Source organism: Zalophus californianus, chromosome X (assembly GCF_009762305.2).
Source record: "Zalophus californianus isolate mZalCal1 chromosome X, mZalCal1.pri.v2, whole genome shotgun sequence".
In the NCBI taxonomy this organism is placed as follows: domain Eukaryota; kingdom Metazoa; phylum Chordata; class Mammalia; order Carnivora; family Otariidae; genus Zalophus; species Zalophus californianus.
In genome coordinates, this window is record NC_045612.1 from 97,108,317 (window position 1) to 97,180,405 (window position 72,089).

Here is a 72,089-nt window from a genome sequence, read left to right on the forward strand (position 1 = left end):
AAGATTTTATTTATTTATTTGACAGAGAGAGACACAGCGAGAGAGGGAACACAAGCAGGGAGAGTGAGAGAGGGAGAAGCAGGCTTCCCGCGGAGCAGGGAGCCCGATGCGGGGCTCGATCCCAGGACCCTGGGATCATGACTGGAGCCGAAGGCAGATGCTTAACAACTGAGCCACCCAGGCGCCCCAAGTTTAACCATTTTAGATACCCTATACAAGTAAAATAATGCAGTAGATGTCCTCCTATGCCTGGCTTATTTTACATAGCATAATGTCCTCAAGGTTTATCCCTGCTGTCCAATATTGCTGGATTTCCTACTTCTTAAGGCTGAATAGTATTCTATGGTAGGTATGTAACACATTTCTAAAAATATATTCATCTGTAGATGGACATTTATGTTTTTTTACATCTTCATTACTGTGAATAGTTCTGTAAAGAACATAAAAATGCTAATATCTCCTCCAGTTCCTGATTTCAATTCTTTTGAATAAATACACAGAATTTGGATTGCTATATCATATGGTAGTTCTATTTTGAATGTTTTGAGGAACCTCCATATTATTTTCCATAGAAGCTGTACCACTTTCCATTCCCACCAAGTATATAAGGGTTGCAATTTATCCACGTCCTTGTCAACATTGTAGTCTTTTAAAAAAATTTTAATTATCACTGATGATTAGTGACATTGAGCATTTTTTCATACTATTGGCTATTTGTATATATTAATTGGGGAAATGTCTATTCAAATCTTCCCATTTTAATTAAATCTTCCAATTTATTTCCCATCTTGAATTGTAGGAGTTCCATACATATTTAGGAATAATTACTTAACTGATATATGGTTTGCAAATGTTTTCTCCCATTCTGCAGATTACCTGTTCATTCTGTTGATTGTTTCTTTTGTTGTATGGGGTTTTCAGTTTGATATAGTCCCACTTGTCTATCTTTGCTTTTATTGCTTATGCTTTTGTTGTTACATCCATGAATTTGAGGCTGAATTTGTTGCCAAGAGCAATGCCATAAAGCTTTTCCCCTATCTTTTCTTTTAGTTTTACAGTTTTGGAAATAGACAACCTGAACAGATCTATAACTGGTGGGAAGGTTGAAACAGTAATCAAAAATCTCTAAAGAAAGAAAAGCCCAGGGCTGGAGGGCTTTGCTGATAAATTCAACCACACATACAAAGAAGATATAACACCAATTCTTATCAATTGCTTACAATGAATTGCAGATGATAGAATATGTCTAAACTCATTTTATGAAGCTAGCATCACCCTGATAAATCCAGAAAAAGATGCCAGAACAAAGAAAAACTGGAGACTAATATCCTTGATGTATATGGATGTAAAAATCATGAACAAAATCTAGCAAACTGAATTTAATAGCATATTAAAAGGATCATACACCCTGAACAAGTGGGATTTTTTTCCTGGAATACAAGGATGGTTCCACATATGAAAAACATTTAAAGAGGTGATTAAGTTAAAATGAGGATGTTAGAGTGGGTCTAATCTAATGTTACTGGTTTTCTTAGAAGAAGAGGAAATTTGGATACATATAGACATCAGGGATAGGCATGCATAGAGGAAACACCATGTGAAGACATGGCAAGAAGGTAGTCATCTGCAATCCAAGGAGTGAAGCCTCAAAAGAAACCAACCCTGCCAACACCTTGATCTTGTACTTCTAGGCTCCACAACTGAGAGAAAATAAATTTCTATTGTTTAAGCCATCCAGCTTACAGTGTTTTGTTATGGCAGTCCTTACAAACAAATACACTTCCAGTTTTGCTTGTCCACAACATCTATTTAACCTCTTCATGATTATGCAAAACATCTGAAGCTATTCTGTATAGAAAAAATGAAGGAACTGGGGCCATCTCCTACTGTTTCATAGTGCTGCCAGCAATGATTTAGGCTTAGCAATCAGTTTGAAACCAAAGATATTGCATTTAATAATCAAATTGCTTTTCTAAGGTGTGTGTATGAGGAGAAAGGTGAGAGATGTAGATTAAGGCTGTCCATTCATTGTTGCAAACTGCAACGAATCAGGAACATCAAACACAGAAAGCCAATAGCCATGAGACATACCTGAGAGGGGTCAAGTGTTAATTCTGTCAAAAGTGGGCAGAAGCTGTAACATATGTCCTCTCTCAACTTGCAGCTTTCAGCAGGAATCACAAGTTAGGAATGCAATAGTCTCTGCAGAAATACAGAGCTGGTCAGCATCTCGATTTCATGGTCCAATCAGAGAACAAGCCCTTTCCCATAAGCATGTATATGTGAACCAGAGAACGCAGCAGCATCCATAATGTTTTTATAGCTTAGGGCCTCACTGATGAGTATTCCAAATCTGCAACAAAGACCCAGAATCTGATTTTGGTTCACTGAGTAAAGCAACTTTGCAGATTTTCGTTCCACACAGCTAGTGCTGAGGCTTAAATAGCCCATGGTAGACAGTATCAGCTTTTAGTCAGGTCCAGGCAATCAGGATCTATGAATTCAGTATTCTTAAAAAAGCTTAGATGTTGCAGGGCCAGACCGTCAGCTTTGTTCCAAATCCAGGTGACAATCAAGGCTTGCCTAAGCCCTGTCAGTCTTGGAGTTGAACTTGACCCACTACAAAATATACAGGCTGGAAAATCATCAGCTTCTAAGGGTCAGACATCTGATTTCGTAAGAGCTCACTAACAAGTAAAACTGCATTCTAAAAGTCCAAAAATGTATCTCCATTTGGAGATTGCTTCTCTTTCATGTTGTCTCTCTTTTTCCAGAGACCCCAATAGGCAAAACTCATAATAATTTATTGTTTTCAATCTTCAAAGGACTCAAATTCCAATCAGCCCACCAGTGGCTAAAAGTAAGAATGTTGTGTTTGACTAACCCATTTTTTTAAGCTTTCCCTGAGTAGGATGATTGCTGCAGCATTTATATAGTTACAAGCATACAGTGATGCAATAGCCATGAACACATTTTTAAAAACTGTTTCTTTTTCTCATTGCAAATTCACTCAACCTCCTAACAAGAAATTCAGATTTACAGGTTTAACATTGCAGATCCCTGAGATACAGACTAGAATGTGGTGTGGGGAAGAGTAGCAGTTAGCTGCTGTTTTGGTAGCAGCTAACCCAAAGAAATGGCTAGAGTGTTCCTCTCTCTCCTTTTTTCCTCAAAGTTTATCTAAAGCTTTGCTCCAGTCCTGGGAACTGAATTTAACCATTTTTCTCCCACTTGGAGGAAAGAAAAATACAGGCTTTTAACATTTTTGGCTGGCCCAAGCTTACCTTTGGAAATGAGGGGGTGCTTTTTCCTGCAGTCTGGAGCAAGTACAAAAACCAAAGGCTTTTTACACATTTTTTTCAGTTACCCTTCATGGCCAAATTAGTAAGAGGACCCAGCAGGTCAACTCTCCTGGTGTTGGATCTATCACAACAGAGAATAGCTCAACTGCTATTTTCATACTAGGGATGACTCCATAGCCACCCAGGCACCAAAGGGTTGTCATCTCCCACTCCTTCATTCTTCCATTTCCCAAACCACGCTTTTGCTGTATTTCAGTGAGTCAGGGTCGTTAGAGGATATCTTACTGCTGCCACCACTATGGTGGGGGTCTCCGGGATCACTGCCAGGTTTGATGATTCACAAGGAGGACTCACGGGACACCATAAATAGTCAAACTTAAGGCTTTAACTTATTGTAAGGAAAAGCTACAATGAAAAATAAGCAAGGGGAAGACACATGGCACAAAGCCAGGAGGAAACCAGGTGGAAGTTTACAAAAGTCCTCTTCCAATGGATTCACAGAGATCACATTTAATTCCTCCAGCAACAAGGTGAGACAACAGATGTGAAATGCTGTCTACCAGAAAAGCTCTTTAGACACTCAGTGCTCAAAGTTTGTATTGGGATCTGGACATGTAGGCACCCTCTGCTTAGCAAATACCTAGATTCCATACAAACAGAAAGATCACATGTGTGAAACAATATTGTTTTCATACTTTTGGCACAACGAGGCATTTTTATCAGTTAAGGAAAGGTGGGAACACTCCCAAAACTGAAGTTCCCAGACACTAGTCAAGGTCTAACATTGCAAGGAGGTCTGATATAACTCATTTATGCACAGTAGGGATAACTTACTCAAACAGGGCACTTAACCTCTACCCACTAGTAGAATAAGCCCGATACAATAACATCTGTATTTAAAGTACATAAGCAGCAACTAACAGGCTTTTTGTAGGTTAACAGACAATAGTTTCAACTCACATAATAAAAATCATACTTCCAACCATGTCAAAAGACTTGAAGTAGCCAAAACGTCATATTAGGAATTTATTTTTCAATAACATTAGAGAGGAATTACATTTTTAATTTTTAAAAATCTTTATTGAAATATAATTCAAAAAGCATAAAGTCTGCCCATTTAAAGTAAAAAATTCAATGGTTTTTAGTATACTCACAGAATTATGAAACCGTCACCAAAATCCAATTTTAGACCATTTTCATCACCTCAAAAAGCAACCCATTAGTAGCTGTTCCCCATTCTCCCTAGTCCCCAGCACTAGGCAACCCCTAATCTATACTCTGTCTCTATAGATTTGCCTATTTTGGAAATTTCATACAAATGTGGTTTCTTCAGGCTGGCTTCTTTCAGTTTTGCTTAATTTTCAAAGTTCATCCATGTTTCAGTATATAGCAGTACTTCATTCCTTTTTATTGCCAAGTTTTCTATTACATGGATAAATCATATTTTGTTCATGTATTCATCAGTTGATGGCATTAGGTTTCTTTCAAATTTTTTATTATTATTGATGCTGCTATAAACATTTATGTAATTTTCATGTGGAAGTATGCTTTTATTTCTCTTAGGTAGATATCTAGAAGTGGAATTGCTGGGTAATATGTTAACAATATGTTTAGCATTTTGAGAAATTGCCAAAATGTTTTCCAAAGTGGCTATATTATTTTGTATTCTCACCAGCAATGTACAAGTGTTTCAATTATTCCATGTTTTTACTCACACTTTTTCTTTTCTTTTTTTTATTATAGTCATCTAGTGTATGTAAAGGTGTATCTCATTATAGCTTTGATTTTAAATTCCCTTGTGACTAATGATGCTGAGCATCTTTTTATGTAGTTACTGGCCATTTGTAGATCTTCTTTGTTGAATTTCATTTGCCTATTCAAATCCTTTGTCCATTTTAAAATGGAGTAATTTATCTTTTCATTATTGAGTTGTAAAAAGTTATTTTTTAATATATTTTGGATATAAGTCCTTATCAGATGCATTTTTTTAAAGATTTTATTTATTTATTTGACAGAGAGAGATAGCGAGAGCCGGAACACAAGCCGGGGGAGTGGGAGAGGGAGAAGGAGGCCTCCTGCTGAGCAGGGAGCCTGATGCGGGGCTCGATCCCGAGACCCTGGGATCATGACCTGAGCCGAAGGCAGACGCTTAATGACTGAGCCACCCAAGTGCCCCTCAGATACATGTTTTGTGATATTTTCTACCATTGTGTAGATTATCTTTGACTTTCTTAATGGTATTGTTTATAGCACAAAAGTTTCTAGTTTTGATGAATTTATATTGCTTTGTTGCTTGTGCTTTTGCTATCATATCTAAGAAGTCATTTCTTAACCCAAGGTTATGATGATTTACTCCTATGTTTTCTTCTAAGAGTTTAATAGTTTTAGTTCTTATATTTTGGTTTATGATCCCCTTTGAGTTAATTTTGTGTGAAGTGTGAGGTATGGATCCAACTTCATTCATTCATAGGTGGATATCCAGTACTCTTAGCAATATTTTTTGAAAAGACTCTTCTTCCCCAATCAAATTGTTGGTACTGTTGCTTAAAATCGATTCCAGGGCCGCCTGGGTGGCTCCGTCGTTAAGCATCTGCCTTCGGTTCAGGTCATGATCCCAGGGTCCTGGGATCAAGTCCCACATCGGGTTCCACACTCGGTGGGAAGCCTGCTTCTCCCTCTCCCACTCTCCCTGCTTGTGTTCCTGCTCTTGCTATCTCTCTCTCTGTCAAATAAATAAAATCTTAAAAAAAAATCAATTGACCATAAAAGTAAGGTTTATTTCTGGACTCTCAATACTATTAATTTGATCTAGATGAGTATCTTTAGGCCAGCACCACACTGTCTTGATTACTGAAGCTTTTTACTAAGTACTGAAATTTCAAGATTGTTTTGTGCATTCTGAGTTCCTTGCATTTCTATATGAGTTTTAGAATTAGGATACATCTTGATTCCTACAAAAAGGCAGCTGAGATATTGACAGGGATTGCATTGAATCTGTAGATTAATTTGGGGAGGACTGCAACTTAATATTAAGTCTTTAAAGATTTTATTTATTTATTTGTCAGAGAGAGAGAGAGACAGAAAGAGCACAAGCAGGGGGAGTGGCAGGCAGAGGGAGAAGCAGGCTCCCCGCTGAGCAGGGAGCCCGATGTGGGACTCGATCCCAGGACCCTGGGGTCATGACCTGAGCCGAAGGCAGACGCTTAACCGACTGAGCCACCCAGGTGTCCCAATATTAAGTCTTTATATCCATGAACATGTGACATCTCTACATTTACTTAGGTATTCTTTAATGACTTTTGACAATGTTTTATAGTTTTTAGTGTATAATTTTACACTTCTTTTGTTAAATTTATTTCTAGGTATTATTTTTGATGCTACTGTAATTGAAATTTTAACATTCCTTTTTCAGATTGCTTATTACTAGAGTATGGAAATACAATTGATTTTGGTAGATTAATCTTGAATACTGCAGCCTTGCTGAAATCACTTATTATTTTTAATAGGTTTTAGTAGATTCCTTGGGAATGTCTATGTACATGATTATGTCATTCACAGAGATAGGTTTATTTCTTCCTTTCCAAATGGGATGTCTTTTTTTTTTTCTTTCTTGCCTAATTACTTTGTCGAGACCCTCTTGTAAAATGCTGAATGGAAGGGGTGAGAGGAGAGATCCTTCTCTTGTTTCTGATCTTAAGGGAGAAGCATCCAGTCTTCCTCCATGAAGCATGATGTCATCTGTGGGTTTTTCTTAGATGCACCCTTTACCAGGTTAAAGAAGTTCCTTTGTATGCTTAGTTTGTTGAGTGTTTGTTTTGCTTTTGTTTTTGTTTTATAATGAAAGATTGTTGCATTTTGCCCCTCCCATATAGTGAGAAAATCACAAATATTTTGTCCTTTATTCAACAAATATGGTGTATTACACTGGTTGATTTTCTGATGTCAATCCAACTTTGCATTCCTGGGATTAATCCCAAATGATCATGAAGTATAATTCTTTTTCTATGTTGCTGGATTCAGTTTGCTGGGATTTTGTTGAAGATTTTTTTCATCTATATTCATAAACAATAATGATTTGTAGTTTCCCTTTCTTGTGATGTCTTTTTCTAATTCTGGCACTGTAGCATTTAAAATTTTCCCGCTTTATGTAGGTCACTCTATTAATTTCCATCTTCTTCAATATCACTCCATTTCTTGTATCTCTAGGTACAGAAACTTGAGAGAGAGAGAGAAGGAGGGAGGGAGAAACTGATAGTGAAGGAAAGAGAATGAAAATCAAGGAAAGAAAGGTAATATATACTCCCAGATATGCCAGGCATATTCCTATATATCTCTAAGTAATTTTTACTAGTTAAATTCAATTTTGTGTCCTTATCAACAGTTCTTTTACCAGTGACTTAAGCTCTCCAGAACTCTCTGAATTCCATTTCTTCAAAAGAGAAAAGGTTGACCATAGCCTATTCTCTCTCTTTTACACAGCTCTATCTCTAGCCCATGTGTGCATGCTCCCAAAACAACACAATGACCACCACTATCACCACCACTCCTCCCTCAAACCTCAAATTCATACTGTGCAGAATTTTGCCTGAGGCGAAACTTGAGCACCTCTGGAGAGCAACAGGACATGTCTATCTTTTTCCAATTTGTAGTATAAACATATAAACCCTCCCTAGTGAAGGGGCAAGTGCAGGGCCTGGTAAAATCACTCTGAGGATTTTGACACAGATCCAATCAAATTAAAAGAAACATTAAGGCAAGTTAGAAAGGAAAAATTATGTTACTCAAGGACAATCTTAGCCTGAAGGATGAATTTCTATATCTTCCCTAGGCCAAGTGGTTGGGAAGGTAATCGGCAAGAACATTTGATTTTTATTTGGCTGTATTGTATAACCACCTGGTCCTAGCCATGCAGAAACAGACCTCTCAAAGGCCCAAAACTTGGGTAGTTGGTTCAATACATTCTGGTCCAGAGCCTACCAGGAAAACTTGTTCTAAACCATGTTTTTGATGTGCTTTGGCAAAATAGAGTGGAAACAGAATTCCACATAAACCTCTATTTCAAATGACTGGCCCAGCCATGGTTCTTAAGCTGACCCACTGGCCTTTCTCTGGGATCAATCCTCAATAGGAGTAGATTTCCTTCACTATGCTTTAGAGTCCTCAACTTCTTAGCTTTGTCATAAAGTAAATCATAAAACACATCCTGACTTTCTACAGAACCCAGCAGCTTCTGATATTTTTCATTTCTCTGTTTGTAGTACCTTGCAGTTGATATAAGTTTCTTCTTTGCCAGTGCTCACTTTTTAGCTTGTCTCCTCTAACCCAATTCCAAGGTACTGCCTGGGCCATGTTTGCCTCTGTAATTGCTCTGTCCAATACCATAGGCACTAGCCACATGTGTCAAGTGAGTCCTTGAAAAGTGACTAGTCCAAACTACAACACACTGCAATGTAAAGTATAGATTAGATTTCAAAGACTTAGTTTAAAAAGGAACATGCAAGGTATTTCATTAATTTTTAAATTAATTACATCTTGAAATTTTAATGTTTTAGATTTAGGTTACATAAAATATATTATTAAAATTAATTATACCAATTTCTCTTTACCTTTTGTAATATGGCTACTAGAAAATCAAAAATTAAGTAAATGGCTTGCATTTGTGGCTATTATATTTCTAGTGGACAGTGCTGTTCTAGACTCTTTTAGTTCTAATAACTAGACACTCCCTTCAGAAATTGTATCTTTCAGTGACAAAGTAATTTTGCATTAGATAGACTTGGATTTACTTCCTAGTTCTGCCATTAGCTATATAACTTTAGGCAATTTAGTTATCTTGGGTCTTGGTCTCTTTACTTGTAAAATGGAACTATTAATACTTACCAATTTTACCTGTATATATGGTTCCATTAATAGATTTGCTGTTTTAAAGTTCAAAAGATAAGTCTGTGTACAGCTCAGTGCTTGTCAAGTGGTAGGTAGGCAGGTTCTCAACATCTCTTCCCATCCTAAGTCTATATAGTTAACAAATGGAATTTTCAAATCTTAAGTCTCCTTACTGCTTGATTTGTCCATAAATCTTGTGCAGTTCCTAGTCTCTGATCTGGTCTTTTTGCACAAGGCTGTTCTCTAAAATGCTCTACAGGTTCTCCATAAAACAACTTCCTATAAAGAGTACTATATATTTAGGAGACTCATGCAAATGAAAGTAATTTGCATGATAGACAATTTCCTTTAGGTTAATTTCTGTTTAGCCCATATGCCACTCCAGAATTTCACAAAATGCTGCAGGTACTAGTGATTTAATTATCTTCGGGTTTTAGCTTTGCACAGTGGCAGTATCGTAGCCAATGAGGTTTATCCGAGGCACGTTTATTGCTAATAGAAAACTTTTCCTAATTATCTTCGGGTTTTATTTTATGCTACAGATTTTTTTCCCGACCCAGAAAAAATATTAACTCATTTTTTCTACACAGGCAGGGTGAAACATAAATACATAAATATTATAATCTCTTTTCCAAAAGGGAAAAACAATCGTCAAATTCCCCTATCATTCCCTACCGACAGTGAGGATAAGGCCAAAAGATTACACAAAAGTGATCAAAATAGAAAATATGCATTAATCACTGTTTCTTTTTTGCTAGAAGTTAATACTTTAATATAAGTCACCAAATTTCAAAAGGTCAACATGTATTACTTTTAAAAAGTACAAGTATATTCTGAAAGTATTTTTTATCCACATTTTGATGTGGAATATGTTAGGCTTTTCAGTCTGTATCACATAACACTTTTATCCAGAAACTAGGGAAAAATTAAACCATCTACCAAGAGTTTTCAACAGAGTTAAGATTTTTGTTACAAGAAGTACTTATCATTGGTTTAGTATCTTTCAAGGGCATCTGTAGATGCCATTCATATTACCACACATGAATGTGTACTTATTTGAATATTTCTTTGTAAATGTTTTTAGGTTATATATGTGACTGTGTGTATGTGTGTATGTACCCGTATACACGTGTTGCCGTTTCCCTGGCTAAAATCCTAGTTTCTTCTCTTCCGTACCTATGACTTAGTTGATTTTTTAAATTAAGGTATAATTTACACACAATGAAATCTACATTTTTTTATGTATAGTTCTGAGAGTTTTGACAAAAGCATACAATTGTGTAACTACCATCCATCACTCCCACAAATCTCCCATCTTGTGTTCCCTTGTAGTAAACCTCTCCTCCTATCTAGAGAAAACTCATCTGTTTCCTGGGCCTATAGTTTGCCTTTTCCAGAATGTCATATAAATGAAACCGTATAGTATATAGCCTTTTGAGTCTTTCTTCTTTCACTTAGCATAATGCAGTAGAGATTCATCCACAGTGTTGCCTGGGTTAGTAATTCATTCCTTTTTATTGTTGACTAGAATTCCACTACATGGAAACAACACAGTTTGTTTATCCATCTGTCAGTTGAAGGATATTTGCTTTTTATAGGTTTTGGCAATTACAAAAAAGCAGATCTAAACAGCCACAAAGAGGTTTTAGTGTAAAGATATATTTCCATTTCAGGTGAATAAATACTTAGGACTAGGATTGCTGAGTCAGATGGTAAGTGTATGCGGAACTTTATAAGAAACTGCCAAACCATATTCCAATATGGCTGTCCCATTTTTCACTCCCATCAGCTATATATGAAAGTTCGAGGTGGTCTACATCCTTATTGATGGTGTTTCAATTTTAGACATCCTAATAATGGTGCAGTGATATCTCACCGTGGTTTTAATTTGAAATTCTCTACTGTCTGATAATGTCTATCTTTTCATATGCTTATTTGTCATCCATATCTTTTTTTTTTTTTTGTAAAATGTATGTTCAAATCTCTCACCTACTTCACCCACCCCTTTTTGTCTTATCATTGAGTTCTATATATGCTCTGGATACAAAGTTCTTTATCAGATATGTGATTTGTAAATATTTTCTCCCAATCTGTGCACTGCCCTTCATTCTCTTAAAGAGAACCTTTAACATAAGTTCTTAATTTTAATGAAGTCCAATTTATCATTTTCTTCTTTTATGGACCATGCTTTGGTTCTGCATCTAAGAAATTTTTGTCTCACCCAAGATCTCAAAGATTGCCTCCTATGCTTGCTCAAGAAATTTTATAGTTTCATGTTGTGCATTTAGGTGTATGATCCACACTGAGTTTATTTTTATATGCTGAAAGAAATGAATTAAGTTTCTTTAATTTTTATTTTTTGCATATAGATGTTCACTTGTTATGGTACCACTTGCTGAAAAGACTGTCTTTCTTTATTGAATGGCCTTTTCATTTCTGTCAAAAATTAAATGGCCATATAGATATGAGTCTGTTTCTATTCTATTCATCTATACTTCTGTTCCATTCATCTCTGTATACTTTTGTCAGTATCACACTGTTTTGATTATGGTAGTTTTATAGTATGGCTTGAAATCAGACAGTGTGTCTTCACACTTTGTTCTTTTAAAAAATTGTTTCAAGGGGCACCTGGGTGGCTTACTTGGTTAAGCCACCAACTCTTTATCTCAGCTCAGGTCTTGATCTCAGGGTCATGAGTTCAAGCCCCACGTTGGGCTCCACAGAGCTTACTTAAAAAAAATTCTTTCAGTTATTCTAGTTTCATTGCCAATCCACAGTAATTTAATACTTTGTCTATTTCTACAAAAAGTCCTGCTTACGTTTTTTTGGAATTATGTTGAATACACAGATCAGTTTTTGGGGAAACTGACAACAATATTAAGTATTCTAATTTGTAAATACAGTGTATCTCTCCTCTTGTTTAGGTAGTATTTGATTTTCTTCATCAGTGTTTTGTTGTTTTCAATGTATAAATACTAATACATTTTCTACGATTTATAACTAAGCATTTCATGTGGGCCTTCTGGGTGCAATTTAAACAGAACTTTAATTTTTTTTCCTCTTTAATTGTTTATCGCTAGTATACAAAAATAAGATGGATTTTTGTATATTGGCCTTATATCCTGAGATCGTATTAAACTCATTTATTAGTCTCAGTAGCTTCTTTGTACACACTTCAAGATTTTCTATGTAGACAGTTAAGTTATCTGCAAGTAGAGCCAGTTTTATTTCTTCATTTCCAATTTGTGTGCCTTTTATTTCCTTTTCTGGCCTTATTTCACAAGCTAGGACCTCCAGCTCAATGTTAATTAGGAGTGATGAGAATGGACATCCTTGTTTTGCTGCTGACCTTAGGGTGGAAGTCATTCAATCTTCCACCACTAAATATGATGTTAGGTGTAGGTTTTTCAAAGAAGCCCTATATCAGGTTGAGAAAGTTTCTCCTATTCCTAGTATGCTAAGATTTTTTTTTAAAGATTTTATTTATTTATTTGAGAGAGAGAGAATGAGAGATAGAGAGCACGAGAGGGAAGAGGGTCAGAGGGAGAAGCAGACTCCCTGCTGAGCAGGGAGCCCGATGTGGGACTTGATCCCAGGACTCCAGGATCATGACCTGAGCTGAAGGCAGTCGCTTAACCAACTGAGCCACCCAGGCACCCTAAGATTTTTTTTTTAAAGCAGAAATGGATATTTGAATTTGTCAAATGCTTTTTATGAATCTATTGAGATGCTTATATGACATTTCTTCTTTAGTCCATTAATATGATAAATTACATTGATTGTTTTTTTAAAGTTGACCTAGCCCTGCATTCCTGAGATAAAACTCACTTGGTCATATTATGCCATTATTTTGTAATTATTGGATTCAATTTTCTAACACATTAAGAATATTTGTGACTATATATATATTTTTAAAGACTTTATTTATTTGTCAGAGAGAGAGAGAGAGAGAGAGAGAGAGCATGTACAAGCAGGGGAAGTGGCAGGCAGAGAGAGAGGGAGAAGCAGGCTCCCCACTGAGCAGAGAACTCAAGGTGGGACTCCATCCCAGGACCCTGGGATCATGACCTGACCCGAAGGCAGATGCTTAACTGACTGAGCCACCCAGGTGCCCTATTTGTGCCTATATTTATGAAGGAAACTGGTCTGTACCATTCTTGTAATTTTTTTTTGTCTGGTTATCATATCAGGGTAGTGCTGGCCTTAGAAGATATACTAGGAAGTATTCCTTCCTCTTTAATTTTCTAGAAGAGCTTGTATGATTTACCTGCTTCTTATTTAAATATTTAGCAGAATTCATCAGTAAAGCCAGTGGGTCTGAAGTCTTCTCTGTGGGAATATTTTAACTAAAAATTCAATTTAATTAAAGATAGAGGGCTATTTAGGGTATATATTTCCTGTTGAATGAACATTAGTACCTATATGTATACAACATGGTCACTGTGGATTTGTTTTGGTAACTTTTGTATATAAGATTTTTGTATCTCTGTTCATACATAGATTAGCATGTAGCTTAGTTTCGTCTATGTTGTTAAATTTATTGGTATAAAGTTGTTCATTATTAAAGAGAATACTTCTGACAACAAATATGTGGAGGTTTTCCCCATACCAACCAATTCTCCAACTTTTCCAAAAACCAATTAGCTGTCCTAAAATTCAATTAGGACACTAACTACCTGGAATCGGCACAGATCCCACAGGTTAAGGACTCAATCCCACAAGACTGCCCCCCAATCAACCACTTCAGGCACTAATTGCAAATCTAAGCTGGAGGTTCCCATGATTTCCTCTTCAGCTTCGATAATTTTCTACAATGTTTCAAAGAATTCAGGAAAGCAGTTTACTTACTAGATTACCATTTATTATAAAAAGATACAACTCAGAATCAGCCAGATGGAAGAGATGCATAGGGCAAGGAATAAGGGGAAGGGGCATGGAAACTCTAGGTTTTTTACCTTCCCAGGACCTCCATGTGTTCACCAACTTGGAAGCTTTCTGAATCTCTTCAGTTAGGGTTTTTATGGGGGCCTTATTACCTAGGCATATTAAATAAATCAGTTGATTAACCTCTAGTCCTTCTCCCCTCGAGTCAGGAGGAAGGGCTGAAATAACACGGTTAGTTCCTCTGCCAAACAGTCCTCCATCCCTAGGGGCTTTCCAAAAGTCACATCATTATAATAAATTCAGGTGTGGTTGAAAGGAGTTTGTTATGAATAACAAAAGATGCTCCTTTCATCTTTATCACTCCAGAGTTGTTTCAGGAGCTAGGGAAAAAAAACAATTATTATAACAAAGATGATTCTACTGCTCTTATCGCTTAGAAAAGTACAAAGGTTTTAGAACCTCTGGTGAGGAACTGGGGATGAAAAATCAAAATATATATCTATATAGCAATTATATTCCCTCATCATCCTTTGAATGAGTATATGATCTGTAGTAATAGCTCCTCTCTCTTTCCTGAAACTGGTAATTTGTGTCTTCGCTCTCTCTTTTTTTCCTGATTAGTCTGTCTAGAGGTTTATTTTTTTGTTTGTTTAATTTTCTCAAAGAACCTGCTTTGATTTCATTGATATGACCTATTGTTTTTATTTTTGTTCTGTTTTCTATTTCACTATTTTCTTCTCATATCTTTTTGTTGTTGTTCAGACAGCTTTATTAATATGACAAAAATCACATTTCTACAACATGAAAGAGCTAAAATTTAAAATCATTTCTACCTGTCTCTGAATCTGAAATGATTAAATATCTTCATCTTGAGGAGTTTTCCCTAGACCCAGATTCCTGTTTTACCTGCTACCTCTGGTCAGTGACCAGTGATTTCTCCCTCTTTTCACAACCTTATTCTTTCAACCTCTTTATAAAATTACTCCTTATGCTCAGGTCCTCTTACTTTGGGGAATCTCCAGTACACTGAGCAACCTTCCTAAACATTAGGACCCAATTTTCCTCAATTTACTGAACCAGTTTTACTCATAACTTACTCATTTTAACATATGTATAAAAACAAACTCTGCTCATATCTTTATAATTTCCTTCCTTCCACTTGACTTGGGTTTATTTTGGTCTTCTTTTTCTCCTTTTTAAGGTAGAAGGTTAAATAATGGATTTGAGACCTTTCTTTTTTTTCTAATATAAGAATTTTTTAAAGCTTTCAAAAGTTAGCATGCAAACACTGCTTTAGCTACATGTCACAAATGTTGATATGTTGTGTTTTCTTTTTACTCAAGTCCAAATAATTTCTAATTTCCCTTTGACCTCTTCTTTGACCTTTAGGTTGTTCGGAAATGTATTATCAACTTTTGAATATTTAAATGTTTTTCAGATATCTTTATGTTAATAAGTTCTAATCCAGTTTTGTTGTGATCAGAGAACATACTGTTCATGATATGAGTAATTTTATATTTATTGAGATCTGTGTTGTGGACTAGAACATGGTCTGTCTTAGTAAATGGTCTATGTACACTTAAAAAATGTGCTATGGAATATGTTTCTAAAGTTTCTTAACTCTGACTCTATGATTTTTCTTACGATAAGTATGATTTCTTCTTTTTCATTCTTTTTCTCCTACTGATTATCACAAATAGTACCAATGGTTGCCTGCAGAGGAAACTCTGTGGTTTTTGAACTGTGTAGAAACACCACTTATTCAGAAAGTAGAGTTTCATTTTTAAATGGCTTTTGAAGAATATAATTGAATCATGGTGGTGAACTAAACACAAAAATTATCTACACACAGACACACTAGAAAGGGTGCCATTAGGAGACCAAAAATTGTGAGGAATTCCGGAAAAACAGGAGAAGAGGCTATTAGATTGGCTAATTCAGAGAAGTTGCAACACCTGCAGTAGAAAACCTGGTCATATTCAGAGAAACTCTAATGCCAGAGTAAATGAAATTGCAGCAGCGCAGAGGCTCCAGGGTCAGCTGTGAGATGAAAGAGCTATTCTATGAAGAGCAGACCTATTTTTCCTGTCCTGCTCTGACCCTCCCCCACTCTTACTTACAATGAGAAGTAAGCACCTGTCTCATCTGACACCTTTAATCTCCCAAAACTACACTCCCAAGACAGCGAATGAGCTTAAGACAACTACAGATCTTCACAGGAGAGAAACAACAGGGCATATCTACCCCAGAAGGAAAAAACATTACTCTTCCAATGGCAAAAATATATTTTGGTAACAGGGAGAGTCCCTATCCAAGCTCCATGCTTTATACCCACGAAGGAGAAAACCATTGAGTAACTGACACACCCTGCCCTTTCATTCTGAAGAGAAGCATATTGGTGAAATAAACATCACAACTACAGATCAGATCTTTGCTAATTACCGAGGCTGATTAAACAAGCCATTTATTCCTAAATATAAGTAAACAAAGGTCTGGCAGATATTTGACAAAATTAAAAGTGAAAATCATCATGAGCAAATGAAATATTTGTAGGGGGAAAACAGAGATAATACAGGAAACATAAGAGAACTTTACCAAAAAATTTAAATTCATATTCTCAAAAAAAATTTTTTTAAGATTTTTTATTTATTTGACAGAGAGAGAGAGAGAGACAGCTAGAGAGGGAACACAAGCAGGGGGAGTGGGAGAGGGAGAAGCAGCCTCCCGGCTGAGCAAGGAGCCCAACACTGGGCTCGATCCCAGGACCCTGGGATCATGACCTGAGCCAAAGGCAGATGCCTAACGACTGAGCCACCCAGGTGCTCCCATAGTCTCAAAATTTTAAGGGAAGAAAATTAGTTTATAAAATAAGAAAATGTTGCTATAGAACAATTAAGAATAAGATAAACTTCTTGCAAACTAGAAAACTTAATGCAAAATTAAAAACGCATAAGAAGCCAGGCACTCAGCACAGTTTCCCTCTCTTACGCAGGCTCTGACGTAACCTGAACTCAGTGCTTGTGGCCCACCCCCTTCTTTCATCCTTCACTTCCTTCTCCCCCTCCCCCACATAACAGATCCTCCCTCCCCCTCCCCCTCCCCCACCACTTCCAGGTAACGGTTTCCAACTACTGGCCCCATCTCAGAGCTGTTGCCACCAGGCACCGAGCCTGTCTGCCTCCGGCCTCTCTCTTCATTCACACTGGGAAACCTCCGAGGCCGCCACCGCCTTCGGCCCCGCCGCTGCCCGCTGCGCAGCCCTCGCTCCCGCGGCACCTTCACCTTCCCCTTCCCCTTGGTGCCCGGACCACCAGCCATGGCCACCGCACCGCTCTCACAAGTGCGCCAGAACTACCACCCCGACTGCGAGGCCGCCATCAACAGCCAGATCAACCTGGAGCTCTACGCCTCCTACGTGTACCTGTCCATGGCCTTCTACTTCGACCGCGACGACGTGGCCTTGAAGAACTTCGCCCAGTTCTTCCTGCGCCAGTCCCGCGAGGAGACCGAGCATGCCGAGAAGCTGATGCAGCTGCAGAACCAGCGCGGGGGCCGCATCCGCCTCCGTGACATCAAGAAGCCGGACCGCGACGACTGGGAGAGCGGCCTGAACGCCATGGAGTGCGCCCTGCACCTGGAGAAGAGCGTGAACCAGAGCCTGCTCGACCTGCACCAGCTGGCCACCGACAAGAGCGACGCCCACCTGTGCGACTTCCTCGAGAGCCACTACCTGCACGAGCAAGTCAAGTCCATCAAAGAGCTGGGGGCCTATGTCACCAACCTGAGCAAGATGGGGGCCCCGGAAGCCGGCATGGCAGAGTACCTCTTTGACAAGCTCACCCTGGGCGACAGCGACAAAAAGAACTGAGTTGGGACTGTTTCCCCTCTAGCCACAGGGTGCATGGTGACTTTCCCTGATCACCATGCCGAGCCTGCATATTGCAGTATTGCCTTTGCAAAACGTTCCAGTTTTTCTTTTCTTCTTCCAGTTTTGCCATAAATAAATAAAGTTATTTGGTTTCAATAAAGTTATTTGGTTCTTAAATTAAAAAAAGGTGTCTGGTTGATTCGTGTGCCAATCTTTCGCCTTTTAGGTTTTAAAACAGGTATCCAGGAGTCTCTATCCACCCAACCCCATCCACATGCAGCTCAGGATCTCGGGAGATGGAGGGAGAAGGTATTCCATGGGACCCTGGAAAACACAAATCAATCTTCCCTTTATAAACGATGTGGGGGCAGGGGGGTGGTGGGGTGAGGTGAGGTGGGTGGTCTGGGGCCCTGGGTGTCAGTGAGTGTATATGTATGGTAAAAGTATAAAAGAACATGGTCTAGAATTCACAACAGTGGTTGTCCCTATGGAAAAAGTGAAGAATGGGATTAGGCTGGTATTAAAGGGAGTCTTCAACTTCACTTGAAAACTTTTAGTTTACTAAAATATGCAAATGTTAACAATTGTTGCTTCTGGGTAGCAACATAGAGGTCTTAGAAGCAGGAATGGCAGAGTATTTCTTTGACAAGCTTGCCCTGGGCAACAGTAACAGTGTAACTGAGCCTTAGGCTGGCTTCCCATAGACAGGGTAGTGACTTCCTGGTCACCATGCTCGACATGCATATTGCCCTTACAAAATATCCAAATACTGAGCCTGGGTGGCTCAGTCGTTAAGCGGCTGCCTTTGGCTCAGGTCATGATCCCAGGGTCCTGTGATCATTGGGCTCCCTGCTCCGCGGGAAGCCTGCTTCTCCCTCTCCCACTCCCCCTGCTTGTGTTCCCTCTCTCGCTGTGTCTCTGTCAAATAAATAAATAAAATTAAAAAAAATATATCCAAATACAAGTTTCTCCCTCAATTGTACCCTTTCTTCCATTAACGTAGCAGGAGTATCCAAAACCCCAAACTACATTATTAGAACGGCTGAAAAATACAAGGTCAAGGTTGAAGCTCAAATTTGTGATACTGAATATGAAGTAGAATAAATCCCCCTGAATGTTAAGCCACTGAGTCTGACTGCTTTGTCAAATGTAGCCGGTGGGCAAGAGTTGAAGCTGGGAGGCCAATCAGGAGATACTGTAGCAGATCCAATGAGAGACTTTGGTGGCTGAACTGGAGTGAAAGCTAAAGAAAAGGTGACAACAAAATTCTAGCTGGATTTGGATGAATCAACAAGATTTGCTCATGCACCACAGGTGAAGAATGAGAAATGAGGAAAATAATTTAGGTGTTTGTACTTGAATACCTGAGTTGATGGCAATGCTTAGTTATTAATTTGAGGATGTTTGCAGGGGGATAGGAGGGGTGGGGAAGGCATGTCATGTAAAATCTGAGATGCCTATTAGATATGCAAGTGGAACTGTCATGCAGGCAGTCAGAAAAATGAATCTGGAGCTCAGGTGGGATGTCAGGTTTGGAAATAAACATATGAGAGACATCAGTCACAGATGGTGTTGAGGTCATGGGACCGGATAAGCTCACCAGAGAGTTTAGAGTGTGGCACAGTCAGCCCCATGCCCAGGCAGCTACTATCAGAGGATGGGTTGAGGTGTTAAAACACCCAGAGGGCTACTGGCCCCACCTTGACCATCACCTCATTCCAGACTGTGACCATGTATACCCATACCCAGTGTCCCCAAATCAGCCTGTTCCTGATATAAGTGTGGTTTCAGGTTGCTCCTTCAAGATGCAGAGAGGAGTTAGCCTATCACCTTGTCTTCATGGCTATGGGTAGAAAGAAATTATTTCTTAGTAAAAAGATTTCCCAAGGAAATGATAGATGCTTCTCTATGTTTTTTTTTTTTTTCTGCTTCCCTTTAAAAACTCGTCCCCTCTCTCAGTCCACTCTCTGACCAGATGAAATCTGTACCCATGTAAGTCTTTAAAGCTGTTCATGTCTGGGAAAAATTACTCAAAACATTTTGTTCCTTCTGCACCATGTGTAGTTTACAAAGATCAAAATTTAAAATTTATGGATTTTGTATCTTATATTCAAAGACACATGGGTAGCTTGATCTCTTTAAAGCTAACAGATTGCTTTGAAGTATTTAGTAAAATATGAACTTTAGCTAAGCAGTAATCTGCTTTTACATTTTCCCATGACTGTGCTTTAATACTTTTTAAAAATGAGGATTATGGCCCTTTAAGTTTAGTTTCCAGAAAATGTTATTACCCTTTATTCTTCCTAGTCAAACTTGGTCTTTTCACTATTTCTTTCTCTGCCTACTTTGAGGACTTCTCCTCTCTCCGGGTTTGTCTCAGATTTTACATATTTATTTATATATTTTAATATGTACCCCTCCCATAGATATGAGGAAGCACAGGGCAAGCATCTATTTGTGTGTTTAAAACTATCAGTTCACTGAGGAACTTTTTTACTTTCCTGTTTTGGAGAGGTATTTTGCTGTAATGGTTTCTTAACCTCAGATTGCCTGGGTTCACATCCCAGTTTAGCCACTCATCTTGGGTGAATCTGGATACATTATTTAATTTAGCTAACTATGTCACCTTGCATACTGAGAAGGGAAGAAAACAATCTTCTGTGGCTTCTTTGGTCTTCGGGCATGACCAGCTCAGGGCCAGAAGTGAGTTTTACTGTGGACAACTTTCTGTGGTAATCCTCCTATTTTGTCTAAACCAGCTTTCCTTTTAAATGGCCTCCTAGAACATGTTTTGCTTATTCTTCCCAAATCCAGTTTACCTGATACTTCTCTTTCCATCTTGAACTACTTTTTACTCCTCAGAGATGGATAAGAGCAAAAGGATAAAGACCTCACTCTGATTCTCACCATACATATGGATGTTTTGACATGAAGAGGTGTAGAATGGGGTGAGAAATAGAAAAAAGACTCATATTAGAGCTACTGATAATATAAAAATTAAAATTTATAAAAACACCATGAACTTTAGCAGAGGTTCTTAAGCTTTTCTGCCATTAGAGTCACCTATGGAGCTTTTAAAAATCTTGAGGCACAGGCCACATCTCAGAACATGTATACTAGAATCTCTTGGGGCAGGATCTAGACATCCCAGGCTTGGAAACCAGTGTGAGTGCCTTGCTACTCAAAATGTGGTCTATGAACCAGAAGTGTCAGCCTCATCTGAGCATGTGATACAAATGCAAAATTTGAAACCCCATTCTACAACTACTGAATCAGAATCCACATTTTTAACAAGGTCCTAGGTGATAAATATGCACACTGAAGTTTGAAAAGCACTGGTTTAATTAACATCCTGGTACTCAAACATAGCTGTCCTGTGGAATCACCTGGGGAGCTGGAAAATAATAATGCCTCAATCTACACAAATCACTAAGTCATATAATCATGCAAGTACTGGAAAAATGACACAAAAAATTTACTCTAACTTCAATAAGAGTTATTGAATCAAGAATTACTGATCATGGGGTGCCTGGGTGGCTCAGTCATTAAGCGTCTGCCTTCGGCTCAGGTCATGATCCCAGGGTCCTGGGATCGAGCTCTGCGTCGTGCTCCCTGCTTGGTGGGGAGTCTGCTTCTCCCTCTCCCACTCCCCCTGCTTGTGTTCCCTCTCTCTCTCTCTCTCTCTGTCAAATAGATAAATAAAATCTTTAAAGAAAAAAAAGAATTACTGATCCCACACCTATACATACACACTTTTACCCATTTTGCTGTTTTATCACAAACTGGTTTGTTTTATAGCATGGATTGTCGAACTATGGCCCACAAGCCAAATCCAGATTTTTGCATAAAGGATATTCGTCTGTAGTTTTCTTGTGATACCTCTGTGTGCTTCTGCTCTCATGATAACATTGGCCTCAATGAATGTGGAGATATTCCCTCTTATATTTTTCAGAAGAGTTTGTGAAGAATAGGTATTAATTCTTTAAATATCTGATGGAGTTCACCAGTGAAATCAAAAGCCTGGGCTTTTGACTGTAAAACGTTTTTAAATTACTAATTTAATCACTTTGTTCCTTATATAGGTCTAGTCACATCTTCTAGTTCTTCTTGAGTCTTTTTGAGTCAGTTTCTGAAGTTTGTATCTTCCTAGGAAGTTGTACGTTTCATCTAGGTGGCATATCTAGTTCTGGTTCACAGTATTCCCTTTTTGCTTCGATAAATGACTCAGTCATGTCCTTCTTACATTCCTGATTTTAATAATCTGTCTTTTCCTTTTTTTCTTGGTCAGTCTAGCTACACATTGTCAATTTCGTTGATTTTTATTTTTATTATTTTTTTTAAAAGACTTCATTTATTTATTTGAGAGAGAGAGAGAGAGAGAGAATGAGCAGGGGGAGGGGCAGAAGCAGGCTCCATGCTGAGCAGGACCCTGGGATCATGACCTGAGCCAAAAGCAGCCCCTTAACTGACTGAGAAACCCAGGTGCCTCCAATTTTGTTGATTTTTAAAAGAACCCCACTTTTTTTTTTCTCTATTGTTTTTCTGTCCTACATTGCTTTTACTTCTGCTCTAATCTTTAACATCCCCTTACTTCTGCCTGCTATGGGCTTATTTGGCTCTGAATTTTCTCTTTTTTAAATTTAGAATGTTAAGTTATATGAGATTTTTTTTAATGTATACCATTTGCAGCTACACATTTTTCTCTCATCATTGCATTTGGTGCATCCCATAATTCTTGGTATGCTGTGTTTCTTTCTCATTCATCTCAAAGTATTTTCTAATTTCCCAGGTGATCTCTTCTTTGATCCACTGGCTATTTAGAAGTATGTTGTTTAATTTCTACATATTTGTGAATTTCCCAAGTTGTCTTCTGTTACAGATTTCTAATTTTGTTGCATTTTAGTCAAAAAACATTCTTTGTATGACTTCAGTCCTTTTAAATTTATTGAGGCTCATCTTAGAGTATACTGTATCCTGAAGAATATGTCATGAGTGCTTGGGAAGAACTATACAGCTGTTGTTGGGTGGAATGTTCTATAGATTTTTGCTAGGCCCACACGGTTGATAGTTTTAGTCAAGTCTTTTACTTCTTTGTTGCTTTGCTATCCATTATCAAGAGTGGGAATTGTCATCTCCAACTATTATTCTGACTTACTATTTCATCCTTTAATTCTGTCGGTTTTGTTTCATGTATTTGAGGCTTTCTGGTTTATATACATGTACATTTATAATGTTATCTCTTCCTGATGATTTGAACTTTTTATCACTACAAAATGTCCCTCTTTGGGGCACCTGGGTGGCTCGGTCAGTTAAGCATCTGCCTTTGGCTCAGGTCATGATCTCGGGGGCCTGGGATCGAGCCGGGCATGGGGCTCCCTGCCTGGTGGGGAGCCTGCGTCTCCCTTTCCTTCTGCCATTCCCCCCAGCTTGTGCTCTCTGGCTCTATCTCTCTGTCAAATAAATAAATAAAATCTTTAAAAAAATAAAAATAAAATGTCCCTCTTTGCCTCCAGTAAGAGTTTTTGTCTTCGTGTACATTTTTTTCTGAAATTAGTATAGCCACTCCCACTCTCCTTTGGTCACTGTTTGCATAATGTAACTTCTCTCTTTTTACTTTTAAACTATTCATGTCTTTTAATATAATGTGTATCTCTTGTAGACAGTATATAGTTGGATTTTTTTTTTAAAGATTTTATTTATTTATTTGAGAGAAAGAATGAGAGAGAGAGAGAGCACATGAGAGGGGAGAGGGTCAGAGGGCGAAGCAGACTCCCTGCCGAGCAGGGAGCCCGATGCGGGACTCGATCCCGGGACTCCAGGATCATGACCTGAGCCGAAGGCAGTGGCTTAACCAACTGAGCCACCCAGGCACCCTGGATATTTTTTTTTTTATTTATTGTGACAGTATCTTTTTTTTTAACATTTTATTTATTTATTTGATAGAGAGAGACACAGTGAGAGAGGGAACACAAGCAGGGGGAGTGGGAGAGGGAGAAGCAGGCTTCCCACCGAGCAGGGAGCCCAATGCAGGGCTCAATCCCAGGACCCTGGGATCATAACTTGAGCTGAAGGCAGACACCCAATGACTGAGCCACCCAGGCACCCCAATATCTGTCTTTTGGTAGTTTAATCTATTTATTTTAATGTTATTATTGATATGGTTGATTTATATCTGCCATATTACTATATGTTTCCTATATATCTCCTGTCTTTTGTGTTTCCCTCTTCTTCCTCTACTCCCTTCATTTGTATGAAATAGATATTCTCCATGATACCATTTTAATTCATCTGTTGGTTTTCTTTCTTAAGTTTTTAAGTTAGTTTTTAGTGATTTCTCTAGGAATCACAATATGTATTTTATCACAATCTACTTCACCTTAATACTAATACATTCCAGGAGCACCTGGCTGGCTCAGTGGGTAGAGCATGTGACTCTTAATCTTAGGGTCATGAGTTCAAGCCCCATATTGGGCCTAGAGACTACTTAAGGAAATAAAAAAATAAAGAAAATACGAATACATTCCAGTAAAACATAGAAACTGTTCCAATATAGCTCCATTCTTTGTATCCTCCATTGTGCTATTATTGCAATATACATCTGTATGTTATAAATCCAACAATACAATGGTTTATTTTAATTATTGCTTTAGGCAATTCTCTTTAAAAAACAATTGCTTTGTGTGTATTCTAGTAACTGCCTGGTGTTATTTCCTTTCAGATATAAGAACTGTTTTAGATTTTTTTATAAGGCAAGGCTGTTAGCAATGATTTTTATCGGTCTTCATTTATTTAGGAACATCTTTATTTTGCCTTCATTTTTATATGATAATTTTGCTTAATATATTAGTGTTCTTGGTTGACTTTTTTTCTGGCAGCAATTTGAATATCCCACTGCCTTCTGGCCTCCATTATTTATTTATTTTTAAAGATTTCCTATTTATTTGAGAGAGAGAGAGCACAAGAGACAGAGCATGAGTGGGGGAGAGGCGAAGGGAGAGGGAGAAGTAAACTCCCTGCTGAGCAGAGAGCCTGACTTGAGGCTCCATACCAGGACCCCAGGATCATGACCTGAGCAGAAGGCAGGCAACCAACTGAACCACCCAGGTGCCACTGGCTTCCATTATTTTTGATGAGGAGTCAGCTTAAGTTCTTACTGTGGTTCCTTTCTATGTGTTGAATATTTTCTTGCTGTTTTCAAGATTTTCTCATTGTCTCTGTCTTCCAGAAATTTAACAATGATATATCTAGGGGTAGATTTCTATGTTTTTCCTAATTGGATTTGGCTGATCAGTTTGAATTATAGGTATTTATCCTGAAATTTGGGAAATTTATGGGGTGCCTAGGTGGTTCAGTCAGTTAAGCATCTGCCTTCTGCTAAGGTCATGATCCCGGGGTCTTGGGATGGAGCCCTGCATCAGGCTCCCTGCTCAGTGGGGAGTCTGCTTCTCCCTCTCCCTCTGTCTCTGAGCCCCACTCGTGCTCTCTCTCTCTCTGTCTCAAACAAATAAATAAATAAAATCCTTTAAAAAATTGGGAAATTTATATACATTATTTCTTCAAATACTTTTTCTGCCCCTTTATTCTTTTTCCTCTCATTTTGGGACTCCAATTATGCATATGTTGGTGAGCTTGGTGGTGTTCTACTGGTCTTTGAGTCTTGGTTCATTTTTCATTCTATTTTTCTTCTATGATTAAGATTATATAATCTCTAATGATTTACTTTCAATTTCATGGATTCTTTCTTTGCCAGCTTGCCTCTGCTGTAAAGACTTGCTGGGGAATCTTTTCATTTCAATTATTGTACTTTAGTAGTTTAAAACTTCAAATTTATTCTTTTTTATATTTTCTATATTTTCCTTCTTTGACAAATCATTGTATTCAAACTTTCCTTTTAATCTTTGAATACTATTTCCTTTATTTCTGAATATATTTATAAGAGCTCCTTTCACATCTGTGCCATCTGAGTCTACTATTTAAGCTCCTTCAAAAAGTTTCTACTTATTGCTTGTGTATTAGTCAAAATTTCTTATCTCTTTGCACATCTTACAATTGTTTTTGAAAAGTGGACATTTTAGATACTATACTACAGCATCTTCAGATTCTGTCTGGATTTCTTCTGTAGAATCTCCCTTGAAGTGTGTGGCTGTTGATGTCTCTGCTCATTTTTTTTATTCTTATTTTTATTTTTAAACCTGGCTACCTACAGGTCATCTGTGTGTCACCACAGCTTAGTGCTCAGCATTTGAATGGTCAGATTTTGTGCTTAAACACCCTGTCTTAGTTAGGTTGGACTGTGATAACAAAATACCATCAACTGATGGCTTAAACAAAGCCACCATTCTGGAGCAGTCACAGTTCTGAGGACTGGGAAGTCCAAGATCAAGGTATTGGCAAGGTAAGTTTCATTGAGGTCTCTTCTCTTGGCTTATAGATGACAGACTTTTTCCTGTGTCCTCATGTGGTAGAGAGGTGTCTCTTCTAGTAAGAGCACTAATCCTATATAATTGGGCTTCACACTTATGATTTCATTTAACCTTAATTACCTCCATAAAGGTCTTATCTCCAAATACAGTCACATTGGGGATTGGGGCCTTAACATATGAATTTTGGGGGGAACACATTCAGTCCATAACATAACCTGAGCCAGTAAGACTTTCAGCCTTTGCTGATGGATCTGCATACATAAAATGGGGCATGCACTCAAAGTTCAGGAAATTTACAAGTCTGCCATGTCTTTTACTTCCTTGGTATGCAAGGCCTCACATTCAGCCATAGACAACTGGGGCCTTCTCTTGTCTTTCTGGAGAATGTACACACCCTTGCAGCCTTGCAGATGCACATAGCCTTCCAAAATAGCTGGGCTATGTGGTAGCTTATTAAAGTCTATGATGGCTGCCTTGTTGCCAGACCTCTCTGTTAAATTTTTGGCTGATTTTCCTATCTGTAATTCACACCAATCCATACTGCAGCCCTAGGTTAGCTGTGATACTTTTCTTCCTCAACTGTTTGCCATGGAGTTAGCTCTTGTTTTTAATATTACCACTGAGCATAGATTTTTCCATGCTGTATGTCAAATCAACCCTCTCCATCATCCAGACCATTGGTCCTCATGGCCTGCTGTTTTCTAGAAGAACTACTATACCACAGCACAGGGGACAGGGAGGCAGAATAAGAGCAGTTCAGGCTACAAATGCCACAAATTCCCAGGTTTTTTTTTGAATACACATTCTCAATTTGTTTGCTTTTTGTCAATTTCCATAGTACTAAAATAGTTATTTTTGACAATTTTGTCCAGTTTAGCATTGCTTTTTGGGAAGAGAATTTGTTAGATCCCTTGCTCAGCCATTCTCAAAGTCTGTTTTCTAGATGGATGGAAACAGTCACTGTGGGCCTACGATTGGTTACCATGTTCGAGTGCCATCTAGTTGATTCTAATTTGGATACTTAAAAAATACTAGGTGAGAGGCGCCTGGGTGGCTCAGACGGTTAAGCATCTGACTCTTGATTTTGGCTCAGGTCATGATCTCAGGGTCATGAGACTGAGCCCTACATTAGGCTCTGCCCTGGGCATGGAACCCGCTTAAGATTCTCTCTCCTGGGACGCCTGGGTGGCTCAGTTGTTAAGCGTCTGCCTTTGGCTCAGGTCATGGTCCCAGGGTCCTGGGATCGAGCCCCACGTTGGGCTCCCTGCCAGGCGGGAAGCCTCCTTCTCCCTCTCCCACTCCCCGTGCTTGTGCTCCATCTCTCACTGTGTCTCTGTCAAATAAATAAAATCTTAAAAAAAAAAAAAGATTCTCTCTCCTCTTCTCCCTCTGCCCCTCCCCACCCCCTCTAAAAAAAATACTAAGTGAGAAATCTACACTTTCTATTATATGAAATACACCATTCTATAGTGAAGTAAAATTTAAATTCATTGCTATCCTAGTCATTTTTTTTAAAAAGCACTCACTTTTTGTTTTTCATTTATTTCAAAATGTTCTTTGGAAAAAGAATACTTTTAAAAATTCTTTGGAAAATATAGACTTAAAAAAAAGTCTTGAAATGTCTGTAATGTGCCTTTTCTAATCTTAGAAGTTATAAGGATTATATAAGGATATATAAAAATTTTATATATAAATCCTTATATAAGATTAAGAAATTTTCTAAGCTCATTGCACTAAGAGGGACTAAATTCTGGTGGTATTATATAAATGCCTCCAAACTAGGAAGAATTTTTATTATTTTTATTTATTTTTTTAAAAATTTATTTGAGAGAGATAGAGAGCAGAGCAGGAGGGAGGGGCAGAGAGAGAAGCAGGCTCCCCGCTGAGCAGGGAGACCCATGTGATTCGGGGCTCCATCCGGGGAACCTGGAATCATGACCTGAGCTGAAGGCAGACGCTTAGCTGAATGAGCCATCCAGGCACCCCAGGAAGAATATTTAGAAATATGTAATTGAATTGTAGCTTACATTTACTTGTATGGAAAAATAAAAAGAATTCCCCATAAGCATGTGTGTGTGTAGCTATTGCCCCCCCCCTTTTTTAAAGGTTTATTTTAGAGAGATAAAGCAGGGGCAGGGGGAGAGGGAGAGGGAGAAACCCTAGCAGACTCACTGCTGAGCACAGAGCCCAATGTGGGCTCGATCTCACAATCCTGAGATCATGATCTGAGCTGAAACCAAGAGTCAGACGCTTAACTAACTGAGCCACCCAGGCACCCCTAGCTATTGCCTTTTTATTGTATAGGATATCTTGGGTGTGCAGTGATTGTATGTAATATCTCTATATATCATGAAGAATCATTTCCTTTTTCAGGAGAGTGGAATGAGGTTAGATGTGTTAAAGTGTCACAGTATATTTAACTTGACTACATTCAGAACAAAATTATTTTTAGTATTCCTTGGAATGAATTATGGCTAAATTCACCTTAATTTCTTGATATTGTTTTGTCAGCTCTTCTTTTCATACAAGTAAGGGTTCCCTGGGTTTATATTACTAGGTCAGTTGGAGCTTTATTTATTTTTATTCAGGGGGACAAAGACTGGTAGTCTGGAGACTGGATTTTGATTTGGTTGCTGGTGTCCAACAGCAGGATGCCTGGAGGCATCCACTTATAACACCAAATATAAGGGGGCACCTGAGTGGTTCAGTTGGTTAAGCATCTGCCTTTCACTCAGGTCTTGATCCCAGGGTCCTGGGACTGAGCCCCACATTGGGCTTCCCTGCTCAGCAGGGAGTCTGCTTCTCCCTCTCCCTCTGCCCTTCCCCCACACTCATGTGCTCCCTCTCTCTCTAATAAATAAAATCTTAAAAAAAAAAAAACCAACGAGTATAGGTAGTGGATCACTATCACTATATTTAAACACCGATGGTTGGCAGGAATGTGCTAAAGTCTGAATCTAACCAGAAATTATGTCCCTGTCCCTGCCCAGGGCAACTGCTACTGAAAAGACATGCTTATCTGAGGAGGAAGACAGCAGAGGTGGTGGTTTGGAGCTAAATGTTACTTCATTGCTGACTCAGGGGAAGAAGTTTAGAATGTTGGCTATGTTTTCTAAAGAGCACCTAGCAGTTTTCACCTTGAGTATTAACCTTCTGCATGTTTTTCAAATTATAATTTTATGCTTATGATTTTATCTTTTCCTAGTTTTCCTCACAGGAGAAAAAGCCAATTCAGTATTGAAACGCTACCAAAGAGTGAATGGACTTTTTGAAGAAATAAGACAGGGCAACACTGGTTGTGAATGCAAAGAAAAAATCTGCACATCTGAAGAAGCAAGAGAAGCGTTTGAAAATACTGAGAAAACTCTAAGTACACTGGCAATTTTTAAGAAACGTTCATAGCTTTGCCTACCTTTTGGATGTATGTTTGTAATCTGCATTCCCAAATTGTGTGCATTGCTATCAGTTACAAATGGATCACAAATTACGTTTGTGAAGAACTCTGGAAGTGGCATCTAACTAAGAATACTCTGTGGATAGGAGAGCCACCTTCACTTCCCCGTCTTTGAGGGCCCTGTTTCCACAGGACTCTGCTGCGCAGAGATTGATCATCCTAGCAAGGGGGAAGCGCTTGTTTCACACGAGGCTCTGATGGGGAAAGTTATAAATATCATCACCTTACTCTGCCTTATCAGTGAGAAAGTGTGGAGGAACCTAATAGATATTGACACTGTTTTAAAATCGTTTACTTCTTATACAAAAGACATATCCATATTTGAACTCTCCTCCCCACTCTAAGAATACTCCTTAACCTCTCTTTACTCTAGATGGCAAGCTATTCAAGGAGAGCAGGGATGGGAAAACAAAAGGCAGTGGTATAAATTCTGTGGAATTGCTCCGCAGTTGGAGATGACATTACCAGGGGTAGCCATTATAGAAAGATCCATTTCTGTGCACCGACCATGAAAATAACACTAGGTGTTAAACAAGTGATGTCAGATGTTCTACAAGACAATCAAATACATCTTGTATGTCACTCTTGTATTGCTTCACGTGATTTTGAGTGTACAGGTCAATGTGTGTGTTTTAACACAACTGGCTTTGTCTTAAAGTAGCCATATTCCTAGACCAATCCTAAGCTATTTTGTATTCTAAAGAGAAAAAAGTGCCATTTTTAAGTGTGACCTAAATGTTATTTAGAACCTTTACTATCTACACCAAATATCATGAAATGTTTAAAGTACAATATGGCTCATGTTTTTAAAACATACACAAAATCTGGTTCTTCATATTGTGTGTGTTTTTTTTTAAAGATTTTATTTATTTGACAGAGAGAGAGAGAGAGAGACAGCGAGAGAGGGAACACAAACGGGAGTGGGAGAGGGAGAAGCAGCCTTCCCGCCGAGCAGGGAGCTGATGCGGGGGCTCCATCCCATGCCCTGGGATCATGACCTGAGCGGAAGGCAGAGGCTCAATGACTGAGCCACCCAGGCACCCCTTCATATTGTGTTTTTTCAATGAATATAAGTTTTAGATATTCTATAGTTTTCATAAAACTAGTAACTTTTCCTCCTAATTTCCTTTAAAGGAAAGACAAGTACTTGTTCAAAATGCATTGTGTGAATACTTTCACACAGTGAACAATATTACTTTGAACTTAAAAATGTAAATAATTTAAAATGTTTACAAGAAGGTTTAAGAATACAAAAATGCTGTTTATTCATATTTGCCAATTACATTTTGCCACATTTGCTTTATGTTTTCTCTCCCTTCCCCACACTTTTTCTAGTAAGCTGCATATATCATGCCTGTCTACTCCTGAAAACTTCACTCTGTATTTCCTAAAAAAAAAAAAAAAAAAAAAAAAAAAAATTACTTAACCATTATTGATCAAGTCAGGAAAATTAACACTGATGCAATATTATTTAATATCCTCATTTGCACTCAACAATCATTCTAGTCCTTTATAGCACTTTTGTTTCCACTCCAAGATCTAATTCAAGAATCAATTCTGTCTTAGGAGCTCTCACAGTAGAGATCTGTTTGCAGCTTTTAGTGTTGGCTGAATAAACTATAAAGTTCCAGGCTTTTGTAAGTAGTTCTTGAAGAGAAAGAAAAATCTGGAGGAGAGAGAAGATATTTGGAGAGGGAGAGAAAGAAGGGCAACTCACAACCAACGACGTGTCACCAAAAAAGTAAAGGAAATTACGCCTGTCTCTGTTCCAACTCTCCAGATCCCTCAAAAATTTAAGGAAATAAAACCTAAACCAAAACTCCCTGGGGAAAACCGAGACAAAGTGGAGTAGAGCAGGCAGAAACGTGGGCACCAAGAGGTAAACTCAGGCAAATTCCTCCTTGAGAGAGGAGGGAGAAGAGAGTGGGGAAGACCGAGCAGAGAACCCAGGGCGTCTTGGTGCAGTTGGGGCGGTTTTGCCTGTCTCTTTTTTAACGTGAGTGGGGAAGGCGTTGCATTTTTAACACAGCCCCACGGTTCTCGCCTCAAAGGATATCAGTTACCCCAAACAGCATACGTGTTACTCCACAGCCCGAGGAATGGCCACGGGAGGATGGAGAGGGCGCGGGACGTCGCATTGGGTTTGGCGACCAGGACCGGGGAGAGACGAGGACTGGCTATCAGGGAGGCAGCTGTAGCCCCAGGGTCCGCGAAGGGCCAGGATGGAGCGGGGCGGACGAGGGTAGGGGACACAGAAGGTGGGGAGAGAGGCGGTGGCCGTCCGGGCAGCCACGCACCGGGCAGTCCGGGGTGGGGGGCAGGGGTCGTGGCGCCCCGGGCCCTCACCGCTGCTGAGCGTGGAATCGCAGTGCCAGCTGTCCAAGCTGGCGGGTTTCCGGCAGGACTCCCACAGGGACAGGTAGTACTGGTGGTCGGCCGTGACCCAGGCCGGGCTCAGCACGGCCCCCAGGTCCAGACACAGCGCCAGGAAGATGCACACCAGCCCGACCAGCTTCAGCGGGGTCAGCACCGACACGCGCACCTCCTCCATGCCGCTGCCCGCCGAAGCCATGCCCCGGGCCCCGGGCCCCGCAGCCGCCCGCCCCGCCGGAGGCGAGGTCGCCAGGCGGGTCCGGAGAGCGGGGAACCGGACCTCCTTTGGAGGGAAGCAGCGGAGCCGCCGCGGGCCGCAAAGGTAGGTCTGCGGGGACTACCGGCCGGGGTGGCGGGAGCGGCGGCGGGGGGGGGGGGGGCGATCTTCAGCAGCCGCAGCTACGCCTATCCCGCCGCGGACCTTCGCTGCCAGCCCCGCGCCGCGCTCTGCCGGAGCCCGCTCCGCCCCGCCCAGCCGCTCCCGGGGCAGCAGGAGGCCGGAGGGCTAGGACCCAGCGGGGAGGGACAGTGGTTTGCACCCCACAGGTGGCCTGAGGCTCTAGTTCCAGGCGCGAAAGGCTGGTGCGTGCTCGCCCCTGCCCGCCCAGTTCCCTTCTCTGAACCCGGAGGCTGGTGCGCTCAGAGCAGGTGCCCCCATGCCCAGGCTGGCGCTGGAAAAATGGGTCCTGCCTCTCATGTATCTCATGCAAGTGTAATCATATATATTTGTCTTTGTGTCTGGCTTATTTCACTTAGCATAATGTTTTTAAGTTCTTCCATGTTATAGCATGTATTAGAATTCCATTCCTTTTTAATACTGAAAAATATTCCATTGTAGAGGAGTCCTCCCTTAGGTGCGGGGTGGATCCGTCCAAGACCCTTGAAAACAGGGTTAGTACAAAACCCTATATATACCATGCTTTTTCCTATACATACCTACCTAAGATAAAGTTTAATTTATAAATTTGGCACAGTAAGAGATTAACAATAGAACAATTATAATATACTGTAATAAAAGTTATGTGAATGTGGTCTCTCAAAATATCTTATTACCCTGTACTCACCCATCTTCTTGCGATGATGTGAGATGATAAAATGCCTTCCTGATGAGATGAAGAGAAGCGAATAGCATGGGCACTGAGACATAGCTTTAGGCTACTACTGGCCTGCCGATTTCTCAAGAGGACCATCTGTTTCCCAGGCTTTCGTTGACCACAGGTAACTGAAAAGGTGGAAAGTGAAACTGCTGATAAAGGGGGACTACTGCATATATATATATACTACATTTTGTTTAACCACTCACCTGTCCATGGAATGTGGGTTGTTTCCACCTTTTGGCTATTGTGAATCTTGCTGCTTTGAACATGGGCATACAAATAACTGTTCAAGTCTCTACTTTTAATTATTTTGGGTATAAATCCAGAAGTGGGATTGATGGATCATATGCTAATTCCATTTTTAGTTTTTTTGAGGAACTACTATACTATTTTCCACAGCAACTCACCATTTTACTTTCAAACCGGCAGTGCACAAGGGTTCCAATTTCTCCACATCCTCACCAACACTTACTTTCTATTTTGTTTTTTATAATAACCATTCTAATGGATGGGAAGTGGTATCTCACTGTAGTTTTGATTTGCATTTCCCTAATGATTAGTGATACTGAGTAGTTCTTTATGTATTTATTGGCCATTTTTCATCTTCTTTTGTGAAATGTCTTTTCAAGTTCTTTGTCCATTTTTTAAAGATTTTTTTTTATTTATTTATTCATGAGAGACAGAGAGAGAGAGAAGCAGAGGGAGAAGCAGGCTCCCCGCCGAGCAGGTAGCCTGATGCGGGACTCGATCCCAGGACTCTGGGATCATGACCTGAGCCAAAGGCAGACGCTTAACCATCTGAGCCACCCAGGCACCCTGTCCATTTTTAAGTTACATTGTTTGTGTTGCTGTTGAGTTTTAGGGGATCTTTATATATTCTGGATATTAATCCCTTATTATATTATTTGCAAATATTTTCTCCCATTCTATTGGTTGCTTTTTCACTCTCTTGATGGTGTCCTTTGATGCACAAAAGCTTTTAGTTTTGATGAAGGCCAATTTATATATTTTTGCTTTTGTTGCCTGAGCTTTTGGTGTCCCATCTAAGAAATCCAATGTCATGAAGCTTTCCTTTATGTTTTCTACTGAGTTTTATAGTTTTAGCACTTATGTTTAGGTCTTTGATTCATTTTTATTCTTTTTCATGATGCAAGGTATGGGTCTAATTTCATTCTTTTCATGTGGATATCTACTTTTCCCACTACCATTTGATGAAAAGACTGCCCCCCCCCCAGAACTATATAGTTTTGAATTATTAACATTTTGGACTACTTGAGAAGTCACAAGTAAGCGGTGCTGCACTACGAAGAGTAAAGCCCTCCTTGTCCCACCTGCCTCATCAGATCCGCATCTACCCCACATCTCTGTCGGTCCCATCCCTCCCTCTTCTCTCCATCTGTTCATTCAGTAGATTCCATCCCCAGTGCTCTCAATCCTTGCTACTCAAAGTGTGGTCCAAGGATGCCACCAGGGCTGGAGTCACCGGGGAGTTCACTAGAAACACAGAGCCCTGACCTCTCCCCAAACCTACTGAATCAGAGTCTGTAGTTTAACGGGATCCATAGTGATTTGTGCACAAGTTCAAGTTCGAGAAACATCAGCTACATCATCTTCTCAGGTCTCTCAGGGCTCAACTTCTACTACAAGTAGTGGTATCAAAGCAGCTGCTAAGCAAATGAAAATTCACCACTTTATGCCCTACCCTTCAACACATTACCTGCTGCCCAGGTGAATGGTATTTCTTTCATGTCCCTTTCATGTCCACTTCTCGCACTTCTGAGAGCTATGCATCTCATGCATCTGGTGATATGTTAATTGATGGATGAAGATAAATAATGATGCCTTACCAGGGGTATCTCAAATAACCATCTTTCAGATTCTGAGGGAGGTGGAACTTCCAGAATGGTGGTAGAAGTTTGGGGAAATCTTACCCCTGGAGAGACATCTCTTAAGCTGGTAAAACTGGCATACACAATCACTCAAAGTCTCTAGAGATCCATCAAAGGACTCACAGCAAACTGAGAAGCATTTATTTAACTAAATCTATGGGAACTAACTAAGAATTGTGGGAGACCATGGCATTTAAGCTAGAGATGGCAAATATGACTTCACAGTTCCACCTTGCACAAGAGCTGTTCCCAGGTTCTCAGCATCTTAGGGTAGCGCTCATCTCCCCAGCTTTTTGGGTAGAAGAGCCATTCTGAATGGAATCCAGATAACTGGGTAATGGAGAGAGAATTAAAGTGAAAGACAAGTAAAGTTTACTTTAAACTAAAATTATAAAAGCTCAATTTTTATAAATAACTGGTAGGTCATGTAAAAAGTAAACAAGAGGGGTGCCCGGATGGTTTAGTCAGTTAAGCGCCTGACTCTTGATCTCGGCTCAGGTCTTGATCTCACGGTTGTGAGTTCAAGCCCCGCAATGGGGTGTGGAGCCTACTTAAAAAAAAGTAAAAGAGAAATAAAACTTATTATTAAAGTTGACTATTAAGACTGAGAGACAAGGTGGTAACCCTTGCAGGGAACAATTTTTCATGGTTGGCATAGACTCAGGGTGATCAACACCAGAGTTCCATTTTTGGACTACTGCCTTGGAGTGAAGTAAGTGAAAGTGTGATTTCTGATAATGCTTTATTATTACTTGACAAGATATCACAAATTTTAATAAAGCAAGAAAGATATAGCAGAATCATAAACATATACAGATATGTATATTTCCTTTGATATATTCTTCTCTTCAGTGTCTACTGAAACATTTTGTTAATGGTTTGAATGTTTTACCAATTCACTGTCACTTTCATTCCAATCTTTGAACACTCTTTTGGTCACATGTTTTAATATTTTGTGTGTGCCTCGGTGGGGGGCACATCATTTTCTATAAACTCAATTAATGTGCATTGCTTATGCTCATGATTGTCATGGAATACCTTTATTTTTTAGAGACAGGCTTCATTTTAAGAGAAGCAAGTTGATGTTTTGAGTGAAGACATCTGGCATGTCGGACTTTTTAAAAATTTATTTTTGTTATAATCAGTTTAAAAAACGTCATTATTCGTGGCCATCTGCTGTGTTGTAAAAATAATCCTGTTTTACAGAAGTTGCCTTTTAATTTGCATTGATTAAAATAAGGACCTTAGACTTGTGTAGTCTAAAGATAATATTCTATTACATAATGGATGCAAAGCTCTTTACATGGACTATAAATGTGTTTTCCTCTCCCTTTTCCTTTACCATCCCCCACGGAATCCCAAGTGATTCCCTAGTCTAGAACATTTCTTCAGTGGGTATGGTTGTTATCACTACTGTACAAGGAAATAAACTGAAGTCCTAGAAGATTAAGTGAGAGAGAATAAATGTCAGGCCACCTGTGCTTTCTAGTTCAGATGTCTTTTGTACCACAATACTTCATATGTTCTTTAATAAATCAGGAGCTCATTTAACAAATCTATGTCTACTCAACCAATTCACCAAATTAACCAGTGCTCTCCAAAGTCTCTGTAAAGCAAGCCAAATGATGCTCAGGGCATACTCAAGACTCAAGAGTTCGTAGGCTACTGTAGGCCCACTCCATGGAGAGATGACTGTTTACCAAGAATGATCTGTGTTTGTTATGATACCTGTTTATAGTATTGCACATGTTCTGATAATTGTATAATTTAATTACTATTTAAAAGCAATACAGGGGAGCCTGGGTGGCTCAGTCAGTTAAACATCTGCCTTTGGCTCAGGTCATGATCTCAGGGTCTTGGGATCGAGTCCCATGTCCAGCTGCCTGCTCAGCAGGGAGTCTGCTTCTCCCTCTCTCTCTGCTCTGGCCCCTGCTCTCTCTCATATAAATAAATAAAATCTTTTTAAAAAGCAATACAAACAATATAAGAGAGAGTAGCTTATATGAAAACTAGGTTGAATACTTTGGTGTGATTCCATAAAGGTGAGACAATTAAAAAAAAAAAACCTGTCAAATGTGGGAAAAGCAATAACACAACTTATAAATAATCTGAAAAAATCTAGATAGAGTCTAAATCCAATGTCACTCCTCAGTATCTGAGTTCTTTTTCTATTTAAAAATAATGGAATAGACAACCCCAATAGGCCTATATCTTTTAAAGAAATTGAATCAATAATTAATAACCTTCCAAGACAGAAAGTCCCAGATCCAAATGGGGCTACCAAACATTTTATGAATAAATTATATCAATTCTCCACAATCTCTTCCAGAAGATAGAAGCAGAGGGAACACTTCTTAACTTATGAATTATCCTAATACCAAAATCTGACAAAGACATTACAAGAAAACAGACTAAAATTTCTCATGAACATAGATGCAAACATCCTCAACAAATATCAGTAAATCAAATTCAACAGTGTATAAAAAAATTATGCATTAAAACCAAGTTGGTATAGATAGGTCCTTAGAGAGTGTTATATCCAAATCACCATAAATATTGTAAATGATTTCCACCACTCTAGAGAAGCAAGTCCACATCTGACAGAGTCTGCGTCTGAGCAAACTGCCAAGCCTAAAATCATTTTGCTTCACAATCACATTTTTTATTTTGAAAAATAGCATACTTACAAAAAGGGGTACATCAATTTAATGAGTAATAGTTACGTAAATGGTTGTGTTCCCAACACCAAATTTAGAGTAAAATATGATCAGTACCTCACAACCCCCTGTATGCTCCTCACTGATCTCCCCTTCCTCTCTTCAATTTAGATATACTCATAGTTCAAAAGTTTATATTACTTATCCTGTTGTTTTTTATTATTTTTAATACATAAACATTTGCTATTTAGTTTTACCTCATTTAGTGCTATATGAATATAATCCTAGAGCATGTCTTTTTTTTAAGATTTTATTTATTTATTTGAAAGAGAGAGTGAGAGAGAGAGAGAGAACACAAGCAGGGGGAGAGGCAGAGGGACAAGCAGAGTCCCCACTGAGCTGGGAGCCTACAAGGGGTTGGATCCCACGACCCTGAGATCATGACCTGAGCGGAAACCAAGAGTCTGACAATTAACCAACAGTTGCCCCAATATGTCTTTTTATGTGACTTTTTTGAACTTCATCCATATTGATGCATGCAGCTGCTGTTCATTCATTTTTTCTATTCTATAATATTCCAGTGCTTATTCATACAATGAATGAATATCAGTCCATTCTCCTATGGAAGGCCATTTGGGCTGATTCCATTTTTTTGCCTTTAAGAACAATGCTGCTAAGAACATTCTTTAAGCATTGCTTAGTGCATATGTGTTAAGTGTTATGTACTAAGGAGTGGAATTGTGGATCATAAAGTATGCTCCTGTTTACTTTTATTGGAAAATACCAAACTGTTTCCCAACTTATACTTCCACCAGCACTGTGTGAAATAGAGTTTTGATTGCTCCAGCTCTTCATAAATGCTTGGTTATTTCCAAATGTTTACTTTGTATAGTGGTTTTTTTTTTTTTTTTTTTTTTTAGTGTTTAGCACTTATTCTGGTATATTGGGGCTAGCAGACTAAAATAACAATGATTTTCTAAAGTCACCCTATTCTCTTTACTAAGGAGAGCCACGACTGTGGCTTCATTCTGGTTTTATAGCACTCCATACAACCTAAAGAATGTTGGCTAACAATTCTGTGTGGAAATACCAAATTATCTCTTGCTACCAGAGCCTGTTAATTTGAATATTACTAGCTTAAGGGACCACTGCCAGAAGATGGCCTAAATACACTAAGTCGTAACATATTCAAATAAATATTTAAAGACACTTTCCTGGCTAAGAATCGTAGAGAGTGCTTTAAAATTTTAGTGTACAAACCAATTTTAATTTTTTTCTACCTCATTTATATTCTCACAGAGCTCTTTCTGTACTCTAGAGGCTGGATATCATAAAATTCAAACATGTTCTTTTCATCTAGATTCATACTTACAAGTAGAATGTTTATTTTTTTATTATTTAATTTTATTTTTTTTACAAGTAGAATTTTTAAAAGGTAAAAATTTAACTACTTTAGTCTGGAGTCAAGAATCTATTAAAATTCTTATTTCAATGGACTTTTTTCAATATTAAATACCTATTTATATGCTATATTAATATAAAGAAACATTGATAAATATGCTATTAATAGTCAATGAATAACAGCATTGCCTTTTCTGTATAAAGTGTTTTTAATCACATTCAGGAGACATGTAAATAATTTTTTGCAGTGCCATTTTATAAATGTCTTATAACAGATTGATACCACATTATTAAGAACCTGTTTCAAACATGAAAGAGGTAAAAAAGCAAGCCTCCCAATCACTGACTTAGATTTAGAAACCTATGCTCTCATTATGCAAGTTTTTTATATCATTTCTAAATGTTACCTTAAATTAAAATACAACTGCCATTTCTTATTCAGTTTTGCTTTCACATAAAAACAGAACAAATCTACAGCACTCAAGCTGGAACGAGTGCCATGGCAGAGAACTGTTAGGCACAGTGGTAGCAAAAGTTCCAGAGCATTACTTGTTATCAAAGCTGAGAATATTCTGTTATTAATTTTAGACAGATTTTTAGTAAGGGATATAGTACAAGTTTATGATAAATTTGTTTAGATAAACCTTTCGAACTAACTTACTGACACTAAAACTTGCATATAGAAATGAATGTCACCTATCATTGGAAAACTGGAAATTTCTAACCACATATGTGACATTTTTCTCCCCCTGGTCTCTTGATGGAAATTTCATCTAAATTCTGCAATTTCAGATCCATGGTACATAATAACTGCTTCCAGAAAGTGCGCTGAGGACAAAAATTCTCACTTTTCTGTAAGTAAGGAGTCAAACAGGCTTAGCTCTTTGGGGCGGGTGGGGTGAGGGAAGAACAGGGTGTGCAGAAGAATTCTTTAGAGGTTGATACTTCCTTAGCCACTGGTCAGAAATTAGATGTAAGGAATTTAAGAATGTATTTTTAATTGTAGATCTTCTTTATGCCTATCATCTGCTGTTTTTCAGGGATCACTGGCTAAATTCTTGAACACGTACAATCAGAAATACATTATTCAGATAAAATAGAAAAATACATCTTATATACATCCAGGTAAAATAAATAAACCAGGGGCGCCTGGGTAGCTCAGTCGTTAAGCGTCTGCCTTTGGCTCAGGTCATGATCCCAGCGTCTTGGGATCGAGCCCCGCATCGGGCTCCCTGCTCCGCAGGAAGCCTGCTTCTCCCTTTCACACTCCCCCTGCTTGTGTTCCCTCTCTTGCTGTGTCTCTCTCTGTCAAAAAGAAAAAAAAAAAAATCTTAAAATAAATAAATAAATAAATAAATAAACCAAAATAAATTTAAGAAAGTAATTATGAAACTCCTAGAGGGCTATAGCAAACACTAGTCCAAAACAGTAATTCCACATGTTAAAAGGTCCATTTAATCCATAGTTGTTGTTTTGTACATAGGAGAGAGTTGTCCAGCTAATGTCTTCACACCTTGTGTGTTCCCACTTGGTTATCTCTTGTACCCCTAATTTTTTTAAAAAAGATTTTATTTGTTTATTTGACAGAAAGAGAGAGAGAGCACAAGCAGGGGGAGCAGCAGATAGAGAGGGAGAAGCAGACCCCCCGCTGAGCAGGGAGCCCTGATGCGGGACTTGACCCCAGGGCCCGGGGATCATGACCCGAGCTGAAGGCAGACGCCCAACCGACTGAGCCACCCAGGCGCCCTGCCCCTAATCTTCTCTCGTCACCAGCACCCTCCCTGCTCAGACTTGCTCTCCCTGCGTCCTGCTCCTTTCCTCTCCACATTATCTTACACGGGATTCCTTGTCCTAAATTAACACTGGTCATACCACCCCTTCAGGGACTTGTCCTTCTTTACATTAGCATTTCTCACCCAAGATCCTCAGAACACATACGTCCCTGGACATGTTACATGGTGTCTGATGGAAAAAAAAAAAATAGGAACCTGTGATCAAATACACTTGAGAAATAGAATGGAAAAGAGTAAAGTCAGTTTCTCTACTTATAACCTTTGGTGTCCCAAAAATTTAGTGAGAATTTTCAAATTAGAAGTGTTTCCCAAACTTACTTGTCCCACAACATTTTCTCAAGAGTTGCTTTTTTGTGTTCTGCATGAGTTACTTTTCTTCCTGTGCACTGCAGTGTTATGAGATTATGCGCCATTTTACTCTTGATTTCCCTTTCAAAAGACTGATTAGTGCAATCAGTCACTGGAAAGCAATTTTCATCACCATAAAGCAGCTTCAGTTTTCTCTTGATTAATAGCCCTGCTACAAGTTACTCAGCAGAAATAAATAATCTGTAAGAACACAGACATTGTATGTTCTCTGTTGTTACATGATAACATATATAACATAGTATCTATGTTATACTAGACAAACATTCTGATATCCCAGGTAGACAAATGATCAATGAAGCCATACTGCCCCGTATTTCTGTGATACTCCTCTTTTATTTGGAGAACTGGGCCCTTAGCACTTGTTTTTGTTTTTTCTCATTTCTATATGAACCTTTGAGTTTTTGAGAAAACACATTTGCCTAAGATCTGTTTGAAGAGAGAAAATGCTTATTACATATCAGTATCACAAACCAATGATTCCTTATTTCTTTTTTTTTGATTTTTTTTGATTCCTTATTTCTATATGTATGTTCTGTCACTCACACTAAAAGCAGTGTCTATCTGAAGCAACAAAGTTGCAAAAAATAGCAGAGTTCCTGTATACCCTTCACTCAGCTTCTTCTAATGTTAACCTCTTACATAACCATAATGCAAATTATCAAAACCAGAACATTAATGTTAACACAGTGCCATTAACTAAACCACACACCTTATTTGAATTTTGCTAGTCTTCTCAATAATGTCTTTTTGAGTCCACCATCCAACATAGCTCCCCATACTGCATTCAGTGTTCATGTCTCCTTAGTTTATATCAGTTCCTTATTCTTTCCACACCTTTCATGATACTGACACTTTCAAAAACCACTGCTCAGTACTTTGTAGAATGTTCCTCACTTTGGGTTTATCTGTTTTTTCCTTATGATTAAAATGAGGTTATGTATTTTTGGCAAGAATACCAAAGAAATAATTTGTCCTCAGTGAATCATATCACAGGATTCATGATGTTGAAGTATCTTATTGCAGGTGATGTTAAATGTGATTCCTTGATAAGGTGATGTCTGTTATATTTCTTTAAATAAAAACAAAAAGTTGCTGTTTTTTCCTTTTGTGGGTAATAAATATCTTGTGAGGACAGGCTTTTGAGACTATGCAAATATCTTGTTTCTCACCATACTTTCCCACTAATTTTAGCATCAATCAACAGTTCTTGCCTGTACCAATTCTTACTGTGATGATTGCCTAAAGGTGATTTTCTATTTCCCTCATTCCTTCTTCACTTATTAATTAGAATTATTCTGTAAAGAAGAGCTGCACTTTCTCATTTCTTAATGCAATTACTTATATTAGTATTCACTCTTTTTATCTTGGAGCGTCTTGTGAGTCAACTATTCTATAACCTGAACTTTGTGAAATCTTGACCCAGTCAATGAAATAACAATAAAAATATGTTGACAACCACGAGGAATGGGCTAGCAAAGTAATTGGAGCCTTAAATTCTGACTACATTTAAGCCTTTACTAAGCATCATGACTTTTTCACTCTCAATGTACATTAGGCATAAATACTCATCATTTTGTAGGACCTACATGGCTTTGTAGTATAAGTCATTAACACTGCTGCTTAAATATAGTAATTACCTCCAGTTCTTCTGTTTTGTACTATATATGCTTCAGAAAATTACTTACCTTTTTATTTTTTTAAAGATTTATTTATTTGAGAGTGCCAGGGTGAGGGGCAGAGGGAGAAGGAGAGAAAGTCTTAAGCAGACTCTGTGCTGAGCACAGAGCCTGATGTGGGGCTGAATCTCATGACCCTGAGATCATGACTAGAGCCAAAAATAAGAGTTTGATGCTTAGCCGAATATGTCATCTAGGCATCCCACATTTTTCTTTAATAATTGGTATTTTGTAGTATTTCTGATAAATAGGAGGAAAAATATACTACTTTCTTTTTTTTTTAAAAAAGTATTTATTGAGAGAGAGTGCGTGCATGGAGGGAGGGGCAGACAGAGAGGGAGAGAGAATGAGAAAGAGAATCTCCAGCAGACTCCCTGCTGAGCTCAGAGCCCCACCCAGGGCTGGATCTCATGACCATGAGATCATCACCTGAGCTGAAATCAACAGTTGGCTCCTCAACCGACTGAGTCATGCAGGTGCCCCACTACTTTCTTAATATAATGACAAAATGTTTTCCCCAGGTAATTTTTAGGGACTGATATTTATAAATTCAATTAAGTTGGGGTTTGAAATGAAGATTATGTAGCCTAACCCACCACTGAGCCATTGTTTCAAGCCATGCCTCCTGAATTCCCCTATGAGCAGGCCAGTAATATCTTCTATGCAAAAGGTCTGGGACAATAAAATGATTTAATGAACACATATACCTCTGTCTATTTTTCTTTCTCTCATCTATTTACCTATCTTTAAGTTTCTCTAAAGATTGTGATTTCTAGGAAAGTTTAAGAATCTTTTTGTTTAAGAAATATAGCAATACAGGATTTTGCCTGATAATTCTAATACATGATAACTGAATATGTGATTTTGCCTGTTTATGTTCCAAATTTCTTGTGTTCCCAAACTTTGTTACATTTGTTTATTTATTGTATTTCTTCCAAAAACCTATGATGGTTTAAACTTTCTTCCTTTTTAAACTCCCTGATGAAATTTAGACATAAAGCATGAGATTTGATACTATATAAATCAAATACAGCTTATGACCTGAAAGAGGTTTAAAAATACCAGTAACCATTATTATAGGAAACCTGTGTAATGTTACTATAAGGGTGCATTTGAGGTATTGTAGGAGCTTAAAGAAGAAATGCTTTATGAAAATAGAGGCTTTTGACAGGATTAAAGAAGAGACACACTTTAGATATGTGGATATGGTAAGAAGCAAGGCATACCAAGTATGTGGATAAGGTAAGCAGCAGAATGGAGGTAAGAGATTCCATCACCAAGGTGGACTCAAGGTCAAATTTATATAGACATTGAGTGACGGAGAAATCTAAGCTAGTATCTGGAACAAAGAGACGCTGGGGACCAGAAGATCACTTAGGGGTAGGTAAGAGGTAATGATAATTTGAACTAGAAGCAATGAAAACTGAAAGAAAGAACAATCAAGCCAGACTCTGAACTCCTGGTACCCTAACCATTGCTTGTGTTTGAGGGGTAAGGAAAAGACAGAGGTGGAAAATGAATATTGTTGACCAGTGTGGCTGGGATGAGGACAGGAGACTGGCAGTACCATTCACATTCATAGGAAGAAGTCAAGAAAAAAGCCTATAGAGGGGTATGTGGTTGTGTGAAATATACCGGAGATTAGCTCCTGGCAGAACCCTGGGACTTCAAAATTCAGCAGTCTACACCCAGATTTTAAGAAGATAAACTAAGCTGGAGGCCACAGAGAAGTTTAGAAATGAGTGATGCTGTTAAACATTTAATTAATTTGATTATATATGAAAAATTGCACTATTACTGCATTATTAATAAAGGAGGTGTATCTTGTTGACTCATGTGCTAAAATACATAAATACATATTTGCTTTGACAGTGCAAGTCATTTAAATATTGTTTTATTTATATTCACAATCTTTATCATCTGGAATCATGAAGAAAAAATGACAAAAACTGAATGTCAAAAAATTCTCCAATGTGGATCAAGAAACTGGTTAGCTTATTCATGGAGTAAAGGTCTACTGAACATTAATTATGTTTGGCACTGAAACAGTTATGGTGGAAGATGCAAGAAAATGTAGGTTTATTCCTTCTCTTTAGTGACATAATCTTGATGAGGTCAAATATTATTCTCTTCTGAATCCTGACTAGACTATTGTATTTTCATTTGTTACATCATCTTAGATTCTGTCACCAAGACTGGACCATAAGCTCCTTGAAGTAATATGTCTTCTACTTTCTTTTAGCAGTAATAAATACTGTCGACTATTTCTTCAAATTATTAATGACACACAATGAAGTCCACATATTCCTTTCCTGAAAATCAGTCTTCAGATATGATTTATAAATAACAATGGCTTGAAAGATTTTACAGAGACCCTTTATAAAAATGGGTAAAATATTACTGTGTGGTAACTAACATAAATAAGTTAAACTTAATAGTCTGTGCCTCCTTTTTGGAAACTTTGTTGAAAATGGGTTAACTTGAGTTCAGTAGCTGACACCAACACAAGTGAATCTTTTTGTTTCAGAACTTAACATATATTGACAATTATTTCCTATAATGAGGTGGGGAATAATGCATAAACATCAACCATTAATTACTAATTGAAACACTTCAGAAATCCCATATGATGCACTAAAATTAATTAATAGGACCTTCCATACTTAAAGGAGGTGTAGGGGTAGAGAAAATGGTGCCCAAATCAAGAGGGCAGATGCCAAAACTTTCAAACCAACCAAATTATCATGACCTGCTTAAATGTCAACTGTGTAAAATATACTATGCTAGGTGCCTGATAAATAAGATGTAATGTTCCCTGTCCTCAAAGATCTTACAACTAAATTGAAAGTAAACCACACACCTCCAATAAGAACACAATAAAACACACACAGAGTATAAAAGAGAACTCCATTATAATAGTTTTTGACAAGTTATATGAAGTGTAAAGCAAAGTCCTTATAATGAAATTGCCTGACACAAAAGATGAAAATAATAGTTTATACCTATTAAAGGCTCACAATATGCAAGGTAGGCAGATGAGGAAACTGGCACAAAAAGATGAAGTAACTTGTCCAAGGCCATACAATTGGTATCAGTGGTATTCAAAACCAGGTCAAAAATATTCCAATGGTCCAGGACTTTCTGTATGTCATGCTACCACCCCCCTATGGACTGAACTGTGTTCCACCCCCGCCCCCCCAAATTCATATGTTGAAGTCCTAATCCCAAGTGTGACTATATTTGGAGACTGGACCTTTAAGGACATAATTAAGGTTAAATAAGGTCATAAGAGTGGGGCTCTCATCCAGTAGGAGTGGTGTCTCTGTAAGAAGAGGAAGAGATACCAGAGCATGCTCTTTGCCTCTCTCTTTCTCTGTCCATGCATGGAGGGAAGACCATGCCTCACCAGAAACCAACCCTAATAGCATCTTGATCTTGGACTTCTAGCTTCCAAAACTGTGAGAAAATAAATTCAAGTTGTTTAAGCCACCCAGCCTGTGGTATTTTGTTATGGTAGCCCTAGTAGACTAAGACACTTCCTGCAAAAGAACAGACATGAATCTTATCTTTTACCAACAATGGAGCAACCTTAGTATTCTTACATAGTTTAGAACTCTTTTCTTTAGCCTATTCCCAAGTTCTCTGCACATATGTGTGTGTGTGTGCACATGTCTGTGTGTGTGCATCACACACACATTTTCTATAAGTAGTGATGTTTACTTAATTATGCACACACTTTCCAATAGTTAATTGTAGATTATCTCACGAAGCCCAGAGGGGCTTCGTACTCGCATAGTACTGGCTTGTTTCTTCTAGGAAGAAAGGAGAAAGATAGTAAGAGTCTGGGATGTACTAGAGAGCTCCCATATGCCATTAAAAAAAAAATTATTTTTCTTTGAGAGAGAGAGAGAAGGGTGGGAAGGGGCAGAGGGAGAGAATCTTAAGCAGGCTCCACACCCAGCATGGAGCCTGATGCAGGACTTGATCTAAAAAAAACTGAATACGTGGGCCACCTGGGTGGCTCAGTTGGTTAAGCGACTGCCTTCGGCTCAGGTCATGGTCCTGGAGTCCCAGGCTCGAGTCCCAGGATCGAGTCCCGCATCGAGCTCCCTGCTCGGCGGGGAGTCTGCTTCTCCCTCTGACCCTCCCCCCCCTCATGCTCTCTCTATCTCATTCTCTCTCTCAAATAAATAAAATCTTAAAAAAAAAACTAAATACGTAAGTTCACTAGGAAATTTCTTATAAGTGTCTTTCATACACACAATCAGTTTGTCAGTTAACTGTCTATGGCAAACTTTAATGTTTTAATAAACTAGGTATCTTGTAGGTCAATGCCAGTATAAACCATACTAAACAGTTTAGAAAATCAGTAACATATTAAACAAAGATTAGTACTTCTGGAACAAGTTAGTAAATAGTTGTTTTCTGACAGGTTGTGACTGATTCTTTTGCTTTTTGGAAGGTATGCTCATTTATAGATCTACAGATTAGGCGGGAGGCAGGGAAAGGGAGGTGGCCAGAATCCAGGTCTGATGATCATTTCCTTTGCTTTCTCCACGCACAAACCCATTTATTGACATCGGATAATTAGACAAAATGCAGGGGGTAGGGTGACATATTAGGCAGTTTTCTTTAAACGGGAGTTTGCTGTGCCACAGTCAGGAGTGGTGCTGATCGGGTCCAAGTACTCTTGCTATCTACCTAACAGCACTGCTTGCACAAAAGCAGCCAGTTGGAGAAATGCAGATTCACAGAAGACTCAGCGGCAACACTTCCCAAGGCAAGACTGTCTGTGTTATGTCAGAATATACTCCTCTACCTGAGCTTCTGGAGAGTCAAGTTGGAGAATAACCGGGAAATGTATGTGAGGGCAATAAGTGAAAACAGCATCATGCTGACTAATCCTTCTTGAAAGGAGTTCACAGCCTCTATGAAATGTGTGCTGTTGTCGTCAGAACCCCACACACCACACTCCAAGTCCCTTCAATAGGCCTATCTCTATAGGTTTTATCATTTCTGTGAAAAACCTCATTTCATGTTTACTTTCCCCTCTTCCCTACTATGTGTTCTACGGCAAAAAGTTATTGACATGAATACTATCTTATTAATACACCAGAGGGGCAAAGCTACTGTAAATGATTTGTAAAGGATCAAGGAGATACTGTGTAATGTAGAATGAAGAACATTCAACTGGGAAACGGGAAATCTGTGTTCCTCTTCCGAGCTCGTGATTAACTATTGGGTAACCAAGAGGAAGTGACAACATCCCTGGATGTAAAGTTTCTCACGTGGACAACAAAGGATTGGATGAGATCTTACCTGGGTCCCTCCCAGTGTAACATTCTATTCCAGTGATTACTGCACAATTTCTATGTGTAGTCACCATGCTGAGCACTTTCCCATTTCCTTTGATTGTCACAACACCCTTGGGAGGTAGGTGCCATCACCCCCATTTTGCTGCTGGAGAGCCACGTCTAAGGAACGTGCCATAGACACAGTCTGCAAGGAGCTTAGCTGGTTTTCTGTATCCTAATAACTATGCTGTGCTCCTCACCTGGACTAAAAGGTTATTAATGGGAAAAACTACATTTTGTTATCGAACTACCAGTGGATTATTAGCCACTTCCCTGAGCTGCCAGACCTCCTCATTATTGCCCTAGACATCTCCCCCCACTACCATATGATCCATTCGGCAACTAAGGGGGCATGCCTGGCACAGCCTTCTAGAATCCTTTCTAGAATTAGGGCAATTTTCCATAAACAGAGTCATGGTGTCACTCTCCAGTGCAATAACAGACATGTGAACAAGAGGGTACTCATCCATAAGGCAAGATGAGGAGAGATGCAGCTAGAGTCCAAATAGCTCTTTCAGAGTGTTATTGCCAATCAAAAGTCTAGATGTGGCATATAAGGGGTATAGGCAACAGTGTTTCCTGACTTGAAAACCTGCAGGGTAAGCCATTTATGAAGTGCTTCTTGAGATCTGGTGATGTCAACTTAGGTCCCGAGGTCAGATACATTCTCACGGTATCAAGCTCTTGGGGAGAATTAGTCTGGGTGGTGGAAGACCACTAAGGTCCCTGACCTTGCCCTTCTAAAAAATGACAAAAAATTACCATGTGGTCAGCAGACAAATGAAGGTCTCTATCAACATATAGAACTATTAGCCCACATGGGGTCATGGATTAACAACCATTCAAATCCAAAGCATACATGATTTCATTGATTACTGACACAGTAACTAATGTGGTATGGAGAGAAGACGACAGAAAGCAATCAGAATGGGAAGGCAGGATATTTTACCACAGCCTCAGGGTAGCCAAAGAAGAATAAGGCACTTTACCCTCAAGGGTTGGGTGGGATGTGGAGATACAGGACAGAGAAGCTTTGACAGGACGAGTCTCCCTGAAACTCCATTGGGCCCAGCTCTTCCCTGGTAACTCAGAGGAAGACAATCCAGCAATGGAGTCTCTCTGAAACAGAGCCAGGGAAAGGCAAACGTGCCCCATTCAAGCTCATCTCTAAGTCAGTCACCTGTCTGGGGTCCTTAGCCCCCTGCTCTTTAATGTCCCTTGATTTTGCTTCACTTGTGTTCTTTTGTGATGAGAGTCTTCCCTCTCCCCTCAGGAGATATTTGGGGATGAACAAACTGGAGGTCTATGAGGGTCACGTAAGAGGTAATTATCTCATTGAAGTTGCTAAGTGTTGGCATACTGTCCCTTAGTGACATATGTAATTCTTGAGTTATTTATTTATAAAACAAAAGTTACCAATTTCCAATTTAGTATCTGGATTTATAGATCTCTGACTCTTCATTAACTTCTTGATTTATAAACAATATAAACAAAAATATCCTACTGGATAAATGCAAAATCTTCTGCTGGATTTATGCACTCTAACCAAGAGCCCTGCTATGAATCATTGTCACATTTCCAAATATTCCCATTAGTTATTGTTTTGGCTGTCTGATTTGAAAACACCTTCTATCTTCACTATTAAATTCTGATTTGTCATTTTAATATACAACTCATTCTGATAATTTGTTACTACCAAGCGCTGATTTATAAGAACACTAATAAATCTTATAACATAAATTTTAAAGGCTTTGGGTTAGATATGCTGTATTTTTGAAAGCTTTAAGGTTGAAAAACAAGTCTCAGAAGCAAGAAGTAAATTTTTCAACCAACATCCTACAAAACAAACAATGGAGTATTGGCCGTATGAATGTTTGCCTTTTCTTTCTATACTCTCTCCCTACCCACTGCGTTAAGAATTTACCTTAAAAAAAAAAAAGATTTTCCTTTTTAAACAATTGTATACAGTTGTTGGCTGGACCTAAGGAGACTTCCAAGGGCAGAAGGTATTAGTGTTTGACCTTAACAGATTGATATGATTACTGGGTACTAAGCGTCTTGTTGAATTTTGGGGGCCTGCATGCTTTTATCTTGGTTCTCTCTTTCATCTGTGCTTTTCATCTGCTGAGAACACACTGGTGCATATTTGGACTTAAATCCCTGCTTGGGGAGCTCAGAACACTGGCTGGGCAGCCTGTTCATTACATATCTGTTGAATTTATTTATTGTTTCCCTGGCTAAGGGCGAGGAATTTTTTATCAGTTTTATGCCTTTGCCTACTGGTGACTGAACTAGTGCCCACTGTCTGAGAGAACTGTCGCTATGGGGGATTAGGGCAAGGCCTGAGAACACTGAGTAAGGATTAGCATTTTAGAGTGATGCTATTCTCGGAAGTGTTATGCATAATAAAGGAAATGGATGATTTTCCTTTTGATTATATCAAATCTAGTAGATCTGTGTTCCTTAGGTTCATGTCATTCACATTTGTACCTTTCTCTCCCTCAAGGTGGTATATATTGTCACATGGTGACATTAACTACAAAGGGTTTATCTTATTGCAGTTCCAAGAGCTGAAAGTTATTTGAATGGACAATTAAAGGTACAGATATTATTTTGGATGATGACAAACAACAGACAGAAATTGTTACCCTGTAGTCTCTACTTAGCCCTGAGATTTATAGGAAATCTGGAAAATGGTGGGTGGCAATTTCCTGTATAGCAGTTGAGATTCACCATAAAGCATTTTTTCCTTGAAATATATTTTTTTAAGATTTCATTTATCCATATGACAGAGAGATAGAGCCAGAGAGCACAAGCAGAGGAAATGGCAGAGGGAGAGGGAGAAGCAGGCTCTGCACTGAGCAGGGAGCCCGATGCGGAATTCGATCCCAGGACCCTGGGATCATGACCTGAGCTGAAGGCAGACGCTCAACCATCTGAGCCACCCAGGCGCCCATCCTTGAAATATTTTTTAATGACAAAATTTTTAGAATAAAGTAGTCCATACACCCAGGCACCCATCCTTTAAATATTTTTTAATGACAACATTTTTAGAACAAAGTAGTCCATACATTAAAGATCTCTTTTGGGACTATCCCTGCATATTGGGATTGGAGTTAGGCATATGGAGAAACTAACACAATATTCTAAGAGTACAATACATGGTCTGTGTCCTCAAGGGCAAATCAAAGTAGCGAGGAAAGACTGCAATCCAATGTAGTAAACTAACGAAACAATATTTTTACTGGAAGCTCCAGGAATTCAGCTAGGTTTCCCTCCTGAGTAGCTGTGTGAGTCACTGCAAGTCACACCAATCTTCCCCGGCCTTCATTTCTTTACCTTAAAGAGATGAGCTGATGAACAAACATTTGTTGCGCAGCTATCATTTTCCAGGTACTGTCAAAACTACTGGGGAATGAGGGATCATTGAAGCCACAGTCCAACTTTATGGAACTAAAGTCCAGAAGAGAAGGCAGCATTTTTATAACTAACAAAAAGAGATACATGTTAGAAAAGTTTGTTTTGAGCAAATACTGTAGAAGAGGAGGAAAATTCCTCAATGTCCCTTTCAGCTTTGCAATACCAGTAGTTCTGAGCGTTGCTTGTAGGTACCAGAGGGGGCAATACAAATTTTGTTTTACATAGAATTGGAGTTTTGTCCTGTCTGATGGCTCTCTGAAGGCTCAGTTCCAAGGGCTTGCTTTTGTTTTGCAAACATGAAACTTTCTTACAACTGGATAGCCTCCCAGTGGGCATTTATCAAAAGCATTTAATGGCAAATATATCAGCCCCAGCCATCTGAGACAAGAAATAACAGATTAGAAAAATACTTTGAGATAAAGAAAGAAAAGCCAACATACCAAAACATATGGGATACACTGAAAGTAGAGCTGAGAGTAAAATTTATAGTTGTAAATGCTTGCATTAAAAAAAGAATAAAGACTTCAAAACAATAATGTAACTTGCTACCATCATAAACTAGAAAAAAAAAAAGACTAAACTAAATCCAAAGCAAGCAGGAGGGATGATAAAAATTAGGGTGGAGATAAATGAAATAGAGAATAGAAAATGATAGAGAAAATCAATAAAACGAAAGTTTGGTCTTTGAACATATCAAGAAAAAAGGAAAAACCATTTGATAGATTAAGAAAAAAAGAGAAGACTTGGATTTCTAGTATCAGTAATTAAAATGGGCACTACTCCTGGCCTCACAGAAATAAAAAGGATCATAAGAGAATATTATGAGCCACTGTATGCCAACAAATTATGTAACCTAAATGGGAAGGCCAAATTCCTATAAATACAAACTATCAAACCTGACTCATGACGTAACAAAACCTGAACAAACCCATAACAAGTGGAGAGATTTATGTTGATCATTATAAATACAACAACAACAACAATAAAAAACAAAACCCAGGACCAGATGGCTTTACTGGTGAATTCTAGAAGACATTTAATAACACCAATTGCTCTCAAACTCTTCCAAAGTAGAAGAGAAGGGAACACTTCTAACTTATTCCACAATGTCAGCATTACCTAATACCAAAGCCAAAGACATCGCAAGAAAACTATAGAAAAATAGCTCTTATGACTACAGATGTTAAATCACTCACCAAAATACTAAAAAACTGAATCTAGCAGCATGTTATAAGGATCAGACACCTTGGTCAAATGGGATTTATCCCAGAAGTGTAAGGTGGTTCTACATATGAAAATCAATCAATATTATATACCATATTAATAGAAGAAGGAAAAAATCTTTACACGATTACCTCAATGTATACAGAAAAAGCATTTGACAAAATCCACACTCTTTCATGATAAAAACATACCACAAACAAGGAATGGAAGGGAACTTCCTCAACCTGACAAAGGGCATCTATGAAAAATCTACAACTAACATAACATTAATGGTGAAAGACCGAATACCCCTAAAATTAGAAACAAGACAAAGATGTCTTCTGTCACCATTTTTTTTAAGATCTTATTTATTTATTTTAGAGAGAGAGAGAGTGCACATGTGAGCAGCGTGGAGGAGCAGAGGGGGAGGAGAGGGGTGGGAGGGGAAAAGAATCTTAAGCAGACTCTGCTGAGCATGGAGCCTGATATGGGGCTTCATCTCACAAACTTGAGATCATGACCTGAGCTGAAACCAAGAGTTGGTCGCTCAACCGACTGAGCCACCCAGGCACCCCATTGTCACCACTTCTATTTAACACTGTGCTAGAAGTTCTACCCAAGGTTATCAGGAAAGAATAAGAAATAAAATGCATCCAGATTTGAAAGGAAGCAGTAAAACTTTGTGTTCGTAGAAGACATGATCTTATATACGGAAGTCTTAGATAATCCACAAAAATTATTAGAGCTAATGAGTTCAGCATAGTTGCAGCATTCAAGATCAATATATAAATATCTATTTTATTTCTATACACTTGCAATGAAAAATCCAAAAAATGATATTAAGAATACAATTCCATTTACAACAGCATCAAACAGAATATACTTAGTAATAAATTTAACCAAGTAAGTGCAGGACTTGTACACTGAAATTTACAATGCACTGTTGAAAGAACTTAAAGACGATGTAAATAAACAGAAAGGCATCCTGTGTTCATGCATTGGAAAATTTAGTTTTGGTACAATGGCAATACTAACCAAATTGATCTACAAATTCAATAAAGTAACCATCATAATTCCAAATGTGTTTCTTGCAGAAATTGATAAACTGATCTGAAAATTCATATAGAAACCCTACGGGCGAATTTGCAAATTATATATCTGACAAGGGCCTAGAAACTAGAATATATAAATACCTCTCATCACTCAATGACAAAAAAAAAAAAACAACAGCCCAATTGAGATGCATATATATTTCTTCAAAGAAGACATACAAAGGGCCCATCAGCACAAGCAAGATGCTTGACATCATTAATCAATAAGGAGATGTAAATCGAAACCACAATGAGGTACTGCCTCACACCTACTAGAATAATATGATAAAAAAAAAGATAAGAAGTATTTGTGAGGATGTGGAGAAACTAGACCCTTCACACATTGCCAGTGTGAGTGACACGACTTGTGTAGAAAACATTTTGTCAGTTCCTTAAAAAAATGTAATCATAGAGTTACCATATGACCCAGTGATTCTACTTCTCAGTATATACCCAAGAGAATTGAAAACATATGTTCACACAAAAACTTGGACATAAATATTCATAGCAACATTATTCATAATGGCCAAAACCTGGAAACAATCTAAATGTCCACCAACTGAAGAATGGGTAAAGAAAACAGTGTGTGTGTGTGTGTGTGTGTGTGTGTGTGTGTGTGTGTGTGTGTGTAATGAAATATTATTAAACCATAAAAAGAATGAAGTACTAATACATTCTACAACATGGATGAACCTTGAAAACATTATGTTAATTAAAAAGCCAGTTTCAAAAGGCCACTTGTTGCATAATTCCATTTATGTGAAATGTTCATAACAGATAAATCCATAGAGACAGAAAGTAAATTAGTGGTTGCCAGGGAGAGAATAATGGAGTGAGCGCTTAATGGGTACAGGCTCTCCTTTTGGGGTGAGGAAAATGTTCTTGAATTATTTATCGATGATAGTTGCACAACATTGTGAATATAATAAAACCACTGAATTGTACATTTTTAAGTGATTAAAATGGTGAATACTGTTAAGCGAATTGTATCTCAATTAAAAAAATTGCCAAAATTATAAAAATATAATAGGCAGATGACTTCTTTGAAAAAAGGAACAATATCAGTAAATCAACCTGCCAAGTGAATGTGAAAAATGTCCTGAAAATCTAAGAAGAGAATGCGCATTTTTAATTATTCATGACGCTGATGCTCAGGAAAAAAATAAATGAAAGGGACCTCATTTTATAAGAATTTAATTCAATTTATACGCAGTCCTTCTAGACTATCTTTCCCATGAGGCCAGTTTAAATACAGATTTGAATGAAAAGTTGCAGCTTTGTCCCTTACATTTTTTTTCTGCCACAATCATCTCCTATACCTCATGCCTGGGCTAGTGACATCAGAACCATTTCAATTCTGGGCCATGGCTCTTCTGATAAAAGTTGAGACAGACATACATAGAATGATGTCCACCTTCAGAAAAGATGCTTATGGTACACATATGTGCTTATGTTTGTATATATCCTATTCAACATTTTAATAAACGAGTTGAATGATTTCACAGAACGTATGTTTTTAAATGCATGGATGATGCAAAAATGCAAGAGTCAGCTTATATAATAGATGACAGAATCAGTGTCAAGATCTTGACAAGTGGATGTATGAGCTATAATTACCAAGGTGATATGTTTATATCCTCTAAGGATACATATAAATTTCTTTACTCAGGATTACAAAAAATCCATTGCATATATAAATGGGTTGGGAAAACCTGACTAAGTGGTCATTTATGTTAAAACTATAGCAACAGTAGCAGCAGCAAACAAACAAACAAAACTAGAGTTTTAGTTGACTTCAAGCTCAATATGAGTCCCTGGTTGCAAGTCTACCGCCGTGAAACTCAATTTTGGAAAATGTGATGAAGCTATATAGCAAACTTGCCTTTGGGGGATGAAATACATTCTAGAAATGCTCCAGTAGGAAGTTCTTGCATTCTTTTTGATGTATGACCTCCTGGACTGCGCATAGCTTATTTGTGTCAGGGGAAGCCAGCAGCACCGAATACAAAATATAAGAAATTAGCAACGGAAGTTCTGATTACATCTCTCTTTTCCATAGCTTCATTTATTGAAATGCCTCACTTGGTTTACCTAAAATTAGAACTAATAAGAGCCAGCTTCCAGCATTTTTGTAGGGATAAATTTGATATAAGGGGAAAATTATATTAAATTCAAAAGTACTATGCAATGTTAATTTTAAATCATATCTTTCTATAGATTTATCCTTAGTGGGGTCGTAAGTATGTGAGCACTCTTTGGAAAACAGGCCTCTGAAACTAGGCTTCAAATTTCTCAATGTACATGTTTTAATCAAGAAATTCCATTTCTATTAATTTTTCCTACAGAAATACTCAAATCTACTTACAAAGCTCTAAGTAGAAAGGATGTTTACTCCAGTATTTTTTTTTTTTTTGTAACAAGATACTGGAGAAAAAAATTTAAAAGGGCATTAATAGGGAAATACTTCAGAATTATTAATTAATTATGGTATGCCAATACTGTCTTAGTTACCTTGGGCACTATAACAAAATACCATAAACTGGGTGGTTTAAAAAACAGATAGGGGCGCCTGGGTGGCTCAGTTGTTAAGCGTCTGCCTTCGGCTCAGGTCATGATCCCAGGGTCCTGGGATCGAGCCCCGCATCAGGCTCCCTGCTCCGCGGGAAGCCTGCTTCTCCCTCTCCCACTCGCCCTGCTTGTGTTCCCTCTCTCACTGTGTCTCTCTCTGTCAGATAAATAAATAAAATCTTCCAAAAAATAAAAATAAAAAACATATTTATTTCTCACAATTCTGGAGGCAAGAAAGGCCAAGATCAAGATGCCAGCAGATTTTTGCTTCTGGTGATGGCCCTCTTCCTGGCTTGCAGAAGGCCACCTTGTTGCTGTATTCTCACATGGCAGAACAGAAAGTTCTGGTGTTTCTTCCTCTTCTTATAAAAACACTAATTCCATCATGAAGACTCTACCCTCATGACTTCTTCTAAACCTAATTACCTCCTCCTTTTTGGTTCCCAGACCCCATTCTAATGTTTGTGTGTGCAGGGCAGGGGTCTCCCACAGCACCAAGCAATTCTTAGACACCAGCAGGGTGTCTGCCCTACCTCCCCCACTTCAGATACCAGCCACAATAAAGACTGTTTCTTTCTAGGGCAAAGGTTGGACAGAGTTGCTAGCAGCCCCCTTTAAAAGACTGTGGTTTCCTAAAGTCAGGGTTCTTCAAGCTTTCAGATGTTTCCTTTTTCTGCCTCTGTGTGGATGTGTATAGTGAGGGAATAGCAATCAACTTTTTCATTTGAGGTGATAAAGGGTAAATCCTGCAACACCAGCAACTTCATGCAAAACTATGTACATCCAGAGAGCAGACCTAGAAGCAATCACTGAGAAAAAGTTACAAGGGAAAGAGAAGTAAAATTTTGATCAATAAAAGAAAAAGTTTCCAAATATTAAAGCAAATGAATAGGCAACTTCCCCATTAGTAAATCTCTATTGGTCCCTATGACCTTATTATTCTTTTTTCAATAAAGAGTTATGATGAAGGCAAAAAATGTGTATACCCAATGTGCAAGGGTCCTCATCTGGTGAGTCAATCCTTGATTAGATTTAGTGCTAAGTGCCCTTTAGGGCCTTCTCAAATGAACTTGATCTTTCTCTCCCTTCCCCATGTTCTCTCTTCCTTTTCACCCACATGGGTTGGCCTCATATGAGCAGCTCTATCCTTTTACACCATTGACGAGTCTTTTCTTGTTCACAGAAGTGGGGTCTAAGGGCCAGGACTTAACATGAAAATTGGGTGTAGCCTTTGTCTAGTTGAAATAAACAAAAATTTTTCATTGTGGGTCTATGGAAGTCAGAAAGAAGACCACTCAACCTGCTTTGAGTCTGAGCTCTAAGTATCTCTCCTTCAGAATATAGGATTATGGACCTAGATCATCTTGTAGTGCTCTATGTGCACCATGGACTAATAAAGTACCTCTTTATCTTCTGTGCCTTTCATGTATGTTCCTTGGGAAGGTGACAGGAAAGATCCCTCAGGGCTAGGTAGGACTGAAGTAATTCTGCGTCCTTGGCTCAGAGGCATTGTTAACACCATTCTGCAAAGGGACCCTAATCATTTCTGTTTCCCAAAAAGCACTGAAGGAATACTGATGAGGAGTATCTTCCACTGGGCCAGAGGAGGTTAGAGTAGAGGCCTTGTATGAAGTTTCTATAAAGTATTCCATTCATATAAGGATTGCTTTTTGTATGAATTTCACATATCACAGGATTTAGTAAATTAAGGCTGATAATGGAGGGAGATCTAAAACTTTAAATGCTTACCTGCAAAAACATTCATCTTAAAATGTATTTTATTATGTCTCACTGTTTTACAAACCAAACTACAAATGAATTCTGTACGTCAGGGAAGTTTGAGAAGATAGATACCAGACAAATCTCAAGTGTGTTTCAAAATCATTCTGTCACAGCGTAGCAGCCTAATGTCCATGGCAGTAAACAATACATTAATTCATCTCCCTCCTGCAATTTTCCATTCTTCCCTTTTCACATGTCAAAAGCAACCAGAATGCCTGCATGTTTCTTAGAATAATTTTATTGTTTTCTAACCTTTACTATTGGCAACTTTATCTTCCTTTTGGGCCTATTTTCATTTTATAGAGACATCATTCTATCAAACTCTCCAGACAGGAAATATGGGGACTGTCCTGTCCTACTCAAGCAATGCTAATAGAAGTTTCATCCCTTTTGTTACCCCTTTGGAAATTCCAAGCAATAATTAACAACTCCTCACCATGTAGGGCTTTTGTAAAAAAGTTAGCCAGATGGTGTGAAACACTCCTTAACAGTGCAATGCAGGATGAAGGGCTATACATTGCAGGAATGTCTTGGAGGCTTTGTGCACTCAGGACAAGGCAAGAACCATCCATGAAGAAAGAAATAAAGAAAAAAATAATGGAGCTGAAACTTAAAGCCTGTACCATAGAATCCTTGAGAGCAAAGCTCGAAAAAAGAATCATGTCCCGTATTTATGTAAAGTGATGTTTAATTATAACTGAATAAATAATACAATATATGTGCTAAAGAAACTAGAAATAGGGCTATACATACATATACACGCATATAAACACATATATTATATATTCTAAGTATAATATATGCATGTGTTCTTTCTTTCCTGGGGTGTTTTTCAAAACCCAGTATGTTTTAGAACAGGGTCAGCAAACCTTCTGTAAAGGGCCAGATAGTAAATACTTTAGGCTTTGTGGGCCACACAGAGTTATAATTACTCAGCTCTTTCATTGTAGCTCTAAAGCAACCACACACAACAGGTAAACAAATGGACATAGTTGTGCTCCAATTAAATTTTATTTATGGACACTGAAATTTCATATAATTTTCATATGCCACAAAATATTATTCTTCCTTTTAAGTTCTTCAACTATGTAAACATGAAAAAACCACTGTTAGCTTATGCAATGTATAAAAACAGATGGCAGGCTAAATATGGCCCATAGACCACAGTTTGCTGACCTTTGTTTTAGAGGATCGAGATCCATGAGATGAAATAAAATTTGATGCTGTCTAAAAACTGAATATATTTTAGATTTGTGGAACATCTCCTGAACACAATTCATATATACTATTTAATGACTATTTTGAAGTGCAAAAAAAAAAAAATCACTAGGTGGCTCTATACTCTTTGTTTCCTCTGTACTTGTAACAGCATTTCACCCATCCTCTGCCATGCATTCAGCACTAGATGGCACCAACAACTGACAATGTGCTTTGTTTATCTTTTGAATTTAATATTCCTAAATATAGAAATTATTTCTCATTTTCCCCGTATTACAGGAAATATACCATCAATCTCAGTTCTTATTATCAGAATGCTAAATAACTGCTGTAATGTCAGCTCAGAAAGTAGAACTTACCTATTCACCCTATCAAAAGGAGCATTTTTGTATAATAGATTCAAATAATGCCTTTGGCCAATAGAAGCAGAGGGAAGCAGAATACATCATTTTGGTATGTGGGTTATTCTGAGCTGAAGGCAATCAAGACCCAGCAGACTCAAGAAAAACTTTTACCTCTCTCTTAACTACCTAAAAGAATTTAGAGTAGGGGGCCTGGCTCAGACACAGAGTTATTACCAGAGATAACTTTTATCTGAATGACTCATCCGTATGGCAGGGCAAACATCTAATTACCAAACACCTGCTGTTCTGTCCTGTGAATTACCTTCCCCCTCTCTGAAGTCCCAGGCCCCTATCCCATTTGTTAGTTCAGGATGGCATACAAATCCCAAACGCCTGACTTGCTATTGGGTCTCATATTTTTATGGGGCTCCTGTACTCATGAAATTAAATTTGTTTTTCTCGGGGCGCCTGGGTGGCTCAGTCGGTTAAGTGGCTGCCTTCAGCTCAGGTCATGATCCCAGGGTCCTGCGATCGAGACCCACGTCAGGCTCCCTGCTCAAGTGGGGAGTCCGCTTCTCCCTCTCCCTCCCCTCTGCTTGTGCTCTCTCTCACTCTCAAATAAATAAATAAAATCTTTAAAAAAATTTTTGTTTTTCTCCTGTTGTCTTATGTTTGTTAATTATTAGACCAGCCAAAGAACCTAGAAGGGTAAAAGGGAAAATTTTCCTACTCAACAGAAACTATACACATTGAAGAGCTACGGAAAACTAACTTGACACGTTAAAGTAGTTCCCAAGTATCTAATTCTAAATAATATTTGTAAAATATGTAGACATGAAATCACTTAGTAAATCAAAAATAAAGGTGACTTCACTGCTTTTGTGTTTACAGTGAAATAAATCTATTATTTCTGAAGTCCAAAGAAATGACATATTAATACACCCTCAGTGAAGCAGAATCAACCCTACAGGTCATTGACTCCCTGGGTTAAAGTTACTTTCAAAATATTATTATTAGCACTGTTGCACTGGAGGCTTCTAAATCTATTACAGTAGAGGCAGGATTGCATTTCTTATAACAGTTTGCTAGCACTTCAAGTAGACTTGATTTTCCTAAATTGAAAAAGACTGAGCTCATTGTCGGTAACTTGCCACAAAGGCAAACTTCCAAAATTTACAAGTTAAAGAAACGTGCTAAAGTAATATGTAGATAAATAAATCACTGGCACATTTAAAAATGAAATGTTTTTGAAATAGTTGGCTTTACTTATAATTGGCTCATTTTACCTTCTTTACCACCTTCTTAAATTTAGGTCTCCCTCAAGCTGGAGAAGAATAGATGAGGGAATCCACTTCTGTCATTTTATTTTACTGCCAAATCCATACTCTAATTTCTTTTCCACATGCTGTTTTCCAAATGTCATGAGATTAGAATGCTGTTTGTTTTTATTCAACTTTAAGTGGTTCTGTATATGAGAAATGAATTGCATCATGTGTGTGCATACCCAGTGCATCTCCAAGAGAAAGAACATTAAAAATAGTTCATCAATCAACAGGCTTAAAATCTAATAAAAATGCTTTCAATGTGGTACAATTCATTGCAGCAAGGTTGAGCAAAGCATATGTAGTTATCTCGGTTTCTTCATTCCTTTTCATTTCCATATGAAAAATGAGTTTTGCAATGATTTCTTTTTATTCACATGTACATTAAATCAAGAAACTACATGACACATACATTTCAGGAACTGATAGAATGCTGTTATCAACTGAAAACAATGTCTATTTATTGTCATAACTATGTATCAATGGAGTAATAAAGGTTATATATTATTCTTGAAGTAGCATCTCTGATGATGGTAGCTTTGTTTTGCATTGAACATAATTTCATCTCTCCTTATCATTTGTTAACTAACCCATATTCCTTTGAATAAGAGATCCGAACACATTTTTATTAGTCAGGACATTTTGTTCCATTAAAGAAACTAACTCTGCTCTTTCTCTGAGATTTTCAGCTGACATTTTGGGAAGAGTATATTAAAAACAAAAACAAGGAAGGATGTCTGTGGTTTAAATTTCACTTTCTTGGTTTATTTATATTCCTCTAATGGAAATTCACATTTAAATTGCATCTCTACAGGATAAAGTTTGAAATGTAGTTGACAATTATCTGGTAGATTTAGCTTTAAGAAATAAGTCTAAAAGTAAAATTCATATCTCAGGGCTGGGTGGCTCAGTTGTGTAAGGGTCTGACTCTTGATTTCAGCTCAGGTCATGGTCTCAGGGTCGTGAGATCAAGCTCCATGCTGATGGAGCCTGCTTAAGATTCTTTCCCTCCCTCTCCCTCTGCTCCTCTCCCACCTTTCTCCAAAAAAAAAAAAAAAAAAAAAAAATTCATATATCAATGATTAACCCATTTTCAAAAAATTTCCCTTAATATCATTAAACTGCTGTTTTTTCACCACATGCAACTGACAGACCAACTGATAAACCAACTCAACATGCTTCTGTCTTCCTTCTTACATCTGGTATAGCACAATGTAGTGAAATAGCATAATCCTGTTGACAGCTGTCAATATAAATTTATGTTCCACTGCTGAATTTTCTCTTTAGTTCTAATACTTTGTTAGTTGATTATCTTGAATTGTTCATAAATGATCATACTGTCTGCAAATATTTTTTCATCTTCTCTTTTACAACCATACTCCGTATTTTTTTTTCTCGTTTTATTGGAATGGGTAGGACGTTGAGCACAATGCCATAGGGGTCACAATTTTATTCCTGACTTTAATGTAAATTATTCTAGAACTATGTATCTTATATCATACATATGTTTGTTATAGGTGTCTGGTAGATACACTTATGAAAGCTAACCTTGCCAAAAATATTTATCATGAATAGTTGCTGCATTTTATTCAATGGTATATTAAGACTTTTATTAATGAAATATTTCATTTAATTCGTTATTTTAGTGAATTACTTTGATAAATTTTCTAATATGGTGCTATTCTTGCAGTCTTGAGATCAGCCCTTGGTTGTGATGTAATTTTTATAGTAAACTCTTGATTGTATAGGCTTGCTGACAATCTATTTAGAACTTTTGCTTTTATGTTTATAGGTATGATTAACCTACAATTTTATTTTTTTGGAATTTTCTGTCTTTAGGCTCACAGTCATTACTAACCTCATAAGATCTGTCATTTTAAGCAGTTTCCCATCTTATTTTCTGTGTTTTGGAACAGCTTTTATACAATTGCCATTAGCTGCTTTTTTAACAATAAGTCCATGTGGGACTGATACCTGTTTTGTTGAAGAAATTTAACTACTCTCTCATTTACTATACAGCCTGCTTTTTCTTATTAACCAACCACCTTGTTAATTTATATTTTCCTAAGAAAATTTTCCATGCTGCTTAGCTTCTCATATAACTATAAACTATAAACTTGTTCAAAGTATATTGTTTTTAGATTTATTTTTTAAAATCTTAAATTATATTTCCATTTTTCACTACTGATGTTTATTCCTAGCCCCTCTTTAAAAAACAAAATAATACATGACAGAATGTCCTGTTTCATTTTTCTTGCCAAAAATGAAAAAAATTTAATTTATTGATCAATTCCTTGTGCTTTTTTTTTGGATTTTGAATTATATTAATTATTACTGTCATCCTATTTTGGGTGTTTTTTTTGTTCGTTTTTTGCCTTCTTTAGTTGAAAATTTTTTTCTTTCAGGCTTTCTAGTTTTCTAGTAGGTGTAATTACTAAGCATCTCATCTTCATTACTGCTTTTAGATGCAAAACTCAGGTTTGAAATATGGTGATTTTCTTTTACAAAAATTTTGTGATTCACCAACAAATTATTCAGAATGCATACCTAATTTTGAGATATTTGGATTAGTGTTTGGTGGCTGTTACCTTTTTTGTCATTGATTTTTCCAATTTTATTTTGCCATATTTTGTTTTGTGAGTTCTTATACAATAGCTTTAGGAAATCTGAAATTTTATTTGTACTTTTATTTATGTTTTTGTAATATCGTATGAATGCTCGTCCTGCTTTCAGCTTCTTCTTGTAGTTCTACTAAATTTAACCTGATTAAACTTACAATGAAAAGTTCACTTGGAGTTGCCTCTGCCAACACAGAGTGCACCAAATTCATACAACCTTAGCATAAATATAGTTACTATTTTGTCTAGCCTTCTAGAGAGTGTTAAAGAAATTGTTACTCCCTTCATCTCTCTACTGAGCCATAAATTTGCTGTACTTAGATATTTTGCCACAATCAATGGTTGTTTTACCTCGATAGTGCCTAGAGCCTCAAATACTTAGCCTCTCAGATTTCATAAATGCAAGGCATTTCTCAGACTCAGATTGTGACCACCCATCCATATCTCAATTGTCTGCATTGTCCATGTCCAAATTCTGAAAAGTATCTCCTTTTTCAATTGCTGTTTCACTTAGATATAGGGGGAATATAATTCCCCATGGCTGTATATGGGTATCTAATCTTCAGATTAATTAGAAGGTGTTTCCTACTCCAAGTGGGGTTACCCTTGGCTGGGGGTGAGGAGAGGAAAGTTGTATCAAATGCACCTCACATGTCACTTCAAATTCTCCTGACCTTGTAAGTCTCAGCCCTTTGCCAATTTTTGTGGCCCAGCTGCTATTGTGACAACCATCTTGGCATAGATTCTGACGAACTTCACAGAAGTGCAAACCAATAGCAATTCTCCTGTCACTTTTCTCTAGGGCATCCCTGTTTGACTCTCAGACCTGCAATATTGCAGTATCCGCTTAGTTCCAATGCAAATGCCATCCAGAAGAGCAGTGAAGTAACTCTTGCAACAATGAGAACAGTGGACAATGGGAAATGGGAGCCAGCAGGTTGTTTCCTACCCTTCCTCTGGATGGACTGTACTGAAATACAGTTGTTCATATGGCATCTTGGAAGTTGGTCCCAAGATATGGATCAACCAATAGTGCTTGATAACAAGCATTTGGTCAGTCAGAAATGCTATGTTGTATTAATTTGTATTGATTTATGTTCCTCCTTTACCTCGTCATGCCCTCCTCCCTCCTGCGTCTAAGGTTGCACTCCCTAATAAAGTAGTAGCACCTAAACTTTTGTGACATGTATTACTTTATTTAAAATCCACACTAAGAAAAAGGTGAAGAAATACATTGTAGAGTTCTATTTTCTTCTCTCTTTAGCTTTTAGGGTTATGGTATATTTCACACAAAAATGATATCTAAGCTAATACCCTACAGATACTTCCAGCCCTGAACTGCACATGTCCACACGGACAGTGTAGTTCACAAGCTTGCTTACATTGATCTTGTATAGTTCATTGTACAACCTAGTTACTGCCTTGAATGATGCTAAAAGGGTGAGAGAGAAACACTCAACTCTTGTATAGGACTGTTCTGCAATGTAAACTCAGGTTCACAAGATGGGAGTGACCTCAAAGATCCTTTTCATCTCACTGGATTTTGTCTTTCCTGACTAGGGAAAGTTACTGAACTGATTCTGTTCAGTTCCACCCATGTCCATATGCGAAAGATTTTTCCTTTCAAATTCACTTCTCAAGATGGCTGAGGTCCCCACCCTACATCTCAGGGTGTATGAGTGTTTTTAGACATTGAAAATGAGGCCTATCCTGACAGGTTAAGTTAAATGGGAATTGGGAAAATCTGGAGCTCAGACTGACATCACACTGCTGGACAGTCAACAGGAAACAAACTGTTACCAAAGGGATATTTTTTTCTTTTAATCTTCACCATTTACCAACAGTAGACAACAAAATTGCCCCTTAAGTTGACGGTCTCTATTAGTCTCTGTTCCTGTCCATCGTTCATTCCAGGATAGGTCCTTTCATTCTAAATTCTTCCCCCTCCCCCAGATTTATTGAGATATAATTGACACCTGACATACAACATTGTGTAAGTTTAAGGTATACAATGTGATGATTGGGTACATGTATATATTGTGAAATGATTATCACAATAAAGTTAGCTAATACCTCCAACACTTTATAGAATTACCATTTCTGTTTTGTGGTAAGAACATTTAAGACCTACTCTCTTGGCAACTTTCAAGTATATAATACAGTATTGTTAACTATACTCACCATGCTGTACATTAGATCCTCAGGACTTATTCATCTTATAACTGGAATCTTCTACACTTTGATCAACATCTTCCTACTTCCCTCACCCCTCAGTCCCTGGCAACCATCATTCTACTCTCTAAGAGTTCAGCTTTTGTAGACTCCACATATAAGTGAGATAATGCAGTATTTGTCTTTCTCTGACTTACTTCATTTAGTATAGTGCCTTCAAGGTCCATGCACTGTGTTGTAAATGGCTGAATATTCCATTATATATATATATATATATATATATATATATATATATATATATATATATATATGGATGAAGAAAACATGATATATATAATATATATGTGATAAATATATATATCACATTTTCTTCATCCATTCATCCCTCAGTGGACACTTCAGTTGTTTCCATCACTTGGCTATTGTGAATAATGCTGCAATGAAAACGGAAGTGCAGATATCTCTTCAAGGTATCGATTTCATTTCCTTTGAATGAATATATACCCAGAAGTGGGGCTGATGGATCATATGGTAGTTCTATTTTCAATTTTTTGAGGAACCTCCATACTATTTTCCATAATGGCCACACTAATTTATGTTCCTACCAACAGTGCACAAGGGTTCTCTTTTTTCCACATCTTTGTCAACACTTATTATCTCTTATCATTTTGATAATAGCCATTCTAACAGATACGAGATGATATCTCATTGGGGTTTTGATTTGCATTTCCCTAAGGAATAGTGATGTTAAGCACCACTTCATGTGCCCATTGGCCATCTGTATGTCTATTTGGATAAAATATCGATTGAGGTCCTCTACCCATTCTTTCTTTCTTTAAGATTTTATTTGTTTATTTGACAGAGAGAGACAGCGAGAGAAGGAACACAAGCAGGGGAGTGAAAGAGGGAGAGGCGGGCTTCCCGCCAAGCAGAGAGCCCGATGTGGGGTTCGATCCCAGGACCCCAGGATCATGACCCGAGCCAAAAGGACACACCCAACGACTGAGCCACCCAGGCGCCCCACTCTGCCCATTCTTTAATTGGATTGGGGCTTTTTTTTTTTTTTTTGCTCCTGAATTACGTGAGTTGTGAGTTTTTTATATATTTTGGATGTTAATGTCTTAGCAGATAAATGCTTTGCAAACATTTTCTACCATTCCATTGGTTGCCATTACATTTTATTGTTTGCTTTCCTAGGCATAAGATTTTAGTTTGATATAGTCCCACTTGTTTATTTTCACTTTTGTTGTTTGTGCTTTTGGCATCATATACAGAAAATTGCTGCCAAGACCAATGTCAAGGAGCTTTTTCCCTAAAATTCTTGTAGGAATTTTATGGTTTCAGGTCTTATGTTTAAATCTTTAATCCATTTGGAGTTAATATCTGTGAGGGGTATAAGAGTCCAACTTCACACTTTTGCATTTGATTGTCCAGCTTTTCCAACACTATTTATTGAAGAGACTTATCTTTTCCCCATGAGTATTTTTAGCTCCCTTGTTAAATATTAGTTGACTGTATATGTGAGGGTTTATATCTGGGCTTTTGATTCCATTCCATTGATCCATGTGTTTGTTTTTATCCCAGTATCATATGTTTTTGTTACTATAGCTTTGTAACATAGTTTGAAATCAGGATGTGATGCTCTGGTTCTGTTTTTTTCTCAGGATTACTTTGGCTGTTCAGAATCTTTTTGTGGTTCCATAAGAATTTTAGGATTGTTTTTCCCATTTCTGTCAAAAATACCATTGGAATTTTGATAGTGATTGCATTGAATCTATAGATGGTTGTGGGTAGTACAGACATTTTAACAATATTTATTCTTTGGACCCACAAATATAGGATATTGTTCTATTTTTTAAAAAGATTTATTTATTTATTTTACAAAGAGAGAGAGAGCTAGAGAGTGCATGAGCAGCAGAAGGGGAAGAGGGAGAGACAGAATCTCAAGCAGACTCCCCACTGAGCACAGAGCCTAATAAGGGGCTTGATCTCATGATCCTGAGATCATGACCTGAGCCAAAATCATGAGTCGGATACTTAACAGACTGAGCCACCCAAATGTCCCAGGATATTGTTCCATTTATTTGTGTCTCCTTCAATTTCTTTCATCAAAGTCTTGAAATTTTCAGTGTACAGCTCTTTCACTATCTTGGTTAAATTTATTCCCAAGTATTGTATTGTTTTAGATGCTACTATAAATAGAATTATTTTCCTTATTTTTCAAATATTTTGTTCTTGGTGTATAGAAATGCAACTGGTTTCTGTACGTTGATTTTGATTCTTGCAACTTTATTGAATTTGTGGATTAGTTCTAATAGTTTTTTTGGTGGAGTCTTTAGGATTTTCTATATATAACATCATGTCATCTGCAAAGAAAGCTAATTTTACTCCTTCCTTTCTGATTTGGATGCCTTTTATTTCTTTGTCTTGCCTAGTTATGAGAGTAGGCATTTAGTTAGACATGAGCAGTAGGGAAGGATAGTGATGAATAGGTTACACATTAGAAGCCGGAGGCACAACATCCTGGCCTTGTGGCTTCCAAGACCCTGGGGCTAACAGACCAAGAACCACGGGTGCAGAACATGTGCTCTCTTCTACCACTGCCCCAGGGTAACCCCTAGACTCATTATAATGCATTTGCACTGCAGTTATAGCCACCCCCATGGGGAAAAGCTGCCATGATGGTTCCAGTACAAGCCTTATGAGGTCAAATACTCCCCCTCCCAACCTGTGGGAGGAGTCCCCCAAATTACTGGAAGCAGCCTCCATTAGAGACCACCCTGTCCATGACCCAAGTCACCCCCCCACCCCCACATGCACACACACACATAAAAGTAAAGGATCCCTGTAGCTGAAGGGCAGTTGCCACTTGTGGGCCTGCCCACTCTCCCTTCTTGAAAATATACTGTCCTTAATAAACTGCTCTGTGGGGTGCCTGGGTGGCTCAGATGGTTAAGCAACTGCCTTCGGCTCAGGTCATGATCCCGGAGTCCTGGGATCGAGTCCTGCATCGGGCTCCCTGCTCAGCGGGGAGTCTGCTTCTCCCTCTGACCCTCTTCCCTCTCATGCTCTCTATCTCTCATTCTCTCTCTCTCAAATAAATAAATAAAATCTCAAAAAAAATAAAAATAAACTGCTTTGTGCTTGCTACTTTCCTTCTGGCTATCTTTATTTGAGCACAGATTCTCATGTAAATCTTTCATGGGAAATTTAAGAAATGAGACCTCCATTCACACGAGGCAGACTCTCCCACCACGGACAGTTACTCTGGCTAGAACTTCCAGTACTATGCTGAGTAAGAGTAGTTAAGAGTGGGCACCCTTGTCTTGTTCCTGATCTTAGAGGAAAGGTTTCAACCTTTCACCTTTAAGTATGATGTTAGTTGTGGCTTGTCAGGTATGTCCTTTATTATGTTGAGGTACATTCCATCTATATCCAATTTGTCGAGTTTTTATCATGGATGGATGTTAAATTTTGTCAAATGATCTTTTTGCATCTATTCAGATAATCATGATTTTTTATCTTTCATTTTATCAATGTGCAACATTTATGGATCTGTTTATGTTGAATAATCTTTGAACCCCAGAAATAAATCCTATTTGATCATGGTGTGTGGTCCTTTTCATGTGGTGGTTAGTTTGCTTGTATTTTGTTGAGAATTTTTGAATCTATATTCATCAGAGATATTGACCTGCAAATTCTTTTCCTGTGCTGTGTTTTTCTGCCTTTGGTATCAAGGTAATGCTGGACTCATAAAGTGAGTTTGGGAGTATTACTTCCTCTTCAATTTTTTTGGGAAGAATTTGAGGATTGTCTTTAATTCTTTAAATGTTTCATAGACTTCACCAAGGAAACTATCTGGTTCTGGCTTTTCTTTATTGGGAGGACTGTGATTACTAATTCAGTGTCCTTACATGTTATTGGTCTGTTCGGACTTTCTGTTTCTTCATGATTCAGTCTTGGTAGGCTGCATGTTTCTAAGAATTTATCCATTTCTTCTAGGTTATTCAATTTGCTAGTGTATATAATCATTCATAATAGTATCTTACAATCTTTTGTATTATTTGTGGTATCAGTTATATCTCCCCTTTCATTTCTAATTTTGTTTGATTCTTTTTTTTCTTAGTCTAGCTACAGTTTGTCCATTTTGATTATTTTTCCACAAACCAGCTCTCAGTTTTGTCAATCTTTTCTACTGTTTGCTGAGCTCTATTTCGTTTATTTCTGTCCTGATCACTGTTATTTCTTTCCTTTTGCTAACATTGGGCTTAGTTTTTAAATTTTCTTTCTAGGGGTGCCTGGATGGCTCAGATGGTTGAGCGTCTGCCTTCGGCTCAGGTCATGATCCCAGGCCAGGGTCCTGGGATCAAGCCCCGCATCAGGCTCCCTGCTCAGCGGGGAGCCTGCTTCTCCCTCTCCCTCTGCTGTCCCCCTGCTCGTGCTCTCTCACTCGCTCGCTCTCTGTCAAATAAATAAAATCTTTTTTTTTAAGATTTTATTTATTTATTTGACACACAGAGAGAGCGAGAGAGAGAGAGGGAGAGAGCATGAGCAGGGGGACCAGCAGGCAGAGGGAGAAGCAGGCTTCCTGCATGAGCAGGGAGCCCGACGTGGGGCTCGATCCCAGGACCCTGGGATCATGACCTGAGCTGAAGGCAGTGGTTTAACCAACTGAGCCACCCAGGTGCCCCTAAATAAAATCTTTTAAAAAAATTCTCTTTCTAGTTCCTTCAGGTGTAAGGATGTTAGGTTGTTTATTTGAGATTTTTCTTTTTTCTTACTGTAAGCATATGTTGCTCTCAGCTTCCCTTTTAAAACTGCTCTTGTTGCATCCATACATTTTGCTGGCTCGATTTTCATTTTCATCTGTTTCAAGATTCTTTTAAATTTTTTAAATTTCTTTTTTGACAAATTCATTGTTTAGGATTGTATTGTTAATTCCATGTATTTATGAAATTTCCAGCTTTCCTCTTATTTCTTGGAGCTGTATCCAGGTCTATAGCCAGGACAATGGTCAGCAAGTTAGCTGACTGAATGGAGGCCTCTTTTCTCAAAACAGCTCTCCTCATTCTTGGACTGTACTGGGATTTTACAACCTTCTACCTGGATCTCACAGCTCCCACAAAGGCACTTTTGTTCATGGTTACATGTCAAATTGTTGTTGTAGGAGGAATATAAACAAGGGATTTCTTATTTGACCATCTTGCTGACGTCACTCCCTTTCATCCTAAATTCTAAACCCACACACAGACTTTTATTACTTTTCACACTTCTGTTATTAACTTGAATCACCAAATCAAGGAATCTTTTTTCTAGTTATCAAAACTTCTTATAAATATATTATCTCTGAATACAAATTATTCCTATTCTTTTGATCCTAGATGTTTGAAATTCAAAAGCCAAAGCTGATTCATGCCAATGGCTATTCAGCTGAATAAATGAGATTCAAAGGGCAGAAAAAAATATCCCAAAGAGGGTAAATTTGTTTAGTTCTTCGTAGACATGATCCTGCCACATTCCTGGTGCTGACTGTACTCCCATTTCTTTTACATGACCTGCCCTTCCCTTCACTTTTACCTTCTGCCAAACCTGCAAAATCAGACATTTCAAGAAGGAAAACACTTTTTGGCCTTTAGAAAGATGAAGATACACCACTTCATCACTGAGCGGAAGAAACTGTAAAACGGAACTTTTACTATTTTTAAGCTATTTAGGATACAGTTTTCATAAATTATTTTCTATCATTTTGTAAAGATTCATATGACCCCGGAGAACTTGAAATGACAGCCATGGAAGACATGGAGGAGGAAGGAAGACATGGAGGAGTAACTTATAATTATGTATTTAATTGACTTTGAAGGAAAATAAGTTGCATAACTGATAGTGATCACAATTACATAAAGATTAAAATATATTATTATCCAAACA

General features: G+C 38.1%; 1 protein-coding gene and 1 pseudogene across 1 annotated transcript; both read left to right on the forward strand.

Moving 5' to 3' along the window:
• Positions 1-9,620: 9,620 nt before the first annotated feature.
• Positions 9,621-9,779, forward strand: LOC113931706 (annotated as a pseudogene).
• Positions 9,780-17,203: 7,424 nt separating this feature from the next.
• On the forward strand, positions 17,204-18,095 carry LOC118356510 (ferritin heavy chain-like). Its single transcript, XM_035725490.1, has one exon. It carries the CDS (start codon positions 17,386-17,388, stop codon positions 17,935-17,937), a length of 552 nt encoding a protein of 183 aa, XP_035581383.1. The 5' UTR covers positions 17,204-17,385; the 3' UTR covers positions 17,938-18,095.
• Positions 18,096-72,089: the final 53,994 nt, after the last annotated feature.

Coding starts and splice junctions, on each gene's coding strand:
- LOC118356510 (XM_035725490.1), top strand. CDS start 17,386: ATGGCCACCGCACCGCTCTCACAAGTGCGCCAGAACTACCACCCCGAC.